General features: G+C 36.5%; 1 protein-coding gene across 1 annotated transcript; it reads left to right on the top strand.

Annotated features, from left to right (window-relative positions):
• Positions 1 to 25,781: 25,781 nt before the first annotated feature.
• On the top strand, positions 25,782 to 57,974 carry LOC127787061 (uncharacterized). Its single transcript, XM_052314912.1, has 4 exons — positions 25,782 to 26,117; positions 47,948 to 48,489; positions 56,228 to 57,139; positions 57,341 to 57,974. Exons 1-4 carry the CDS (start codon positions 25,929 to 25,931, stop codon positions 57,624 to 57,626), a joined length of 1,929 nt encoding a protein of 642 aa, XP_052170872.1. The 5' UTR covers positions 25,782 to 25,928; the 3' UTR covers positions 57,627 to 57,974.
• The last annotated feature ends 14,115 nt before the right edge of the window (positions 57,975 to 72,089 follow it).

Genomic DNA, 72,089 nt, shown 5'->3' with positions numbered 1-72,089 from the left:
GATTGACAATCTTTAGTGACTACAATTTCCCAAGCTAAGAATTTGAAAGAATTAATAGGAATATTTCTAACTCATGAATTAATATTAAATAAAACTAATAAAGATGCTAAAGGTAAGAAAACCATAGTCTTAAAAATAAATAAAAAACCCGAGTCTAATGAAGAGAAAAAAGATGATGAAATAGCTCTTCTAACAAAAGTGTTTGCTAGAATAATGAGAGAAAAAGAAAACGAGCGTAAGAGAATCACTCCTACTTATTTCAAATGTAAAAAGAGTGAGCATATGAAATTTGATTGCCAGAAGAAAAAAATAAGAAAGTAAAAAATAAAATATTTAAAAAGTCAAAAAAACATGCATTCTCGGCCTTGGATGCAAATGCAGCATGCAAGTCATTCGAATATGAAGATGAACAAGCACATATGTGCTTCATGGCTATAGAAGAAGAAAGAAGAAGATATAGATTTAAAAAAATTACAAAAGGCATACGAAGAATTATATATAAAATATTAATTTATTAAGAAAGAAATAAAAACCATCAAGGGAAATCATAAAGAAAAAAATGAAAAATTAAAGAGTAAAATAAAGAAATTAGAAGAAAAATCACAAAAGTTCAAGAAAGAAAATGAAAATAAAGTAAATGATCAATTAATTAAACTTTAAGAAGAAAAACAATATTAAAAACTCAAAACAATAAATTATTAGTAGAAAAGAATGCCATAACGAAAAGTTTAGCCACATTGATTTCAAGAAAAAATTCAAAACCCAAATCAAAGCACAAAACACCTAAAGGAGAATAGAAACAACTTAAATGGAGACACCAACCTAAGAAGAGTAATCAAATGCAAATGTGGATACCCAAAGCGGTAATCCAAATAATGAGAATTTTAGATCACAGAATTTTAAATGTTGTTTCTTATTCAAATGCATCAAGAATAATTAAATCATTTCATCCAAACGAAGAAAGATTCAGGGGACATGTTTATACATGGGTATCCAAATCTAAAACATGATCTTTTAAATGTGCAGATGTGAGTGAGATCCACAATGAGCAACAAGTGGTATACGTACAGTGGCTGTTCATGGCACATAATCGATGAAAAAGATCCATTCTTAGATCTCACTCCCAAAGATGGAGGATCTATCATGTTTGGGGATAATGCCAACGGTAAAGTGATTGGTTTAGGTACAATTTGTTAGCCACATTCCACTATTATTAAAAATGTTCTCTTAGTAGATGGTTTAAAACATAATCTTCTTAGCATTAGTCAATTTTGTTATGATGGCTATGAAATTATTCTTAAACAAAAGCATTGTCTCGTTATGATAGCTACAACTCCATTATTATTTGTGCTAATAGGCAAGGCAATGTCTACATTGCTGATATTGAGAAAATTAATGTAAAATACCTAATAGTAAAAAATGAAGATATTTTCTTATGGCATAAAAGATTAGGTTATATTAATTGAGAGCTAATTAGAAAAATAGCTAATAAAGATATAGTTAAAGAGCTCCCTAAGATAAAATTTAATGAAGAAATTTATTGTGATGAACAAACTAGAGTTTCCTTTAAATCCAAGAATGAAATATCAATCAATAAGCCTCTATAATTTTTACACATGGATTTATTTGGACCCTCTCAAACTAGAAATATGGGTGGAAAATTGTATGTATATATTATAATAGATGATTTTTCTAGATTTATTTGGGTAATATTTTTAATCTCATAGGATAAAGCGTTTCAAAATTTTGTCAAACTAGTTAAGAAAATTAAAAGAGAACAAGATGATATAATTGTATCTATTAGAAGTGATCATGGTGAGGAATTTGAGAATAGGCGTTTTATGGAGTTTTATGAAGAAAATGATATTTTTCATTAATTCTCCACACATAAAACCCCACAACAAAATGATGTTTTTGAAAGGAGAAATAGAAGTCTTTAAGAGATGGCTAGGACCATGCTTTTGGAGAATAACTTGCCAACTTACTTTTGGGCAAAAGCAATTAATACTACTTGCTATATTTTAAATAGGTTTAATCTAAGGCAAGATATTAATAAAACACCATTTGAATTATATTATGACAAAAAGCCTAACGTGTCCTACTTTCAAGCCTTTGGATGTAAGTATTTTATTTAGAACACAAAAGACGATGTAGGAAAATTTCAAGCTAAAAATGACCAATGGATTTCCCTTGGATATTAAAACACTAGTAAGGCTTATAGAGTATATAATATAAGAACTAACACTCTAGAAGAATCTATTCAAGTAAAATTTAATGAGTGTCTTGAGACAAAAAGAAGAAACAAAGATGAAGAGGAGATAGAAATAGATCCATCTAAAGAAATGGAGAAATCGAAAAATATAAGAAAAATTTAAAAATAAACCATCAAGTTCTCAATCTCAAGAACAAGAGGAACCCTTAGATAAGGATGATTTAGCAAGCATCCTAAGAATTATAAATTTTTACAAGTGGAAATGGCAAAAAGTAACCACTAATTAAATATAAAATTCGTTTTTTAACCTCTCTTTTTAAAAAAAAAAAATTTTTATACTTTCAAACAAACTAATTACATGAAATAGCCACTTTGTCAGATTTGACCGTTATTTATTTAAAAAATTAAAAAGAAATAAAAAATAAACACAACAATAGTCAAATATTAAAATACCCCTCACCCCCCATTACCCATTTCACCCACCCACTTCATCTCTCTCACAAAGCAACCACCCGCCGCCGCTGTGACAGCCACTCGCCGCCGCCATGACAGCTACTTAATCACCGACGTCGATCTCATCTTGGTTGAACAAGGTCAGAGTTTTCTGTTGATTTTAATAAACAAAGATGCTGGAAATGGTCGCCGGCGAAGCTTCGTGGTCGGCGACCATGGAGATCGATCGGGCTTCGTCGCGAATGAAGCCCCACGGTCGGTCTTCGTTCGCGACGAAGCCCGCTGGGGTAGAAGCCCGATGGGCTTCGTCTCTGCAACGAAGCCCCCTTTGTCGCTCGCTCGATCGAGCTTCGTTTGCAAACGAAGCTCGATCGAGCTTCGTGTGACGAAGGAAGCTCGATCGGCCGCGACCAAGCCCATGCCCAATTGGGCTCCCCCGACCGCTGGGCTGTGACGCAGCCCGATTATCGCTGCCCAACGAAGCCCGATCAGGTTTGGGTTGCGATGATCGAGCTGCGACAATTGGGCTTTTTCTTCTTTTACTTGTGCTTTTACATGTGCTAAGACAATTATTGTTTTTGTATTTTTTTTCTTACAGATAGTTGAACAGAAAACTATAAAATTTACTTATGTTCATGCTCACCAGATATTACTGCCCGGAATGCGAGTTACTACTCATTGTGGGATCAAACACCTTGAGGCGATGCGTCGTGCTCTAGACCGATACAAATTATTGGATAGATTCCTATAGGGCCCATTAGGATATTTCTTAAATATGCCTTTGTCCCTCCATTTGACTGCACCACAGTTGATATATCATGTTCTACTTAGGGAGGTGACATTTTCGGGTGCTCGCCACGATGAGATGTGGTTCAAGATGGGCGGCACACCATACAAGTACGGGAGGAAGGAGTTCATACTTATTAGTGGACTCCGATTTGGGGCTATTGATAGGGAAAGCCTTGAACCAAAACCTGTTGAGCCAGAGAGTTTACGTGCTCGACTATTTCCACAACATAAGAAGGGGGTGACTGGAGACGACCTTGAATTACTTATTAGTACCAAAGAGGACATGGTTTCAGAGGATGCCCTGAAACTGATTTACATTGTTGTGGTCGACATGTTTTTGTTGGGCTAGGATGAGCGTGGGCATGTGGATGATTTCTTGTGGACTATGGCCGAGGATTTACAAGCATTTGAGATGTTCCCTTGGGTTACATATGTCTACAGTAAGAGTCAACATTACATCCGGTTGGCCACGAAAGAAAGAAAATTGACTGGCGAAGATGGGAAGAAAATCAACCTTTATGGTTTTGTATGGGCGTTTCAGGTACTCTCTCCTTATTGTATATGATTTGTCATACTCACTCCTTATTGTATATGATTTGTCTATAGTAACTAAATGTTTGTTTTGTTTTTTAATTTTTTTTTCATTTTTTTTTTTGCTCTCTACAGTGGTGGTTGATCGAAACGTTCCCATGGATTCAGAATAAATGGGCCGTCAGACTGTCCAACGCAGACATTCCAAGATGCAGAAAATGGCTATCCAAAAAAAGGCCACAGATAAAAAATTACGACGACTGTCTTAGGAAGGAAGTAAGTGTGCAACTTACCTCTAAATTTAGTTTATTTTTAAATCATATCTATCTAAATAATACAATTTTGCAAGCACGAGGATCTAGTCCAACTCTTGAGCCCACTGATGATGAGCAGGAAACGAATTTTTAGAGATTTTTTAACCCTCAACACTCGGTTGGGGTCGACGTCTATAAATTTGGGGGCGGGGGCAGAGGAGGTGATGAAGAGGAAGAGAATGACGGGGATAAGGATGAGGCGAGTATGATACATTTAGATGAGAAGGGAAAGGAAAAGAATGGGGAGGAGAAGGATAAGGAGGAGGCAAGATTCCTTGATAGTTCGCACCACGGACAATACGAGATAGGGGTATGATTTTTATTATAATAATGGTTTTGATTTATATTTTTTGTAATTGTTTATATATTTTTTATAGGAGGGAAAATGGGAGAAGGATAAGGAGGAGACAAGATTCCCTGACAGTTTACACCACGGACAATACGAGGCAGGGGTATGATTTTTATTATAATAATAGTTTTAATTTATATTTTTTGTAATTGTTTATATATTTTTTATAGGAGGGAAAGGAGGAAAAGGATAAGGAGAAGGCAAGATTCCCTGACAGTTCACACCACGGACAATACGAGGCAGGAATATGATTTTTATTATAATAATAGTTTTAATTTATATTTTTTGTAATTGTTTATATATTTTTTATACGAGGGAAAGGGGGAGAAGGATAAGGAGGAGGCAAGATTTCTTGACAATTCACACCATGGACAATACGAGGCAGGGGTATGATTTTTATTATAATAATAGTTTTAATTTATATTTTTTGTAATTATTTATATATTTTTTGTTTGCCTTTTGTAGATCGCCGATATGCTAAAACAAACTCTAGATATGTTGCGGAGAATAGATGGGGAAATGAGTCAAGTGGGGACACAATTGTTGAGACTAGAGAGGACGCAGGAATCACTAGAGAGGAGGTAAGCAGCATTAGAGAGGGGGCAAGCAGCACTATGTGCTCATCTACGCATCCCGCATATTTCCCCAGATCACAGCGATAATGCTCATGAGCAGTCCCAGGGTGGTGATCAGGTAGATCTTGATCATCACGATGAGGAGCAGGCATCTACATCTAGAGTAAGTTCCAAATTTACTTTTATACGTTTTACTTCATTCTAAAATATTGTAATAGTTAGGTTTTGTTCAGCTACAAGAGGAGGAAGTGGTTAGGGTCGACAGACGACCTATGCGAGATAGATTGTCATCGCAGTTTCATCGGCCACCCTTCACCGATCCAACAAAATATAAAAGTAGAAAGAAGGATGCTGCTTTGGAGGGGTCGAACGTGGACCCGATGCTGCCGGTACTAGACCCAATGCCGCCGGACATAAAGACAGTGCCCCCTGAGGGTTATATTAAGTTCATAGGTTCCAACGAAAATATTAGGTAAGTAACAATATTTACATTTTTTCTATTTGTATCAACAATATATTCTTACTCTTATTTTTCTTGGTTGTTGTAGTCTTTACACCGGTTTCATTCTTAACCTAACACCGAATGACCTCCGAAACATAGAGAATGAGGCCAACTAGTTGGAGGGTTACCATATCGATAGTTACATGTGTTGCCTAAGACGTATACAGTCTCGGCGTCAATATGACACAAACTACGTTATCATGTCAACCTCGCTTGTTGTGAGTTTGCATTACTTTTTTTTTTTGCATCTTAATTTAGTCTATGACCAATATTTTTATTTTATTTTATTTTTCAGGCATCCATGGTAAGATTTTGGGAACAGGAGTACGGGGGCAACATGAGGGTTTTTCTGTCTTCCATCGCATCTGTTCCAGAAGAGTGGACCGGTTTCGTTGACGGGCACATTGATGGGAGTCTCCCTTGGTGGATGGTCGATTATGTAAGTCTTAATTCATTCCATTTAATGATTTATTTATTTATATCCGTACGACTGACATATTAAAATAAAATACAGGTGTTGCTCCCTTGTAATGTAGCGAATTCTCATTGATTTCTTTTAAAGATTTGCTTGAAAGATAGGAGAATTGTCATATATGACTCCAATGCCATGAATGAAGACAGTCATAGGAGCAGGGCCGAAGCTATACAACCATTTGTGAGCTTGTTACCCATTCTACTAAAGAAAGCTGCATATTATGAACATGTAACTGCAACTACGACGCTAGACAGAGATTGGGAAGTGGAGAATACTGATCCTCAGAAGTTGCCTCAACAACCGGATGCGTAAATTAATTTAAATTATACTACAGAGTCAATTTTCATGAAAATATGGTTATGCTACCAATGTGTGTTATGTCTAATACAGGGCCAGCTGCGGGTGCTACGTTATCAAATACGTCGAGGACATACTGAGGCATAATGAGGATCACTGGTAGATGCACCCAACTGTGGATGTTCGTACCCTCCGGAGACAGATTGTAATATTTTTGTATAGACATAGCACGGTAGTATACTTGTAGATCAATAGATTTGAAGATTTTTCGTTTTGTGCTTTTATTTTCATCTAATTCAAATGTTGTATATTTTTGTATAGGTATAGCAAATTGTATATTGCTCACTTGATGAAATGTGGTTTTCGGTGTTGTTGAGGGTAAGGAATAAGTGGTTGTGGTGGCAGTATGTTGTCGGGAAGAGAGACTGAGTCTCTAATGTTGTGATGGTAAATATTTTCATGTTATTATGTTATTGAACATAGAGACTGAGTCTCTAATGTAGGTTCAATGTCCAAGAAACAAGGGAGACTATCGAAATTTTTAAATTACACTTGTGGGGTAATTTGAAGATCATTACATCATGTTGATCCAATGTTAGTAGTTAGAACAATTCATTATGTATTTGTTGTGCATTCTACCTTCAACTAACTCGAACAACGTAACAAGAGATCATTTTAGTGTTAGTGGAACCCATAGATTGAGAGGAAAAAATGAAAAACTTGGAAATGACAAATGAATTTTTTTGTAGTTGTTCCTCACATGAAGTGAAAAATAATACGTTTTTGTGACATATACATTTGGGTTTACCCAAATAACGTTAAAAGACATCATTTTAGTGCTAATGGAACATATTAATTTGAATAAAAATAAAGAAAAATTAAAAAAAAAACATTTTTAGGCTTCGTGGGCCACAAAGCCCGATGGCTGGGTTTTGGTGGCCCACTAAGCCCGATTTTTTTTTTTTTTTTTTTTTGCAATTGAATATTTTTTTTAAGTCAAATAATAGTGATTGTTAAGAAATTACACTCTAATTTCTAAGCAAGTTTATTATCATAGTGTTATTATCTTGATTTGTCCAATATTATTAGTAGCAATTGATCATGTGTTGGTTGTGTTGATGGTGGATGGATATCCTCACACAAAGTGAAAAATAATGACGTTGTTGTGATATATACATTCGGGTTTATCCAAATAATATTAAAAGACATCATTTTAGTGCTAATTGAACATATTAATTTGAAGAAAAATAAAGAAAAATTAAAAAAAATCATTTTCGGGCTTCGTGGCCCACAAAACCCGATGGCCGGGTTTTGGTGGCCCACAAAACCCGATTTTTTTTTTTTTTTTTGCAATTGAATTTTTTTTGAAGTTTCTCGCTAGTATAGTCTCAAATAATAGTGATTGTTAAGAAATTACACTATAATTTTTGAGCAAATTTATTATCATAGCGTTATTATCTTGATTTGTCCAATATTATTAGTAGCAATTGATCATGTGTTGGTTGTGTTGATGATGGTTGATGGAAATCCTCACACAAAGTAAAAAATAATGACGTTGTTGTGATATATACATTCGGGTTTACTCAAATAACATTAAAAGACATCATTTTAGTGCTAATGGAACATATTAATTTGAAAAAAAAAAGAAAAATTAAAAAAAAATATTTTCGGGCTTCATGGGCCACAAAGCCTGATGGCCGGGTTTCGTGGCCCACAAAACCCGATGGCTGGGTTTTGGTGGCCCACAAAACTCGATTTTTTTTTTTTTTTTTTGCAATTGAATTATTTTTGAAGTTTCCCGCTAGTATAGTCTCAAATAATAGTGATTATTAAGAAATTACACTCTAATTTTTGAGCAAGTTTATTATCATAGTGTTATTATCTTGATTTGTCCAATATTATTAGTAACAATTGATCATGTGTTGGTTGTGTTGATGGTGGATGGACATCCTCACACAAAATGAAAAATAATGACGTTGTTGTGATATATACATTCGGGTTTAATCAAATAACATTAAAAGACATCATTTTAGTGCTAATGGAACATATTAATTTGAAGAAAAATAAAGAAAAATTTTAAAAAATCATTTTCGGGCTTTGTGGGCCACAAAGCCCGATGGCCGGGTTTCATGGCCCACAAAACGCAATGGTCGGGTTTTGGTGGCCCACAAAGCTCGATTTTTTTTTTTTTTTTTTTTTTGCAATTGAATTTTTTTTTTTGAAGTTTCTCACTAGTATAGTCTCAAATAATAGTGATTATTAAGAAATTACACTCTAATTTTTGAGCAAGTTTATTATCATAGCGTTATTATCTTGATTTGTCTAATATTATTAGTAGCAATTGATTATGTGTTGTTGTGTTGATGATGGTGGATGGACATCCTCACACAAAGTGAAAAATAATGACGTTGTTGTGATATATACATTCGGGTTTACCTAAATAACATTAAAAGACATCATTTTAGTGCTAATGAAATATATTAATTTGAAGAAAAATAAAGAAAAATTAAAAAAAATCATTTTCTGGCTTCGTGGGCCACAAAGCCTGATGGCCGGGTTTCGTGGCCCACAAAACCCGATGGCCGGGTTTTGGTTGCCCACAAAACCCTTTTTTTTTTTTTTTTGCAATTGAATTTTTTTTTAAATTTCCCACTAGTATAGTCTCAAATAATAGTGATTGTTAAGAAATTACACTTTAATTTTTTAGCAAGTTTATTATCATAGCGTTATTATCTTGATTTGTCCAATATTATTAGTAGCAATTGATCATATGTTGGTTGTGTTGATGATGGTGGATGGACATCTTCACACAAAGTGAAAAATAATGACATTGTTGTGATATATACATTGTGTTTACTCAAATAACATTAAAAGACATTATTTTAGTGCTAATGGAACATATTAATTTGAAGAAAAATTAAAAAAAATTAAAAAAAATTATTTTCGGACTTCGTGGGCCACAAAGCCCGATGGCCAGGTTTCGTGGCCCACAAAACCCGATGGCCGGGTTTTGGTGGCCCACAAAGCCCGATTTTTTTTTTTTTTGCAATTGAATTTTTTTTTAAGTTTCCCACTATTATAGTCTCAAATAATAGTAATTGTTAAGAAATTACACTCTAATTTTTGAGCAAGTTTATCATTACATCATCTTGGTGCCATTGAAACTGCATTATATACTCAGTTCTTTGCTCAACAACATACTACAACACAAACTGTCAATCATTAATTATGAGTTTAGATGAAGGAAACTGAAAGATTACAAATATGAATAAATCCAATTTCAAAGATTAATGTAAAAAATAATATTCATTTCTGAACCCCCGACAAAAAGATATTTGATTGATGTTGTCATCCTTTTTGTATCGTGCTAGTGATTTTTGAGCATTGCTGAAACACAGAGGATATATATGGTCAGTAAAAATTTTATTAACACTTTACGAGTAAAAAACGTTTTTTTTTTTTTTTCACAAACGATCTAACTACTATTGATAACATATGCGATAACATTATATCATACCTGAATGAGTTAATGTCTATTGATTGTTTTCATCATTGACAATATTATCATCACCTGGAATTGACAACTGTATAGGGCACCGATGACGAATGTGTCCAGTCTCTTTGCAAATGCTGCATTTTTGGATTGCCCTTGCAGAGGCCCTAGCAGCGTCCTTGGATTCCGGAGTAGTGGCTATGCTCGACTCTCCATTGGAGGAAGTCCATTCATTAGGGCAACCAAGACTGTTGTGTCCTAGTTCACCGCATTTTCCACATTTTTTTCTTCGACGAACTTCCCCCATGGAAGGAATCCGACAATTTCTCGGTCTACCCGGTTGTCTTCTTTGCACAGGTGGGAGTATAACTATCTGTCTGACGTACGTTGGAAGAACCCAAGCAGCCTTGTTAGGGAGAGGATTGATGAGAAGTGCATATGCGCGTCTGACCCAATCTGCAGTGTAATATGAATGGCAAAGCATATGGTAGTGCACCCTCATGAAACTGTCGCATAAGGCAAAGAAACAAATAGTGTTAACATATCACACTAAATTACGAACATAATACGCAAATAAAAGTCAAACCATGATACCTGCTAGCAGCAATTGCATGAAGACATGGCATTTGATCAACATCCCACTTGCGACAACTACATGTACTCGCAACAATGTCAACTATCCCATCGCCTTTCTTTGTATCTTGCACGAGGTATTTGTTCCCTTGTATTATAGGAACTACACGACATCCTCGGTCTAATGTTTTGGCATACGCTAAGTTGACATATGCCACTGCAGCAGAGGTCACAATGGTTTCGAGTCTGGCAGCTGCAGCACGCCTATCACTAAACCATTTCTGAAGTATATGTCTAAAAAATTCATGTGCACTTGTTATAGGCAGCCGACGTGCTTTCATCATGCATTTATTGAGAGACTCGGCAATGTTGGTGGTCATCATGGAATATCTTCTTCTTGGACAATATGCACGTGACCACTTTTCCAGTCTTGCTTCCATCAATGTCAGATGAGTCTGACGATGCATCGACTGTATTTCTGCCAAGTATGTATCACACTCTATTGTGGTATAGTTGTATGCTGCAAGGTAGAATGCAGTCATCACATCTTTTCGCTGTCTACAACGTTTCTTCAAGTTTTGCTGAAGGTGGAAGAAACAAAAGACACGTGGGACAGAAGGGAAGACATGACTCATCGCATTCGCAATGTTTTGGTGACGATCAGAAACAATGACTAAATCTTCTCGCACTCCGATAGCCTCTCTCAATTTCATCAAAAATCATATCCATGATTTGTCAGACTCACCATCTCCAAATCCAAAAGCAATGGGATAAATCATTTCCTCCTCATCTTTACAAGTGGCAACGAATATCACCCCTTTGTGTTCACCTTTCAAATGTGTGGCATCAACGGGAACAACCAGTCTTATGTAAGACCGGAAACCATGAAGGCAAGCTCCGAGTGCAAAAAATGAATATAAAAAATAATTATTTTCATCTGTCTCTATTGCTGTGATACTGCCAGGATTTGTTTCTTTTAACATGTGAAAATATGAGAGTAGTTACTGATATGATTCATCCGCATTACCATAAGTAAGTCTATTTGCATGTTGTAAAGACCTCCAAGCTTTAGTGTACATGATCTACACACCATGTTGTTCCAGCAACTCCCCCATTAGCATTCTAAGTGTATATTCACTACTCGCCACTCTTTTAGAGAACAAACTTCCGATGACAATAGCCTTCACACTTCGAAAATGTGAATCGTAGACGTCCGGAGTACACATGTGACTCGGCATAAATTTCACCACATGCCAAAACGAACAACCAGGTCTGCATCTTGCACGAAGCATAAATTTGCAGTTCACATCCTTGCAACCAGCCTCAAATTGAATTGTGCACTAATGTCTGACTCGATAGTCCATCTTCACATCAACACAATATTGTCCAAATGCCAAAATTAGTTCCTGTTTACTTTTAAAGAGTGCACCCATGTGTAAAAGATCACCCTGGTATGGAATAGACACTTTGGGTCTTGTTTCCTCAATTGCATAATTTTCTACACCAGGAACAATCCAGTTTCTTTGTAAATGGTTGTCCTCAAATTGTGAACATACAAATCTTACTTCTGGGGTACTCCGGACTCACTCCTCTTTCATCACCACCACCATCACTATTATCACCATCGTTTTCGTCACTATTATCATCAGTTTCATTATCACAATCATCATCCGTATGTGGAGCGTCATCTGACAAACCACCCATACCATATGTACCAAAATCATCATTTTGTAGTGGACTACGTGTGGATGTAAATGGAACGGCACCTGAATCTTGATTACCACCACTACATAGGTTACAAACTCCAGTATCTTTACAAATCATATCAACATACATCACTTTATATTTTCTGTCATCGCACATAATAAACCTGACACCGTAGTCGTCCTTGATAGGGAACTTGGTAGCTGGAAGTTCGCTTGAGTGTTCCGTTACAAAATGAATGGTGATGTCGTACCTTGTTTTATCAATTCTTGTTACCGTGTACACAATCTCAACCAATTGAGTAAAAGTCGTATTTTTGTAGATTCCCGCACGCATCCTATTACCCCCAATATACTTATTGTCATTCCATTCTCCGTTCCACACAATGACCAACTACAAGATTGAAAAGAGAAAAAAATTAGTCTCACCATTACCATGGATGCAACGTACCCACATACACCCAAATCGGGTTCATTTCCTCATTAAATCAAGTCATAACTATAAGTAAGTAAGTTTATTTGCTTTTTGAGATTTGTATTTTAGTAAAATAATTTTTCTAAAGAGATAATTTGTACAATTAAACATGATTTTTGACTTATAAACTAAGAACCAAGTCATGATAATTTTTCATATGTAGTTTAAGAAAAATATTTAAAAATTTTATGAAAAACTTTGGAGGATTTTAACATAACACATTTAGGCACAAAAGCTTAAGAAGTCAAATTTTATTAAATAATATGATAAAATTAAATATATTATATTAAATTATATTATTTTACTCATATATAATATTAAATTATTTAACAAAATACTCATATTATTTTAAAAAATAATATATATAAAAACCATATCAGGTTTGTAGGCAACAAAAATCATAATCGAGCTTAGTGGGTGAACAAAGCCCAATCGGGCTTAGTAGGGGAACAAAGCCTGATAGGCCCTATCGGGCTTTGTTCCCCCACTAAGCCCTATCAACTGTTATCGCCCACAAAACTCGTAAACGATGTGCAGTTTTGATTTTTTTTTTTTCACCCAAATTAGAGCATATTTGGAATGATATCTATCAAAATATGTTCTTATCAAAATATGTTCTGCTCACAACTACAATCATTCTACACAACCTTAATAAGCAATGTGAACACAAATAATTTTTTAAAAAATAAAACAAATACAAATCGAATAGATACCTTGAGATTGGGTGAAATTATTTGTTAGAGAGAAAGAAACTTGTTGAATGGGACTTCAGTGAGGTCGCTGCAATTGATAAAGAAGATTGAATGACCTAACAAGCAAAAGATTGAATGTATGAAGAGTGACTGAGTTTGGATAGTTTGACAATGGAGAGAAAGAGAGTAACGTGAATCAAGTGAGAGAAGAAAGGTTATATGAAAGAATAAGGGTATTTTGGTAAATGAGACTAAAGATAGTAGGGTTTTCTATTTTAAAATCTCATTAAGGGTATTTTTGGTATCTTACATAAAAGTGGCTATAGAGTGTAATTAGTTTGTTTAAATAGTTAAAAACGTTTTTTTTCTGTGAAAAGTACAAAAATGATTTTATACATTTGACTTTGGTTAAATATGAATTCAGCCCTTTTTACAACATCATCCTATCAAACAAATTATTGGAGAACCAAGTCAAGGAGTAAAGACTAGGGCATCCTTGCATCAATATTTTAACAATGTGTCATTCGTATCAAAGATTGAGCCAACTTGCATAGATTAAGCCTTAGAAGATGAATTTTGAATTAAGGCCATGCAAGAAGAATTGGACCAATTCAAGAGGAATGAAGTTTGGAAATTAGTTCCAAGACCAGAGGATAAATCTATAATAGGAACCAAATGTGTATTCAAGAACAAACTTGATGAAAATGGAAATATAGTAAGAAATAAGGCAAGGTTGGTAGTCAAAGGATATTGCCAAGAGAAAAGCATAGATTTTGAAGAATCATATGCCCTTGTAGCTAGGTTAGAAGCAATCAAGATGCTTTTAGCTTTTACTTCTCACATGAACTTCATGCTATATCAAATGGATGTGAAGAGTGTATTCTTAAATAGTTTTATAAATGAAGAGGCTTATGTAGAACAAACTCCTGATTTTAAGGATCCTTATTTAGAAGACCAGTGTATAAATTAAGAAAAATCTTATATGGTTTCAAAAAAGCTCCTAGAGCTTGGTATGAAAGATTGAGTAATTTTTTTATTGAAAAATATTTTTTAAGAGGGAAAGTTGACACAACCCTATTCATAAGATATGAGGAATACAATATATTAATAATTAAGTATATGTAGATGATATAGTATTTGGAGGAACAAGTGAAAATCTTTATAACGATTTTACAAATTTAATGAAAATTGAATTTGAGATGAGTCTCATGAGAGAACTAACATTTTTTCTAGGCCTCTAAGTAAGACAAACAAAAGAAGGAATCTTTGTTTATCAAGCAAAATACATAAAAGAAATATTAAAGAAATTTGGGATGGAAAATGCTAAAACAATAGGCACACCTATGAATACATCCACAAAATTAGATAAAGATAATCAAGGGATAAGTGTGGATCAAAAACTCTATAGGAGTATGATAGGGTCATTAATTTACCTAACGGTAAGTAGGTCTGATATCATGTTTAGTGTATGTCTATGTGCTAGATTTCAATCGAATCCCAAAAAATCACATGTACTGGCCGTTAAAAGAATCTTCAAATATTTAATTGGAATGCAAGACGTTGGATTATGGTATCCAAATGGGGATAATTTCGAATTGATTAAATATTCTGATGAGGATTTTACTGGTTGCAAGGTAGACCATAAGAGTACTTCTGAAACTTGTCAACTATTAGGAAACAAGTTAATTTCATGATTTTTCAATGAGCAAAACTCTATAGCATTATCGACTGTCAAAGTAGAATATATAGCTGTCGGTAGTTGTTGTGCTCAAGTTCTTTAGATTCACCAAGAACTAAACGATTTTGAAATAAATTTTAAGCAAACCCCCCATCAAATGTGATAATACAAGTGCTATTAATCTCTGTAAGAATCCGTATTACACTCTAGAACAAAACATATAGAAGTTATACATCATTTCCTTAGGGACCATGCCCAAAACCAAGAAAATCTCTTGAGTTTGTCCCAACTAAATCACAATTAGCGGATAATTTTACAAAACACTCATCGTAAGAAAGATTTGATTTTATTTGAAGGGGATTAGGGATAATAAACCCTTTTTGAATTGTCGAGAACATTTTTTTACCATTGGTGTGTTATTTGTCTATTCCAAAATATCTAAATGTGTCTCTTATATATGAATGATAAATATGTGCAAAATGTGAAAATATTTTTATGAAAAATACTATTTTAAAACATTTTTATTGCATTATAATTTTAAATACTTAATTAAATGCAATAATTTTTTTTCACGATGGTTATGATGTATTGATTCTAGTGCTTAATGTTACTTATAAATATTCAATACTTTCTTTTCATCATCCATCATGCTTATATTTATGTGGATTATGCTTGGTCAGTTTCTCTCACAAATTATATTGTTTACATCTTTATTTTCTCCACCAACTCTATTTGTCTTTTTTGTTGTATTTTTGAGTTGTAAATTTTGTGTGGGGGAGAAGAATATATGATTTTTGTTGAGAGAAATTGTAATGAATGAGAGATTTTGTATGTGAGGAGATTATATGTATAAAAGTTAGGCAAACAGGTGCAATCAAGGCAATCCAGTTTAGTTTTTAAAATTTTTGAAAAATATTTTATTTATTAAGCTATATCAAAACATTTTTACTTATGCTATTAGTATTTTTAAAAGGGGGGCTTACAGTATAAAATTAAGGCGGAGTTTAAAAATATTTTATCAAATTAATCATCTCATAAATTATGTTTTTTTCATCATAAAAAATGAGAAGGGGGGAATGTTGAGCCAACTTGCTCTATTTAATTTCTAATTAAGTTTTAATGATTAACAAAAATATAATTTTGAATAAATATACTAGTTGTAGTATCGAATTATTTTAATTAATTTATAAAATATTTTTTCATAGTATATGTATTACCAAAAATTTTACTTTTCATTAAAATTATTTTTCAAGTAATTTTATAATGCTTAAAAGCCGACTCTTTGATTTTCGAAATTCGATCATTCGCTACAGTGAAAAGTTGACCCTTTACTACAGTACATTACAAGAAAGTCGACCCTCGTGCTTCAAAAAGTTGACATTTCAAGTAAAAGTTGACTCTCCAATTAGCAAAGGTCGACCCTCAACTCAATGATTGAATTTTTGACCATTGCAAATTCAAGCAAAGGTCAACCCTTCCGTTTTGGAAGGTTGACTCTTGGTCTAACGGTCAGAAAAATGATCGTTTACAATAGTGCTCCAAATGTCTATAAATACCTCTAAACTCATTTTTTAGATCATTTATTGCACATATTATATATCGAAAACACCCAAAAGCTGTCAAATGCTCTCAAGCAAACATTCAATCAATTTGAGACTCTCAAAATATTATTGCACATCGATCAAAGAGTCACAAGGCAAGAGGAGAAAAAGATTTTCAAGTTTACTCCAAATTTCTCCACCAAACTTGAGGTTACAAAATTTATTTATATTTCATTATCTTGTAAACTTGTTCTTAATTGCTTATTTATTTGTGTCTAACTGTAGACGATTATTTGTAAACATTTAAACTATTGTTGTAGATTATATAGGTTTCTTAGAACTGTTAAAATCTAGGTAAATCTAGTTTCCAAGATAAGCTAGTGTGGAAAGCTTGGTGAAATTGGTTTAGTAGAACCCAAGGGTGGTTAGATCTTGAGAGAATGGACTAGGTGTGTGTGGAGACACTGAACCACTTAAAATTGCCTACTGTCTTATTTCATTTATTTTTGCTATATCTTGTGGTTTGCATTCATTATTAATCTCAAACATCATCACTCTTTAAAACATTCAGAATTCAAAGTAACAGAACTTTAAATACATAGGCAACATAAGCGCATAACCATTACATCATGCACTTTTTCTAAGTGCCATTATATGCCTCTTTCATCCTCGTTACTGCTACAATCTCCATTTGAAACGTTTGAATTTTCCAAAGACAAAGTCCAAGTTAGATGATGAATCATCTAAGGGTACAATAAACATATTTCATGCATGTATGCAATATGCAAAATGTCATATTTCCTTTAGTTTTGAGTCGATCGCACCCAACTGCTACTCTTCATTTTACAACCTCCTTACCATGCTGAGGTGTATGGGGGGATCCTTGGTAGAGCAGCAGTGTCAATCCCTAATCCCAAACCCTATGTGATGCATGATTAATAATATCATCATGAATAAATGCACATTTCATCATCATAACGTGTGAATGCAATCTACAAGATACATAGCATATCAAGACATGACAACATGATAAAACCATTTACATAAAATAAGGTTTAGGGTTGGACCACTTACCTTAAACGTATTTGAAAATATCTTAATTTTCGTGCCAGTCTTCTAACGTACTCAATTCGAAACCTCTACGTACCCTGACCATCATATTTATTCAAGGATATCAGTATCCTATTTTTTTCTAATTTCCTCATAATTCCACACTAAATAATTTTCTCAAACATTTTTCTAATTTTCCTACTACCACAATTCATAAAATAATTTCTAAGAAGAACCACTCACCTTGACTTAGCCTCTCAGGCTTCCTCGGTATGCTTGCTCTGACCTCGAAATGTGTGCCCGGATAATTTTCTGGCTCTGAGCAAGCTTCTCTAGCCCCAAACTAATTCCTAGAATTTTCTAAGATTTTTCAAAGTCTTTTTCCTATTTTTCCACATTTTTTCTTTTTCTTTTTTCCTTTTCCTTTTTTTTTTCTTTTCTTCTTCTTCTCCCTTTTCTCTTGTGCACGAATAGAGCTTCACCGTGCTCAGTTTCGTTGCATCACCAGCTCCCTCCGCCCACGCCGGGCGCCACTGCCTTCGCCATTTGTCTCCAACCACATCGCACCATCGGCCATCATCGTTGCCTTTCTCTTCGGTCGCCCACTACTCACTGTCGCACTTCATGCGAACGGTTGGAACGCAAAGCCATTGTCGGCCACCATTGCTTATCGCGATCGTACTACCGGTCACTGACCACCGACGCTACCTGCTCCGCCCTAGCCAATCATTATTGCCGTCGTTGCTCATCACGCTACCGTTGCTCGCGGCCACTACCTGTGGCCATGGTTGCCAATTGCTTGCTTGCTTCCTCTCCATCTTCACTTCCCATTTTGCTTCCACTTCTTCCTCTTTTTTATAGGCAACGCACCACCTATTCTCCTTGACTTGCCCATCCTTCTAGTTGCCCATTTGTAGAAAACTTGGCCATGAAGCTTGCAGGGCATGGGCATTGCGTGCACTAACACACACACACACATATATATTACACTATAATAATAGAAAAATTACATATTTAAACTCCAAATTTCATCCCTACTTCATTTAGGTAATTCTCTAATTGCAATTATACCCTCAAACATCAAATTAATTTGCATTACGATATTGAAAATCCAAAATTAATAACTTAGAACTTACTCAATAAGAACGATTTCGTCTTTGTACCCTCACAGGACCCTTGTTTCATCTTGAAACCACTTTAGGGTTGATCCTTATATAAAATCGGAGCCCCCTCAAGGTTTTGTTGATTTCCCGAAAGTCTTCTATGACAATTCAATTTTTTAGCCTGAAATACATCGGTATTGAAAATTGTCTCCGATCTGATCGCTTTCAATTTCATAAATTGCATCTCGAAATGCTCATCAGTACCATATCATTTTCCTTAGATATCTAAGTTTCAGGGCACTCCCTACAGTGATTTGGTATCTCATAACTGTAATAAGTTCCAAATCTTTTGATAATTTCACCTATGGCTTAAGTTAAAATTATTCTTGAGTCTTTTAGAAAATCTGGGACATTACAACATTGCTACGACTTAGGACATTTAATAAAGTTTAGAAACTATGATGCATCATCTCACATCTTTATAGATTAATCACAGTATACATCATATGGACTTCTATATAGTTTTATTCAGTCATTACAATAATAACAAGAAACTAATAGAATGTCTTTTTGTAAGATTGAATAACTCTTTATTCAAAAGTAAATATGATTTGCAATTGTTAGTGTATAACATACCCAATTTGATTGAGTTTGGAGCATCTACACTAACATCAGAACCCTCAATCGAAGCCGTACTAGGACCCTTTTGATGAAGATGGCCGAAAGCTTTATCGTGGTCCTTTTTCGGTTGCACCATGGCTATTCAACAACCAATCTAAATGTGAGAAGAATGAAAATGAGCTGTAACAGCCAAGTTTGGAGCAAGAATAAGCTATGGCAATAACTAAGGGAAGAAGGATGAGCAACCAACAAAGTAGAGGCAAGAACGAGAGAGGAAGAACAAGCCAAGAAAGGAGCAACTCAAGATTAAGCATCCTCAAAATGCTCTCCAAAATCTCTTAATCTACTTCTTCGTTTTAGTGCGCGCTTCAATTCTCCCCATCCTCTGAACATCACATATATCAGAGCATTTAATGCTTTGATGCGATAAAGCGGCTAAACATTTATGAGGTAAATCGTTGATCGTAGAAGCTCATGGTCGATCACCTGAAGTTATCGACCTTTTTCTTACACCAGTCGACAACAAGGGCTCGGTTGACCGCATAAGAGCATCGACTGATTGCTCGAAGCGGTCGACCACTCCATGCACCAGTTGATCAGTTTCTGCCAGTAACACTCCAGCTTTGTCATATTGCTCTTTGACCCTACTATTAACTTTTAATAGCCTTTCTACTAACTCTTAATGGAACCAATTCCCTATTAACACTTAATGGCGTGTCCTACTAACTCTTAGCGGTCTCCCATATCCATAGATCCATATAGCTAACTCTTAGTGATGGGGAACATACTAACAACAATGGATAACTAATCTGATACATTACTCAGTATGCGTGACTTTCTAGGTTCATAACCATGTAGCAATCAAGATGCGTCAACTCCTTAATGTTGGCCGAACATTTTGACGTACTAAGAGGATATCTCCAAATCTCCATAGCACCATGAAAGATCCTGAGTATTCTCTAGTCAAGATTTAGGACGATCTTAATGGCAATGAAGTCTAAACTTCAGATGAACCTATTAAAGTTCTTTGATTACTGTGCACTATAGTCATTTCACTAACTAACATCCCAACGGAGTAAGAGCCATAGATTGATTGAACTCACAAGATTCCATAACTATGACAGAACTAATACGGTGTGATCGAGGTAGCATGCCGTAACTTTTCTAACATCGAAAACTCTTTTCCGATTAAGCTCACCCTGGCCAAGGATTTCCAATCACCACCAACATATATCACATAGGATGTTTGCCCCCATCCAATGGAGGTTAATGGATCCCATTAACGAAAATATGCCTCCATACACCATTGCATAGAAACCACACAAAATGCATGCCCACCTTTCACACCAAATGGTTTTGCTCAATGAAAAATTTCTAACCCTAATGCATAAGACAACTTTGTCATTTCCTGTCAAAGAACCAGATATACAATCGAGAGCTAATAACAAATCATTAATCCTCCAAACCATGTGATATGTCGTAGCTATCACATTCAGTAGATATTTTACCAACATTTACCCACATGTCTACTATATGCATCTCATGCAATGTGGCATGTCACTCACCACCCTATCTCATTGGCATCTTATGCCAAACAATAGTAGTAGCCCATGTGTTAGTCCACTAATTGATAAATCATATTCCTTTTTTGATAAATATGAGGGTTATGACCACCTTTAAGAAATCCTGAACTAAAGATTCTCGTCATATTATTCTTAACTCTTAAGAATATGACATATATTAGGAAATTTAGTGATTCATTCATAAAGGCAAGATAGAGAGTATGAATGAAGATATGACCTTTTATTAATATCAAGAATACATCAAAAGTGCTATTCACTTACATCTCATGAAGGGTAAATCTAGCATTTAGGACACTATCACTAATAAAAGTTTGATCAACTAATAACTGAACTTAATCAAGTAACCATCTTTAATCAAGTAAGGAGATATTTCAGTTGAGTAACAAACACCTTGTTCGACTAAATTCTCTTTGTAACTGAGTAAAATAAAAATCCTTAAAAGATTAGTCAACTATTCATTTACATTACTCGAATAGTGATGAATTAATGATAATCGAGTAATCAAATAATTAATCGACTAAAAGATATTTTAGTCAAGTAACATATTCTTTTAATCGAGTAATTATTCTTGAATATAAATGTACTCAAAAAGATTAATTAACTAAGAGTTATTATTTAATCGAATAACATCTTACTTAGTCAAGTAATATATTTTTAATTGAGTAATTATTATTGAACAGAAATGTACTAAAAATTTTATTGACTAAGAATTATTATTTAATCAAGTAACATCTTGTTTTAGTCGAGTAATTTAATTCCTTAATCTAATAATAATTCTTAGATAAAATGATACTCAAAATTTTAATTAACTAAGAATTTTTAATCGAGTAAAGAAATTCTTTAATCAAGTATCATAAATCATATAATCAAGTAACATATTGAAGCAACAAGATAGTTAAAAGTTAATTAACTAAGAAATGTCTATAATCGAGTATTATCATTTTTAGTTGAGCAACAAATCTAAATAGTCATGTAATGACTTATGTATTTAATAATCTTAATTAACTAAGATTATTTAGCAGTCGAGTAATTTATCACTTAATCAATTAAATGTTAAAACATTCAAGTAACTTCGTATTTCGCTCAATTAACAGCCATTAAGATTACATTAAATTCGACTATTATTCATTTTTAAAAAATCAAATCTTTATTAAATGTTGTCTGAACATTCTTTCATTAAAATTGTATACATTTGAGTTTCAAATTGATTACTAACCATTTGGGAATGACAAGAGAGGAATATTCTTTGCAGGTTTATAAGTTAAAAGTTTTATCCTTTGGACAAACTATCAAGAGCATTGAAGAAGAAAAACTATAAATATTAAGAGACTGAAGACACAAACAAGAGATGCTTTTATGAGAAAAACAACTAAAATCTCAATTCAAATAAGATCCTTAAGTTATAACTTTTGTTTTCTGTTTTTAGAAAGAAACGTGAAAAAAAATCTTTTATTCTCTGAACCCAAATGTGAAACCACATTCACTTAGAGGGTAAAATTACTTAACTTCTTTGAGTATTATATTTGAAAAATCTCTTTGCTTACTTTGCTAAAAGTTTAAGTGCTTGATTCTCAAAAGAATAGATTGTAAAGGTTCTGACTCCATCCTATAAAAAGTTGTGTAAGAATTATAGTTTAGCTTACTAAAAGCTACATATATTAAGTTATTTAAAATTCTTAACGAGGAGTTAAGTAGGGGAGTAGGCAGTTTGGGTTAAACCATTATTGTTAAACTCTTGATTTTGATGTTTATTCCAAAACATATGCTTTATAATATTAAAAATACAATCTATTGAAATAAAATTTGTAAACAAGATGTTAATTGAGTAATATACTTGGTTAATCGATTAACATAAACATTATTCGAGTATAACTTCATATTAGTCGAGTAATTATGCGAGAGCCCCTCCCCGGGTACCTCGGAAGCCAGGGTAATCGAGTTGGAGTCTCAAAAAGAGAAAAATGGATAAAAGATCACAACAACATGGCCACGCGGGCAACAAGTTGACATAGAGGAAACATGGTGTACATATACATATAGACTGGCCTAAAAAGGCGTGGGGGTAACAAAAGCAGGACATTACCCCTAACAACACACAATCATACATAAACACATTATAATGGGTGAAATAGATGCCTCCTAGCACCCACGATCAACAAAACTTCCCCAGGACTCGTCAACTGGGATGTCTCTATACACACATATCTACCTGCTAGGTCAGACACAGCTACACTTGCCCTCAACCTTTGTCTTTCCCTTATCTGGAATGATGTAAAGCAATAATGAGTTACACGACTCAACAAACATAATGGAATAAAAGGAATACAATGCTAGGGATAAACATCACCCTCACATCGCATACAACCCATGCCATGAAGCACCATAACATACACTCACTGGTAATGTGTCAATGCACATAAGACGAACTATGGGGACCACATAAAGCACACATACTGTCACTTAGGGTTCTGCACACAAACTTGTCATAGCCATGAACTAGTTGGCATATGTCCAAGAATTGGAGCTCCCATAACACATCATCTCGAGCTAAAACTTGTATAACATCCTCTCGAGCTAATGCTCGCATAACAACCTCTTGAGTTGAAGCTCAAATAACATCCTCTCAACCCAAAGCTCGTGAGTATACCTCATGGATAAGTCCATTGTGCGCATCAGTAACCATGCAATGTAACACATAAAAAATGCATGGCGGAGTAAACATCAACATGATACAAAGCCGCCATAAAACTAAGCATCAAGCCGTGCTTCGCCCATGTAGACATACACATTCGATGCAATGGCAGTTCTCCTAGTAACCCTACGATATTCGTGCTCAAGCACACATATCATTTGAACCACCCGAAATACAAACTCGAACCCCATTGCCACAATGTAGTGCTAAATAACAAATATTAGTAGAGGCGGTTGACAGTTTTCAGCTGACAGACGACAACTTGTGATAGTGAGGGAAATGGTCGACAGTTTCCTCAAACTAGTCGATAGTTCCCTCTCGCAAGCACCCAAATGATCGATAACCTACCCTAACCAGTTGATAGCCACTACAACCACACCCAGAGATCAGCATGCAGACACACTCGAATAGCACACACAACACCCTAACACACTCTAGAACCTATCCTAACATGTTTATGCATCATTCCACAAGAATTGAAATGTGATACAAGCCCTTCTTGGCCAAATGGAACAAAACACTTCGAGAGATACGAGAACTTCTCAAAACAATGCTCATTTAAACAACCTTTGAATTTGGAAGTTAGGAGAAGATATTCCAAGACCAAATTAAAGTTAGGAGCTTACAAAAAAGGTTAAGAACTTGCCTAAAATAGAGGTGAAGTTTGCCTTAAGTTGCTACCTCATTATCTTCATTTTTTCTATCGGTCGATTACTTTTTCCTCTTTGTCTCTTTTCTTCTCTCTATTTATATAGCCCCTTAGATGATGTAGGAATGCCCTTGCACGAGCCAAAACCTTATAGAAGGCATTCATTGAGCTCCACCATTGCTTGCCCGACTTGAAAGTAGCCTAGGAAGCTGAACCCGGTAATAAATAGTTGATAGTCTTAATGCAATTTGTCAACAACTTCATCAATCGGTCAACAGTTTTGATGCAATATGTCGACAACTTCTTTAATCAGTTGAAAGCTTATGGGGATCTATTGGCAGTTACTGCTTGCAACCACCTCACCCTCTTACACATTACAAACATACACCAAATATACTTAAATGCCACAAAAATCTAGACCCTGATAATGGGTCGTTTCAAATTATGTTAAGAAAAACTAGTTTAAATTGACGTTCAAATATTACTCAAGTACGACCTTATGTTAGTCGAGTAATTATCTTAGGGAAATTCAATTATAATTGACATTCCAACATTACTCAAGTAATAAACATCGTTTAATCAAGTAAAGTACACCACTATAAAATTAATCGACTAAGATATATTTTAGTTGAGTAATATGTGTGTCAATCGAGTATTACTTATTGGCTATCTCTGTTTTTAAAAAATTAATCGATTAAGAGTTATTTGTCAATCGAGTAATACTTATTTTAGTTGAGTAACATATTTATTAATCGAGTAGCATTTTAAAGCAAAAAAAAAGTCTCAAAAAGATTACACAAACCTAAAGTTGAGTTTCTACACCTCCCCTGTTTGGGTTTTTCATTTTCTTCATCTTTTTCAACTTTTACCTTTTTAGTTTACACCCAAATTTGGGTTTTTGCAGTGATTGGGTTCATCTCCCTTGGTGCCATTGTTGGAAAGAGAGAAGGAATATGAGAAAGAGAGTATCGATGGACTTATTTGATAAACTCCATAAATTATGATTTTACCTATAAGAAGTAGAGAATGTGAATTAGGTTTTAAAATATAAGGGTATTTAGTTAATTTAAAATATTCAATTGAGATTAACTAACGATATAAAATAAATTATACTACAAATTAAAAATTAAATTATATACTATATTATCTTGGAATTATTGTTTTTACGTAGTTTTCTATCATTTGTGTTTTCGATTTTGACAGAGGAGGTAAATTACAGACGGAGTTTTGGCCTTTACCTAAGTAGAATATTGAACTTATGATCTATTAATATTAATTCTAGCATATCACTTATCCGTCATTTGACCTATATAGCTATAATATATTATTTTAAAACATTAAAAAGTTGGTATAAATAAAATAACGTTAAATGACAACCTGACCGTACTTTTTCCATATATTATACGTATATATGGTTCGAACTGCACCGTAAAATCTGTCTTTTACGTGGGCAAGATTTTCGACCGACTCGTATCTGTTAGGGCACGTTATCATATTGTCATCGATTCCTTCAAATATCATCGGGAGCTGATTCGATGCTACTGTTAACTCCTCCGAATTGAATTGACCAGGATAACAATGTCGGCTCGATTGCTGAGAAAAGTTCTTAAGGAACAAGAAGCACAAGAGCAACAACGGCAGCATCTCGGAACAGAAGAAGAGCCTGAAGTTAACGATGGCGATCATTCTGACCCTCTCGATTTGCCTACTCGTGCTTCTGTAAACCCTTTTGATCTCCTCGACGACGACGGCCACGATCATGACCAGGTTTAATTCTACTCCTTTCTAATGCTTACCTCGTCTCCCATGCATTTGATTGATTTTTCACCTTTTCTCAGAATTCCGTGTGTTTTATGTGTTTTCTTGATTGCTTTCTGCATCCTTGCCTGCCTCTTTGGATGGTTATTATGGAGAAAACTTTATGAATTGGTGTCATCTTCACAACCTTAAATCCTGTTTGACTATAATAATGAAATCCTTGTTTAAAGTAATGTTGGGAAAAATGATCTAGTTGAAATGCTTGTATTTAGATTTTGTCCTCAGTTGTTTATTGCACAGGATAATTTAACTAATACATCAGAGGTAATAAAACACTTGACGGCTATTTATTTCAGTTCCAAAGCACACCCAGGGTTACCGTTCTCTATTACTAACTTGAGAAAATGCAGTAAAGCCAGGTAAGTGTGAATATTTTTTTTTGGTGAATTAAGGAATAGATGAATTGAACAAGTAAAATGCCTTCCAAACCTGAAACGTGGTATTTAGGGTTTGTTTTCCAGGATACTCTAACCCTAGGTTTCTCAAAGGCTCAATTTTGCTTTATGTTTTGTGTTTGTTTACCTCTTCCTTTGCATCAGTGGACAATAGAAATAACATTTGCTTCATTTTCTCTACAATATGGGTTAGGATAGATTAAGTTCCTTGCTTGGGGAGGTCCTTGTAGGAGATTGACTTTAGATTTAAGGGAATGAGGTGGCTTGTTTTGATTCCCTACCAAAAGGTGTGGGCTAAATGAAAGAGTGATATATGCTGCATATATTAAAAAATCATGAAGGGCCTACATGGCTGAAAATAGTGACATAGAATGGTTGATTGGCCCCATAATAGCTATGCTAGCATAGAGACTCTTGTTTCATACTTGGGCTATGCATGCCCTAGGACTACTCATCTTTGCTTATAGAGGAAATCTATGAATTGTTGTGCCTACTAAAGTGTATACCAAATGGGTCAAGGCCATTACATTGCGAAGGTGGTGGTTTGCTGTCACACCCTCCAATAATAAGCATATTAGTATTTACTTTGATACCACTACATGTCATACTCTCCAATAAGAGGCAAATTAATACTTGCTCCTATCCCAAAATCTGTCATAGTGCATAAATATTTAACAAGATGCCTAACAATTTTCTTTAATTTCGGTAGGCCTAGTTTACTTAAAATGACCCCATGCCCTCTTTTCATTCCTCGATTGGTATTGTCTCTAAATGGATGATGGCTCAATGAATAAAGTGTATGGGAACATGTGGTCCCCCTGTCTATTTATTAGCTTGTACACATGACAGGAGTGGACTGATGGTCCTTTTTATTGAGTATGCACTTGGTAAGTACTTCTTATTAGGCTGCTTTGAACGAGGACATACTTTAATATTTAATTTCTCCTTATTTCCTATATTTTAAAATTTTCTAGTTCTTATTAGTTGAACCTTAATGGTTGCCTTTCCCACCTTGAGTCAGCCTCATTTAGTCATTGTCTTGAATAGTTGATTATTCTCATCAATCATCGAGGTCTTGAACATTCTGGATAGTTGAGCCTGCAGTAAATTGTTCTCTTCCACTTTTATCTCTTTGTCTTTGACTATCAAACTCTAGTCAATTTTTACCTCTCTGAATCGGTCTCAGTTTCTATTTGGATAGGTTAGTCAACCTCTACAACTGATTATTCATGTTGGTAGTTGAACTTTCAATAGCTCTAGTCTCCTTAGTCAACCTTACACTCTATTGGTCCTCAAGATAATTGATCTCTCAGCACCTCTAGAGTTCAGAGTCAACTCTTTAGTCAATTGTTACCCCATGTTGTTTGCTATAACTACAACTCAATACTTTTGGTAAACCCAACAAGCATTAACCCTCACTAAAAACATTACGCTATAGACTCACCATGCTAAGAAATAGGCGTGCCTAGGTACGAGGTGCAGCTTTGTGCGCCTCATCACCACTGAGGCATGGAGCCATGCTCAAGGCACTGCCTAGGAGCGTGAGGCGCGCGCTTCATGCAAGGTGCAAGGCATATGTAGCGGATTCCTTGTGTATTAAAACCCTATCTCTTGTCCATTTGTCATCTTAGATCTCATTTCTTGTTGATTTGATTGCATATTCTTGTATATCAGTAAGAGGCAAAACTAGTGGTGTAAGCCAAAGGTTTGCCGGGTCTCCCACTCACTGGGATCCTTTGGCAGCGATGTTCACTCATTTGAGAAGTACTCACGTATGCTTTCTGCTCTATTTTTTGTTTCCTTCTTCTAATTTCTTTTTCAATTTAGAAGAAACTAATTTTATGCTGTAATTATGTTTTGATGTGTGTTCTACTATAGTTATTTTTTTATTTCTTCTAATTTATGTTGTAAGTTTGAAGAAACTAATTGCTAAGAAATAGGTGTTTCAATTGTGTGATCTATTGATTTTTTCCCTCTCTCTTCTCTTTTGCAATTTAAAAGAAACTAATTGTTTTTCTATAACTTTATGTGTTGTGTTTTCTACTGTAATTTTTTTTCTTTCTTCTAATTGCAAAAAAAAAAAAATAAAAAAAAATTAGAAAAAACTAATTGTTTTCCTGTAAATGTTTTTTGCAGTGTGTTATGTTATATTTTCCCCCCCTTTAATCTCTTTTGTAGTTAGAAGAAACTAATTGCAAAAGAAACTAATTTTTTTTGGCAATAAATTAATTGTTATTGTAAGGTTGTTTAGTTGTAATTTATGATTTTATGGGTCTGCATCTATCTTCTTATGGGTACATATTAAAAAGAATAGTGTATAAGTATTTTATAAGTATTTTTGAATAAATGTGCGCCTTATGTGCTCAAGGCTTGCACTTCACCTTGCACCTTGGCCCCAAGGGCTAATTTGTGCCTTAGTGTACCTTGTGCCTTTGACAACTATGCTAAGAACTCAGTACCAAAAAGACATCCTTATCTCAATGTCTCAATAAAAGATCCCATCACATAAATCTCTATTCAATGTTGCAATATCAAAATCTGTCCATTGCCTTGGCCTCTTCATCATTGCCCTCTTGCATAACATCAACATAACAACAAATAAAGCTTTGCTCATATTCATAATGTGCCTTACTCAGTTACAAACCATTACATTTCATATCAAACCATTAACTTGGTTACACACACTCTATTTGGTTGTACACTCTCAAGGTGAGCCTCTAAATATATCTTAAGCTTGATCTCTAGCATTCATACTCTCTTTGGAAAGTGTTGGGAATGCAAACTTGAGCCACACAAGCTCAGTAAGGTCACATGCATTGCACATGCTATGTAACATTTTCCTTGTGTACCCCTTATATCTCAAGGCCAAAACAAACCCATGCCCATGGTTGACATGCTTATTCCTCAGGGAGCCACTTGCTTGCTATAAGTCCAATATCTGCGAAAATCTCATATTAGTTCTTGTTTGGCAAACTTTGACCAAAATCAGTTTGAATGCACATATACAACTTTACCCATGCATGACACAACTCAAGCCAAATTGCTAATTCATGCAAACTGTTAGGACCCAGGGGTATAAATGTAATAAGGGAGTGATTGTAATTGTAGAACTAACAGGTGAGGAGGTTCTAATTGGCGGGAAGTCACCCAACAGATTGGGTGTACGCCTAATAAGTAGGCTATTCTAGAAGGGAGGAAGCACGTTTTGATTGAATAACAAATTCTCTCTCTCTCTCTCTTCCTATCTCATTCTCTCCTTAATTCCTTTTCTTACCAGAATTCCTTTCGGTATTTCGCCCCATTGTCAACCCTTAACCTAAGGGCTTGACAATTTAGTATCAGAGCCACTGATCTTTGGCGGCTCCCAGGCACGGATATCGGTGGATAGGCGACATTACGAACGACAGTCGGTGATGAACAATTTGAGTCATGGCGGAAGGTATGCGTTTGAAGCAACTAGAGGAGTGTATGGAGGCTTTGGAGTTAGGGGTGGCGTGCACATAGGAGGACATAGTGGCCATAAAGAACCAAAGCCAGGAGGATATGGTGGCCTTGAGGGATAGCGTAAGGGAGCTGGAGAGGGGCCAAAAAAGGGCAGAATTTTATGGCCAGAAGATTGACAACATGTTTGACATGCTGCCTGCCTTGCCGCAATTTCGATTGCCGGAATACTTTCCTTCAAGATCGAGGCCGAAATCGATCTTCGATAGAGATGGAATCTTGCCCAGGCCAGAGGGGCTGAGGATGGCAAAGGATCGGGTTGCATGGGGACGAGAAACCCATGGCATGGGTTCGGCTCATTCGAGCAATGTCCATACCCCCGCACCATGATTGGAAATTCCAATCTTTGAAGGGGTAAAGCCAAGATGGTGGGTCTGCCGTTGTGAGCGGTTCTTCGAATTGTATCGGGTTGGAGAAGAGCAGAAGGTGACGATGGCAGTGGTGTATCTCAACAACACTGTCGACGCATGGTACCAAAGCTGGAAGTAGGTGGAAGGGGGAATAGTGTTGTGGGTGGCATTCTTGGAAGAGTTGTGTGGCTGATTTGGTGAGAGGAGCATGGTCGACGTGGTGGAAGAATTCAATAAATTGAGGCAACATGGGTTGGTGGAAGATTACTTAAGAAAGTTCGAGGAATTGAGGGCCTTGGTAGGAATGGCCCATCCGAGTTTGCCTGAGCCTTACTTTGTGTTGAGTTTCATTAACGGGTTGAGGGATGACCTGTGATCAATGGTCAAGATGCTGGGGCCATCGTTAGTTAAACAAAGTTGCAGAAAAGGCACGCTTGCAGGAATTGACATGGGAGGCTATATTCAAGAAGAATAAGGTGTGGACACAACCTTGGTTGTAGCCTAGCAAAGGTCTAAACGTATAGCCAGGGGGTAATTCTAAGGCTATAACATGGGTAGTAGGTCAAGGAGGAGCCAAGAATGCCTTGGGTTTAGGGGCAAACAAGAACCAAACCATGGAGTAGAGGAGATAGTTGGGCCTATGTTTCAAGAGTGGCAAGAATTATGGCCTTGGGCATCAGTGCCAATGGTTAATGCCAAAGATGGAGGGGTCTGATGAAGAAGGTGAGGAAGAAGAGGAATGACTCGAAGAAGAAGTGGTTGAAGAGGAAAATGCAGAGGAGGTACAAGGGGATGAAGGAGGTGAGATTTCCTTCCACGCACTAAAAAGAAGCTCCACTGGAAAAATCATTCAAGTTAAAGGTTGTCATGGCCTAAGCCTGGCAATCCTCCTCTTTCTAATCCGATGAGAATTAGAAAGGTGCACGCAAGAACAGAGAGTAGAAAATAGAGAGATGTAAGAGAGGAAGAGAGAAGAATGAGGGAGAACAAAGAGAAGAAAGAGGGAGATAATTCAAAAAATCTATAATATTCTCGTTAGAAAATTCATCCCAAGGATGAGGAGAATATATACAAGGTGTTTAGGAGGAGAAGATTCTCCTGCTAGGGTGGGCCCTACACCTTTCACAGTTATAACAAACTTGCCTACGCCCTTAACCCCTTGCACATGGCAGTAACTAACTTCTATATTAGTAATTACAACAGTAAAAGTAAGTAAAAATTTAAATTGGCTATAGTGGGCTATGGTGGCTTGGTTCTTCTCATGATAAAGGTCAGGTGGGAAAGAGGAGATTGGTGGTACTAATTGATAGTGGTAGCACCCATAGCTTTTTGAATAAAGCTATTGTCGTGAACCTCAAGTGTGAATTAACTGAGACGAACCCCCTATTGGTGATAGTGGCAAACGGGAATAGAATGTACAACTATCACAAGTGCTTTAATTTTAAGTGGGTGATGCAAGGGGTCAAATTTGTGGCGGATCTGAGGGTGTTAGAGCTCAGGAGGTGTGATATTGTTTTGGGGGGTCAATTGGATGAAGACTGTCATTCCATTGACCTTTGATTTCAACAAGTTGGAGGTGACAGTGGAGATTGAAGGAAGGAAATTGACTTTGGCAGGAAGCCTGGAGCAGGGTGAGTGCAAGTTAATTTTGGGGAGACAATTACAGAAGTGATGTGAGTGTGAATGCAAGTTAATTTTGGGGAGCAGATCACACATCTATATTCCATACAAGCAGTGGAATGTGAGTGTTGAAGTTTGCACAAATTAATTCTTAAAATCAGAATAAAGGCATTAAAGAAATTAGAAGTTATGTTTTAATTTTTTAAAAGTCATTGTAACGGTAACTAACCATGTAACGGTTAGTACCAATTTTTTGTTTTCTTTTATGTCTTGTAATTGCTGCCTCCTCTATCCTCTATAAATAGAGGGGCCGGCTATGTTTTTGGTATGCGTTTTTCTTCAGTTTCTTCATGTACACGAGAAGAGAGAAAAGCCTAGGTTATTAGACTTTGTAATCTCTGCGAGGGAAAGTTGTGTGAGAAGGCTTGTGTGTGTGCCTATCTATTCTATAATGGATTTTGTGGTGTTGCCTTTAGTTTGGATGTAGGACTTTGATTCATTCAAAGTTTGAACCAGAATAAACCCTTTTGTCTCTTGTTTCTTTTCTATTTTCGCATGAGAGATTGAGAATTGTGTGCAAAAGTGTTCAGTCAATTACTCAACAACGAGGAGGGTGGAATGGAGAGAAAGGACCCAAAAACGAAAGTAGGGCCAACCATCATCCAACTCCTAACTGAGGTAAGCACTTGTAATAACTTGCACCTACTGTTGAATGAATTTAAGGATTTGTTCGCAGAACCCAAATCGTTACCCCCTCAAAGACCTTTTGACCATTCGATACATCTTAAACCTAACACTGACCTTGTGAACATTCGGTCTTACCTATATGCACCTATACAAAAAACTGAAATTGAAAGCCTTAAACCTAACACTGACCCTATGACCATTCGGTCTTACCTATATGCACCTATACAAAAAACTGAAATTGAAAGCAAGTCAAGAAAATGTTAGCCAACTCCATCATACAACTCAGCCAAAGCCCCTATGCTTCACCAGTGCTCATTGTAAAAAAAGGGATGGTACCTGGTGATTTTTTGTGGACTATAGAAAACAAATTTCCTATACCTATTATTGAGGACTTGCTTGATGAACTATCTAGTGCTACTATCTTTTCTAAGCTGGACCTTAGAGTCGGATATCACCAAATAAGGATGAACCCCTTGGACATACCAAAAATAGCATTTCGAACGCACCAAGGCCTATATGAGTTCACTAATATGCCATTCGGACCCACTAATGCCCCAACCACTTTTTAGGCTTTAATGAACCAAATTTTGAGTCCCTATTCATCGAAATTCATACTCGTTTTCTTTGACGATATCCTTGTGTACAGCCCTAACCTGGAGCAACATTTATACCACCTTAGATCAGCCTTTGAAGTCCTTAGATTTTTAATCAATTGTATGTCAAGTTTTCTAAGTGTCCTTTTGCCAAGGGGGAAGTTGAATACTTGGGGCATATTATTTCGGGGAAGGGAGTGAGTACTAATCCGAAGAAAATTGAAGCTATGGTGAGTTGGCCTAGACCTACAACGGTTACGGAATTGAGGGGATTTTTGGGATTGATGGGGTATTACGGGAAATTTATTCAACACTATGGAGTGATTTGTAGGCCCTTGACTGAGCTTCTTAGGAAGGATAACTTCCATTGGAACTCCAAAGCGGAGGTAGCTTTTGGGGCCTTTAAGAAGGCCATGACCCAAGCTCTAGTTTTGGCACTACCCGATTTTTCTAAGCCCGTCGTTGTGGAGATTGATGCTTGTGACAGTGGAGTAGGGGCTGAGCTTACGCAAGAGGGGAAACCGTTGGCTTACATTAGCCAAGGTTTGGCTCCTAAACATTTTGGGTTGAGTGTATATGATAAGGAGCTGATTGCTGTGTTGGTGGTAGTGGATAAGTGGCAGTATTGTTTGGAGAGCAATCCTTTTGTAATTAAGACTGACCATGAAAGTCTGCAATTCTTGCTTCAACAGAGGCTGCATGCTCATTTGTAGCGGAAAGGGGTTTCTAAGCTCTTGGGATTGGATTACATAATCCAATACAGGAAAGGAAAGAAAAATTTGGTGGCGGATGCCCTATCTAGAAGGGAGGAGAATGGGGCTTGTCAAGCTATCATAGCAGTAACACCTGATTGGGTCAAGGATATTGTGGGGAGCTATGCTAATACGGAGTGGTTGCAAAGGTTGTTGCCTCAGTTGGCCGTCCGCCCTTATGATCAGCAGGGTTATACACTCTCTAATGGAGTGGTCCAGTTTAAAGGAAGGATTGTTGTGGGGAATGATGAGCAGTTGAAGACTAGATCATGCAAGCGCGGCATGGTTCACCCTTAGGAGGGCATTTGGGGGTGAGGGTAACCTACCATAGAGTAAGACACCTTTTTTATTGGCCCGGGTTAAAGAGAGAGGCAGTGAAGTATGTGCTGGAATGTGAGATATGTTAACACTGTAAACATGAATAGGTTGCTTCTTTGGGGTTGCTGTAGTCATTGCCCATACCGGAGCAAGCATGGGAGGACATCTCTATGGATTTCATAGAGGGTTTACCTAAATCAGAGGGCAAAGATACAATCCTGGTGGTAGTGGACAGGTTAACTAAATTTGCTCACTTTCTCAGCCTCACCCATCCTTTCTCAGCTTCGGAGGTGGCCCGGTTGTTTTTGGATGCAGTAGGGAAGATTCATGGAATCCCTAAGACTATTGTGTTGGATGGGGATAAGATTTTTACGAGTTCTTTTTGGCAGGAATTGTTCAGGAGTTTGGGGGTTGAGCTGCACTTGTCGATTGCTTGTCACCCTGAAATTGACGGCCCAACAAAAATGGTGAATCAATGCTTGGAAGCATACCTACGATGCATGTGTTTTACTAGGCCTGGGAGCTGGCATAAGTGGCTATCCCTAGCACAATGGTGGTACAATTCGAGCTACCATACTGCTATCAAGCGGACTCCTTTCGAGGCCCTATTTTGACGTAGCGTGTGTAAAAAAAACACACCAAAATAAACCATTGAAAGAACAAACTTCAATGGCCAAAGCTTGGCTTTTAAGAAGACGCAAAAACAAGACTGTTTTGTAAGAAAACCCAAATAGGTTGCTGAAATTTGATTGAGAAAAACTTGATTACAAACTCTAGATCTTAGGCATATTTATAGTATTTGGCTAATCCAAATCCATCTAATATTCGTAAACAAAATCTAACTAAAATCCTAATAAAAATAAAATCCTAATCTAACATGAAGTAGAATCTTAAATCAAGTAGAAACATGAAGTAGAATCCTAAATCAAGTAGAATTCTAAAACTTAAGAAGTATTAAAATATTGTTCCGGCGTGATCGGGTCGGCTTTGGATCGGGTTTTGATTGGTGACCACATCATATTTGGATACCATCCACCCTTGTTATCAACTATCACAAGTTCCTCATCTACCCTGGCTGATGTGGAGCACTATTTCCAGCAAAGGCAGGAGGTTCTAACAGTTTTAAAAAGCGAGTTAGCTATAACCCGCAATCAGATGGTACAGGCTGCCAATAAGAAGAGGAGTGCTAGGACCTTTTCTGTGGGTGATAGGGTGTTCTTGAAAGTGAAGCACTTTCTGCAGCCAACTTTCTCAAATACCCGAGTGTCCAAGTTCAGCCCAAAGTATTTCGGGTCTTATACTATACTTGCTAGAGTGGGAGAGGTAGCCTGTTGGTTGCAGTTACCTGTTGGAGTGAAGGTACATCCCGTATTCCATGTTTCATTATTGAAGAAAACAGTTGGCCCTCATACTGCCACCAGCCCTGTGTTGCCACCTATGGAAGAGGAATCTGAAGTTGTGATGGAACCCCAGGCCATTGTGGATATGCAGGTTATATGTCAGGGTACAACTCCTATTACTCAAGTTTTGATCAGGTGGTCCCACCTACCTCCAGATCAGCCTACCTGGGAATATTTACCGGATGTGCTGAAGCAGTTTCCTCAGGTTATCAATCTCCTCTGAATTCTCGAGGACAAGAATTGTTTCATTGGGGGGGGGGGGGGGGGGTATTTGTTAGGACCCAGTGTTATAAATGTAATAAGGGAGTGATTGTAACTGTAGAACTAACAGGGCAGGGAGGTTGTAACTGGCGGGGAGTTGCCCAACAGATTGGGTGTACGCCTAATAAGTAGGTTGTTGTAGAAGGGGGAAAGCACGTTTTAATTGAATAACAGATTCTCTCTCTCTCTCTCTCTATCTCGTTCTCTCTCTCTTTTCCTATCTCATTCTCTCCCTAATTCCTGTTCTTACTGGAATTCCTTTCGGAATTCCACTCCATTGTCAACCCTTAACCTAAGGGCTTGACACAAACCCACACAACAAATGTCATGATGTGCATATCATATGAGACACAGAGCAATCCTACTACGATGAATGCAATTAGAGTAGATTCTACAGAATCAAAGTCAAGCGTCTAGCTTGTGCTTCTCAGCAAAGCAAGCACATGGCATGACAACCTTCCTTTTTTTCTCTTCAGGTTTGAATGGTTGCATCAACTTTCTCACACATAAGCACACTTTCCCCACTCACTATAATGTAACAGAAATGCTTGGAAAATCTCGCAGACTCACCCCAGCCCCAGGTCTTTCCTTATTTTAGTCAGCTCCACTCAATGGGTAGGTGGAAAACACCTCTCATTGGTTGCTTTTTCCTGCTACCAGTTTTTTGATTTGCTCCTCTTTATCCATCAACATATTAGTCAATTTCAGCCTTTGGTGTCCTTTTTACTAGTCCAATCAAACTCACCAGAATTCTCCCTTTTCAAACCTCAAAACTATACATTCTACTTTGCCAAAAGCTGAAAAGTCGATGAAGTGATTAAGCTGGAAACCTGATTTTCTGGGATTTTTTTTCTTTTCCCTGGAAGCTGAATTGTTGTCTCTTTTTCAGTCCATTTTCTCTTTTTCTTGGGAATTTTTCAGAATTATCTTCATCAGCACATATTTTATCAGAGGAGGCCTTCAAAATCACCAAATTGCTCTCTGTTATGGGCACATATGGAATTCCAGCACTTATCATTTCCAGCTTTGTTCCTTTCTTTCAGCCTTCTTGGGTGGCCTCACCCATTTATTAATAAGCTTATTCCACCAAAATTTGTACTAATCATCATTCTAAGTTAACCATAGAACATACTAAAATTTGGTACAAAAATTCACCCTTTAAGACTCCCAAATCAAACCTTGAAATCAGCTTCAGCACCAAACCTGTAATCTGTTGTATGCCTGGAACAGTCAGTTTCAATGGTTCTCTTCCTAAGTTGGCCTTCCAGTACTCGGCCAATTACAATATTTGACTCTCTGGACATTCTTTTGAGAGGTTCAGACTGAATTATATCCCTGCATGGGGGGGGGGGGGGGGGGGGGGGGGGGGGTGATATCAGTGGTGAGCATTGCCATCTGCCGTGTAGTGGCCCTGTTGTCCTTCATGGACTGCTCCAGAATTCATTAGGCTCCTTCTTCTACTGTTGTCAACTTCTGTCTTTTTCATATAGACCTCATATGATCAGAAAAGGGCCTAGGTAGGGACTGAATCAACCCTGAGATCTGATGTTCTTCATCCTAATTGCTGTGTAATATTCCTGTAACGTCCTGCATAACCTTCGTAATGTGGTCCATATGTTCTCCAATTATATGTTCATCCTTCTTATGTGTCATGAATGCTTGTGTCCTCACATGTAACACCCCTCTCTCTTAGAACTGCCCGAGAAGAGGTGCTACGGAGAAAATAAATAAAATAAAATAAATTATCTGATAAACTGAATTTGAAATCATCAATAACTCAACTAATCAAAACTGGAAGCGTCTCAAACAATTGAAATTGAACTCTGAGTCAATATAAACTGAATACCATAAACTATGTCTAAAGGACAATCCCTCAACTGAAATATAAAATAATCCTAAACTGATAAAACACTATAAAACTAACAAACTCCCAGACATCTGTTATTCTTGAGCGATTTTACGTACACACACTAATGACCACTGCTGCTAGACCCCACTTCTGGTACTCCCCCGTTAGGACTTGGAATGGTGAAGAGTACAAGGTGAGCTACAAAGCTCAGTAAGTAATAAGCTGGAAAGAATAACTGAAGCTGAATTGAAGAATATCGATACTGATAAATTACTTAGTGAACTTGTACTGAGTATAATCACTATCTGTTTGCATTCACAAAAATGTAATGCATATAAACTGTAAACTAAATGCAGGTATGCAACTTTGGCTCATAGGCCCACACAATCTGTAATACATACCTGATCGATCTGAATCTTGCATACATAAAAACTGTAAGCACATATTGTGGGCAATAAGCCCTTAGTCCCCTGGTTGTCATCGGCCGAGCAACTCATAAACTGAGCTGTAATTGAAACTAATACTGATGGGATCCCCGCAGACAAGCCACCTGGTGCGCATAATGCAATGCTCATATAAATGTTGACACACGATATGTAGTGCTCCATATAAAGTCATGCTCAATGCTCATACAAATATGTATGCACATAATCTCACAAAATAATGCTGAACATGTCATAATAATTGCTAAACATGATATATGATCTTCATCATTTATATTGAAATACAAAAAATCTGTAATTTCTGAGTTATGGTATGCCATATTGGATTTATCATATCTTGGCATAAAATTCAATATTTGAAGTATTGAATATTTTTATTAACTTAATAACTTTCATTAAGAATTCACTGGAAATCATTCGGATATCTCAAGAGAGTCATTTGGATGCAAGGAAAGTCATTCGGATGCCAAACATAGCATTTGGATATAAGGGGTAATACTTGAGATGCATTCGAATGGGGCATGGGTCATTCGGATGACATATGATTCTATTAACATGAGCATTCGGATGCTATCAGGGTATTCGGATATGAACTCTATACTTGGGAGATGCATTCGAATGAAAGGGAAGACATTTGGATGTTATTAGAAATTCATTTGGATGACACTACTGTAGCATTCGAATGCTACTCACAAACTTTTGAAAGCTGATAAAATTCATTCGAATGGAAGGGCTGGCATTCGAATGGAATAGACACTAGTCATTCGAAGGACAAAAAGTTTCATTCGAATGTTAGATGATACAAAGCAAAGGCTATTCGGATATTTCAAGGACTCATTCGAATAACAAAAAAACTCATTCGAATCATGCGATAACACTAAGAACTCATTTGGGTAACCCAAAACTCATTCGAATGACACAAAACTCATTTGAATGTTTGAAACATCATAAGAATAAACTTACAGTAATAGAGATTGCATCTTGAATCGAACTTAACCTTACTACACCATTCCGAAAGAAATCTTGGGAGTACAATCCCAATCAATTTGAACAACCATAAGGATGGTTCAAGGATCGTATTTGAAAGAAAACACTGTAAGAATTATGCATCACTTATGTCACAGCCCTAGGGTTTGGCTAGGGTTGTGATAGGAATTTGGAGGGATTTAGGAAAGAGAAAGCAGAAAGGGAAGGAGATTTAGAACTGAAATAGAGAGAAATGGGGAGGAAAGAGAAGAAGAACCGAGAGAGAGAGTTAAGAGAGAGAATAGAGTTTGAAATTCATTCTTCAATTCAAGCATATCCTTCTCTACATGCTATAGCCTCTTTATAGGTTTTACAACTAAAAGAAATATCTAGAATAACAGTCCCATGTGCTGTAACAAAATAACAAAAATAGCTTCTAACCAACTAAGGTAACTAATTACATTATTGCCCTTCTAATTAGCCTTGGGTTGTGACAATCCCCTCCCCTTGAAAGCTTGTCCCCAAGAAACTTATTATCGTTGAGCCACTTCTCTATCTTCATCCAACTCCCACCTTCATTTTCTGTTCAATCTCTTTTTCCCTCTTTCTTCTTCTAGGCTTGTTCTTAGGATTCCAAGAATCGTCACGGGTATAACTTGGACCAGCACTTCAATAAGGGCAACTGGATTGACCTCAATGACTTTAGATTCAGTCTGAGTGCTTGATGGAAGAGCAGACCGAAGCTTGGAGGCTTTAACATTGTTGTTTATGTTTCTTATGAATAGAGTTTGAGATGGTTGTTCCCCATGAGGATGTTCCCCATAAATTAAACTAATAGATTCTCCGGAATGACAATAAGGGTATCCTCCTAGTCTTGGAGGGAAGCTATCTTTCCCCAAGTCCAATTCTCCCACACTGCCAAAAAAATCTAAATCTTTAGTATCATCTCCAGCTGTGGATTGGGGCACATAGTCAACCCCATTAGTCACCCTCGACAATAAGTCATCGCCATTAGGGGAAGGTTTTCCAATAGTTTGTGCCTCAATTCCCTCAAGGGATTCAAAAGGTTCCTCTTCCTCATAGTGAGACATAGCAGCACCAATAGGAGAGCTACCTGGATCAGAAAGTTTAAAGAACTTCACCATCTGGGATTCCACTGACCTCGGTTTCTCTAGGGCTGATTAAGCAATTGAATTTTTGTCTTCTGTTCCTATTCTTCCATCCATTTTCACATCAAGCTTCTGACAAGATAAGGAAGGAGGTTCAACAGAGTCATAATAACCAAGCTTTGATGCCTCAATGCTGTAATTCCTATCATTGTGTTGAGGTTCCCCAACAATTAAACCATCTACCCCTGTTGGTAATTCTACCACATCTTCGTCTTGTTCATTGGAATTTTTTTGAAGCTCACTCTCAACATTTTTCTCCTCCACATCAGCAACTCCTCCTTCCTTGTGTTTGCTGGAATTTCCCTCTATATAAACTTCTCTTTCAACAATTTCAGATTGTTCCCTTGCCTTTGCTGCCCTATTAATTTGTTCATCACAAATTTCCTTTGGATAATGCCATTCACCACCAATATCATCACTAATGTTGCATTCCTCCTTGATAATTCTATTGGAACCAGTACACTTCTTCCACTCCACATTGGAAATAGGTAGTGAATCCGCTCCTCGATTCTTGCTTTCTCCTTCGGTTGCTCCATTTTAAGGAATTCTTCTTTGTTAAAACTTCCATGATAATCCTCAAAGAATTCTGCAGGGAATCTATAATGATACTTTTTAGTAAGTATCATTGCAAACTCCTGCAAGTGTTCATGTAGCATTCGACCAAATTCCTTGCTCGATTCATGTACCACACTTCTTGTTCCTTTGTCCAATTGGCTGATCCCCTTCTCCAACTTCTTTTCCCATGCATAAGGCTCCTGGCCAAACTTCCCTTGATGTTTACCTCCAGCTGAAAATGCAGCATTATTCGGCTGCAATTGAGACCCCATTTCAACTAAAAATGACGAATTTTTCTGCTGCAATTGAGGCTCCCACGGTCTCCTACATGCATTGCTCCCCTAAGCTGACTTTTTCACAATCAGCATACTTTGAAGACCAAGGAGCTATATACACACTGCTCTTCTTCAAACAAGTTATCCCAAAATTCAAAGCCAAAATTAACCTTTGTTTACCTTACTAGCAGCCTAGGATTTGATTGGAATTACCGCAAAAGAGCGCTGTAATTCACAGCCAAGAATCACCCATCCAAATTCGCCTTCCACAATACATTCCCAGCTGCTCCAAATCTCACGTTTTTGCTGTGCAATTACTTTCGGAACATGATTGAATCAACAGCCTCCAGATTTGCCTCATGAAACCCCTGGGATTTAGATCTACTTTGACTCCAAATCCGATTCAATTCCTTCCACTTCGGCCAAGAATTACTGCAATTCGCAGCCAAGCATCACCTCTTGCTTCGCCTTTCAAGTTCGCCTAGCTTGTTGGAATTTACGGCCAAATCGTTGGCCTGTTCCTCCAGCAACTGAATAGCTAGGCAACGGATTCGATTCTGCCTTATGGCTCGTCTATTGCAGAGTCTCCTACACTCGCCTCGCCTTCTCGATCAACTACAGCAATTCGGAAATCAGCAGCAAATCACCCTGCTGTTCCACCTTCAAGTCGACAACCTAATCTAAAGCGATTCACGCTTCCACCTTCATAATCGCTTCGATTCCGATCCCATACCTGCTGCGCCACTCTGATTTTGACTTCAAATTCAACTCGGTATCACCGTCGGCCTCTCCTGGCTTATGTCATCTTCAATTTCGTTGCATCCTGATTCCAACACTAATCACCGTCCGCTTCACCCAATCACTGTCCAACACTCCAAGTCGGCCAATTGTTTGCCTATGATCGCAATTGTCGTTGATCATCAATCACTCAAGAATCTGGACTAGCCTCAATCGCATGTCTTCACAATATGGATCTTACGCATTGATAACAAAACTTCCAGATTGATGGAATTCTGCCAGATCGCCGAAGTTTCACCACTGGAATCGTCTGGGCTGCTCGCCTTCCTCACGCGACTATGATGCAACCAACGAAATTATGCGGAATTGAGAATTCGATGGTTACAGTAGCTTACGACTTGGCTTCCAAATCCGTTGAAGTTGCGTCACTTGGATCTGCCTCACATTCAAAATCGCGACCGCAGCAACTCGGACAAAATAGCAGCAAATCAACCTGCTGCTCCGGAACTCAATAGTCGAACATTTTGCTTTTCTTCCACAACCGAGGTCGCCTTCAGAGTCCGATAACCAGTCCCTGCGTTGGACAGCAGCCGTCAATTCCCGTCGGAAATTAATCAACAAGAAGAACCACTGAGGAACGATGCTCTGCTTCGAATCTGGCTTGCTTACTTACAATCTGATCGGACACTATCGATTTTCCAAAACCACAACCAAGGAATGACTGCTCTGATACCAATTGTCACAACCCTGGGGTTTGGCTAGGGTTGTGATAGGAATTTGGAGGGATTTAAGAAAGAGAAAGCAGAAAGGGAAGGAGATTTAGAACTGAAATAGAGAGAAATGGGGAGGAAAGAGAAGAACCGAGAGAGAGAATTAAGAGAGAGAATAGAGTTTGAAATTCATTCTTCAATTCAGGCATATCCTTCTCTACATGCTATAGCCTATTTATAGGTTTTACAACTAAATAAATATCTAGAATAATAGTCCCATGTGCTGTAATAAAATAACAAAAATAGCTTCTAACCAACTAAGGTAACTAATTACATTATTGCCCTTCTAATTAGCCTTGGGTCGTGACAACTTATCAAACTCACTGGATACTGATATGATTGCATACATACATATGCATGTAAACACAACTTGATAAAGATCTAGGAACAAGAACGAAGAGTCTTTTTTAATTTGAGAATGTATGCTAACATTATTTGAAGATCATATTTAAAAGAGTTGCTATAAAGAATCATGCATATCTTCTTCATGCACTCACTGTTATATTATATGTATATATATATATATATACGTGCACTGTCTGTAAAAATTGAAACTCTACAAGAGTTACTGAAAAACTGAGATTTAATACTGAATTATGATCTTGTAAGAATGTTTTACAGGAATAGATATTTGCTCAAGGAAGCCTTTGATATGCTAAACTAAACATGCATATAAGTATATACAAATTGGATGATAAACTTAGTATCAAACGAGAGTCTTAAAAATTCTGAAAACGAACTATCATGATCTTGTAATGAAAGGGATTATAGGGAGAATACTTGCCTTAATCTTCTTGACTGGATTGCAACAATTGCAAAGCAACTTCTCCTATGCTAGACACTGCTGGAACTTCTTCTATCTTCTGTTCTTCACATGACGTGAAGAAACTTATGGCTATCAAGCTATATATATATATAGGCATAAGAAGCCCTAGCCCATAACTCAATCTCTTTTTATAACTGAGAATCCTTCTCCGACTACCATTAGGAGACTCTCAATCCAAATCCCACTAGGAGACTCTCAATCCAAATCCATCCCATGCATGGATTATCTCTCATACATAATCTCACTTAATTAATAATAATAAGAAATTATTATTAAAACTCTTAATTAATAATTAAATTATGGAATTACCTTTATGTCCTTGCATTTAATTCTTAAATAATTAAATGCCATTAAATGCTATTTCTCAATTAAAAATCTAAATTGCCACATTAAATAATTAATTGACAAATTCTCAAAACTTACATAAATACTTAAATAATTAAAAATAAATTTTGGACCCTCTAACGGGTCGTTACATCACATATCTTTCTTTGGCATTCTCTTGACCTAACTACCAGCCACATGTACTTGCACATGGGTAAGTCCTGCCCAACCAAATCAAACTCGGTCTCTCCTACTGCACGTGCATAAATGAAAACATGTACAGTGACATCATGCAGATTCTGAGTATTTTCTCTTTTGAGGTCAAAAGTGGAGCTAACTTTTGTTTCTCTCTATAATTAGTATGATGATACGCTGTTTCTGTTTCATGTTTCCTGCCCTCATTCCTTGTCTAGTATAGAAATACATGGGTGAGTCAAGGTAGTCAAGGGTGAAAGGCGCTATGAACCTTATATTGTCTGAGGTGCTAGATGCTAAAAAAAACACTTGCTTGACTGGAGCGAGGCGTTAAATTTACAAAAAGAATTAATAACAAATAGTGTTAATATTAAAAAAATAATCAAACAATATAATATATAACGTTAACACAAAATATAACTTATATAACGAGCGTTCAATAGTTATATAAAAAGTAAACAATGATAAATACCTATAGGAAAGCAAACAAACATACAATATAATATATAATATTAACACAAAAATATAAGTTACATTCAAACTAATATATTTTATAATATAAAATATTAACACAAACAATATTATATATAAAGTTATAAGTTACAGGTTTACAGCTATAGCAACATGTAAAAGTCTGCAGCAATAAAAGGGAAAGTGAAATACTGAACAGTGCAAGTAGAGATTATCGCTACAATAAACCAAACTAAAGAGTTATATTAGAGCAAGGATAGCCACCAGAAGGTTGCCTGTCACAGGGGAGCCTGCCAGTGGTGAACAGTTGTGGAAAGGATCAGCAACATGCCGTCATGTGCCAAGGGTTCCCTGTGCATGACTACTTGGTCTTACCTCTGGCAACTGCTTTTGAAGTTGCTTCCGTAAAATCTATAGTATTGGGTTGATTAAAGCTACCAAAAATCAACAAAAATGGGGCACTGACAGTGTCAGTTTTGACTGGTTAGGCAAACAATGAAGGAGCCAGGTGCATTTTCTCTTCTTCTTTTGTTTTTTCATTTTCCTCTTCATTTTTACTCCTCCTATTACATCAAGAGACCTTTCACATGCCTTCTGCATATGACCCTTCACTCTCCTTCCATTTTTCCTTTGATGTTGATTTGTTACAGCCTAGGTGAGCACTTGTGGGGCTCAACGCCTGAGTGAAGGAGCCTCACCTAGCAGTAGGCGAGGTGCTTCCCCAGTGCCTTGTGTTGCCTGAGTGCCTAGGCAACCAAAGTGCTCACCTTTGACTACACTGGGGTGAGTACCTTTTCCTTCTGGGCAATGTGGTTGGTCCCCACAATTTAGGCATAATCTTCAGTCAGGACTGGGTAGTTGACTCTTGTCAACTGTTTTGCAACACTATGCATGGTTATCTGAGAATGCGGGCAGGAAGTGGACAGATGGACTTGCCACACATAGATGGATGGCCCTTTTCTGTTCACTCATTCTATGACCTTTTTTTGAAATTCTTCTGGATGTTGAACCTCCCTCCTACCCCCCTCCCTGGAAGAATAGTAGGCTCCTCAGTTTCTTCTTCCTTTTCTTCCTCTGTCACATCTTTCACCCCCTTATTCTTTCTCTCTATTTCTTCTCCAACATCTTTTTGGTATGAGAGCCTCCCTTCGATCCAACTTCACTGCCCATGCCTTCCCATTAATCAGCAAACCACAGTAGACAGCCTTGGTACACTGTTGTCATCCTCCATATTAGCCTCTCATCCAACATTAGTATCTGCTGCTACCGTTATTATATATATCAATAATTTATTCACTAGACTTTGCACCCCATTAACAGACATTCGCCAAGGACAAGGTCTGCATAAGAAAAACAATCAAGAAAGTTGGATGCTGACCTTGTGAATCAGGTTTGTAGCACTTCACTGTTGTTTTAGTTGTTGCCTAGTGGAGCTAGTGTTGGGTGCATTTTTTGAACCCTCTTGTCTCTTAATAGGTGATACATTGATGCCATGCATATTTTTGAAGAAAAGATCCATCCATTTTTTTTTATGCTGACCTTGTGAATCAGGTTTGTAGCACTTCACTGTTGTTTTAGTTTTTGCCTAGTGGAGCTAGTGTTGGGCTTTTCTGGAACCCTCTTGTCTCTTAATAGGTGATACATTGACGCCATGCATATTTTTGAAGAAAAGATCCATCCATTTTTTTTTTTCTTTGAGAAAACTTAAGAGGATTTAGAATGTTATGATTTGGTTTCATACTTTTATGATGGCATGGGCATATAAATTTCTCACTTGTGCAAAGATTATATAGATTTAGATTCTTGTTTATTGAATAAGATGTTAGTTATGATCTCATTCTTTTATCTTCTCACATTCTTCTTCTTCTTCTTCTCTTGTCAAATATTCTCTCTCCTCACATTCGTCACTTCACCTCATCTAGTGTCATTAAAAGCCCAAGGCACAAAGGGTGTTGGAGCCTGAGGCACAGGGTGCAAGGTGAGGTGTGCGCCTGGTGGATGCTAGGCGCATGTTGACTATATGTCCTAGTTGAAGAATAAGATATAAAATAGGTTTTAACTCCTAATAAACTCCTAATAACATATTCACAAGCATGTTATCAAGAAAATTAAAAAAATTAACATATACTAACTAAAAGAAATATTACAAGAAGTTAATACCTGTAAATTTCAACAAAGCACATCCCATCATATTTCAACAACCCGCCTATAAGCATTAGAAAAGTTAAAAACTTTATAAGAAATTTTAAAATTTATTGTTGGCATATACATACATATATATAAAATGAAAAGAACAATAAAAAATGTTAAAAGATGTAATTTAAAAGTCTTTAAATCAACTTAAATTAAATTTTAAATAATTTATAGGTCTTAAATCCTAATTAAGATTAACTAATTATGCATTTTAAATAATTTAAAAATCATCCTTATCATCAAGATCAAAACATTTCCATATTTCCACCATTAGAAGCATCATCTTCAATATCCTCTTCTTCCACATCATCTCCCTCTCCATCTTCATCAAGATCAGTTTTCTTTCTTTGTTTTTTTATTGTTGTTGGCTCTTATGTTGTTTTTTTTTCTTTTGATTTATTGTTTATTTAGTATTTAGTAATAGGGGAATTGGAATCTCAAAAGTTTCCTTTTTCCATTAGGATTTTATTAGATATAGTTAATTTTTAAAAAAGTTACAACAATAAATATAAACCCTAAACGGTAAAAAAATTAAATAAAGTAATAAACAATATATATAAACCCTAAAAACAGTTAAAAAAAAGCTAGGCACGCCTAATCCCAAGGCTGCGCCTGAGGGCTTGGTGGGCCTAGGCACGCTTGGCTGGTTTGTGCCCACTTGGGAGCATTCCAGGAGCCAAAGGTGCACCTTGTGCCTTGGCGCACCTTACCTTTAATAACACTGGTCTCATCTCTTTCTCTTCTTCTTCATCTGCTCTGTTTCTACATCATGGTACAACATCCAACCTGAAGTTTCTGCTTCCTTGGTTTCAATGATGATTCTTTTTTATACCATTTCTATATTTGGATGTGAAAAGAATTTGAGAGCTTTTGAGGGTGGTTAAGAGGCAAACTTTTTGTCTTAAACCATTCTTTTTGACTCTTTCTTGCAATTGTTGGATGTACTCAAATGATAAGGATTCATTTGTTATATTAAAAAAAATTATTTTTCATTGTTATGTAGTGATGCCTGAGTACTATGGTTTTGTTTGTTAACATATTACTAGCTTTTTTTTATTGCTGCTGCTAAGCTCATCGTTTTACATAGCATTGTCGAATTTTGCTTCTAATTCTCAACTTTTGTGACAGGAACATGAGCCAGATATTGCCGATGAGCCTTCGGCAGGAAGCATAAATGACAAAGAAACCTTTTCTGTAAAATCTTCTATCAACACCACTCGCTTGTCAAATCACAAAACAAAGAAGAAGAAAAAGAAAAAGAACAAGGAAGATGGCTTTTCAAGTGCACAAAACATTGGAAACCACTTGGATGTTATGTTGGAAAATTTATCTGTTGAAGATAACTCTTTTAGTAGTATTTCAAAAGCCAAGCAAACAAATTTGGAAATTGTTGACAACCTGTGTAAACATGGCAAGTCCTCCATTTTGCAAGTTGATCCCAAGTTTCTAAGTGCAGAAAATGAGCTGCGAAGAATATTTGGTTCAAAAGTAGTAGGTTCATTTCAAAAGAGTCACCAAGCAGGCAGTTCTAGACAGGTACATGGGGGAAGACGTGGAAACCACAAGCATCGAAGGACTATACTTGTCACTCCATCAGAACATTGGCCTCGTTGGGATGGATCTTTGTCAATGGAACTTCTGGAAACAAGAGATGGTTACCACTATTTCAGGTAAATCTTGTTCTTATTCTGGTAGATATTGTTTCATGATACTTGCTGTGTGAATTTATTCTCATTTGATTGTACTGGAATCAGACTGCTATGCTCTCTCAGTTTTATATCAGCAAAAAAATTTGCTCAGTCATGAAGAGTTTAACCAGATTAATTTATTGACTGTTGCATCCGATAAGTGGAATATTTGTTGAACTATAAGACACTCTTGTACCATGATGGATGTGGAGATCCAAAATCCTCATTAAGGTGGACCAGGGTGAATCTGAAACTCCCTTGTGACATTCAATGTTGTAATTTATGACTGCAATAATGTAATTTGATAGCATTGAAGACACTTTGAAAGCCTTACAACATCCTGAGGTTTTCCTAGGGGAACACGCAAATGGGTAATAATGAAATGTTGTTTTTTTGGCCACGTTGAGGTTGATAAAATTGCAAGAAATGGTAGTATTGAACTAAGTAAGGGTTAGTTGGGATAGGAATCTTCGGGAGTGATGAACCAAGGGTATGATGTAGAATTGTAAGAAATGAAGGGTAGAGAGAAAGAAAGCAGGAAAAGGAAGGAAGGAAGAAGAAAGTAGAAGCAGAGATGAGAAGAAGATAAGAAGAAGAAGAGAAGAGATTGACAAATTTCTACAATGGTGGAGGGTTATGATAAATCATATTTATCGTATCTAATATTTTGCACGTTTGGGAAGATTTTGGTCTTTATTTTAAAGGTCTCATTTTGCACTTGCATTTAAGTTTTTTTTTCATGTATCTCATACATAAATAAACCCATGCATCCAAAAATAAATTCATAATTCATTTTTGAGTTTACACTTTGCACATGCATTAAGTTTTCCCATATCTATCTCACACATAACCTACTCATGCATTCAAAATAAATCTAATTTATTTTGGAGGTTTCACTTTGCACATGCATTTAAGTTTTCCATTTACGTATCTCATACATAATAAACTCATGCATACATACAAAGTAGGATGATCATGGACTTTATGCTCATCAATTAAATTCGAGCCTCTAGACTTAATTAATGGCATTAATGGAGACAAACACACCATGCACATCTCATGTGCATGTCGCATATCTCATATGGATAACAATCTCTTAGCCTTCTTGCTCCTTGTAGTCACCAACGCTTGATGCCTTCATCTTCATTTTACATAGAGAAATATACTATACATTTTTCTAAGATAAAAATGAAAATGACAAGGAGATTTGTGTCTCATTATAGTCCCGAATGGAATAAAATAAACTATTACAGACCATTTCACAAATAACTGTAATATTCATCCACATTGCATTTTAAGTCCATGATCACCCTTTCATTCAATCTCATTGAATAACAAGACATATAAATATCAAAATCCGTGTTAATGTAATATGGATAATTTTTAGGATTACTGATATCTCATATCATGTGCATTAATCTTGTTCTAAGTCATAGCAATCACATTGCATTAAAACAGAAATCGAAAATCCCAAAAATTCACAAAAACAGTGAACAAACTGTCGACAGTTTTTGGGTTTTGCACATACTGTCAATAGTTCATCAAGGCAAATGCTTAGAATTGTCGACAGTTCTTGCTGCACCTGTCGAAAGTTTGATGTTGCACCCGCAAAACAGAGAGAAAATGTCCACCCGAAACACATACACAATACATCAACACAAGCATAGATTGATGAAAACCGAGCTGAGGCTCTGATACCACTGTTGGGGAACGGGTGTACCAAATGCAAGGGTTTTTTGGATATCAAAACTTTTTCAAAAAACCAATCAAATGCGTAGTGGAAATAAGGCGCAAAGCCACCTTGCAAGACTCGGTATCATACAATCATATGCATAAAACTGAAACCATTCCATAGGGCTCCATAGGGCGTTTAGAGATATACCTTATGGAGATTCCAAATCTGATGCAGAGGTTGAACACACCTCCGGTGGCTGCAACTCTTGCCTCCAACAGTTCACGAACAGTCCACCGGGCAGTCTCCTATTGCCCCGAACAACAAGCTGGGTGACTAGCCCGTCTCCCGAAAATACGAGAGACCTATTAGTCCACGCGCCTCATGTAGATGATCCCCATAGGAAGACCCATGTGCTAGACAAGTCTCTTATGGGTGATTCAAGCTGGATATTGGGTTCAAAACAAAGGATTCCCAATCCAATAAACTCTTTATTGGAATGAGATTTCTACTCAAGCAAAACAAGAGATGGTTTGAGCAACAAGTGGAAACAATGGGCTAGGGTTTTTGGGCATTGAAAGAGGAAGAAGAATGGCATAATGGTCGAGAGAAAACCACAGTCGCCAATGCTAAAAACTCTCTTACACTTTCTGCTTTTTCTTACCTTTTATATTCAAAACCAAAACCCTAAAACGCCTAATATGGACAAATGACCACAATGAAGCGTGAGGGGATAAAAGGGGAGACCATCCAGACCTCCAAGGATGAAGGACGTCTTTTTTGTCGAAGCCTTCTGCCATGCGTCGTCCAAATCGGCGCAAAAAAGACAAAGGAGTTGTCCTGGTTCGCGACAGAAATTGTCGACAGTTTCCCGGAAACTGTTGACAGTTTCCTTCAGATTTCCAACAAACTGTCGACAATTCATAAAGGGCTGTCAACAATTTCTTCTCTTTACCTTAAGTTTCTCCAAATTGCATCTAGGCCCCACCATTAACTCTTAATGACACTTTCACCATCTCATGATGAAACTGAGACTCCCGTTAACTCTTAACGACATGCCCGTCAACTCTTTGACAGTTACTCCAATTAATTCCAAACCCGATCCGTTAACTTTTAACGACATGCCTGTCAACTCTTGACAGTTATTCCAATTAATTCCGAACTTGATTCGTTAACTCTTAACGGTGTCATCATTAATCATTAATGACGATCATTAATCATAACTTCAAAATTGCTTAGTCAACCACATTTGGATATGCGTGTGACCTTCTAGGTTCACTACTAAGTAGCAATCAGGACGCGTCAAACACTTTGACATCGACAAACAACTTTGGTCTACAATGAGGATCTCTCTATCTCCTCAAAGTACCCCGAGTGACAACTAGCATTATGTCAGGGCAATCCTACCAGTAATGAAGTCAAACTTCAATGAGAACCCATTTGAGTTTCCGATTCCCATGTACTATAATCCCTCCATCGATTAACATCCCGATCGAGTGAAAGTCATAGAGTGATCAAACTTACTAACTCGATAGCTATGCCAAGATCTAGTGTGGTGCAGTCGAGATGACACATCGGAACTTCTTCTGACATTGGAAACATTTTCCAATCAAGTGTACTCTAGACAGAGATTCATACAACCACAACCACCACTGATCGCATAGGATATTCGCCTCGCGACGAATCCTATTAGCAATCACTTGCCTCCATACGCTACTGCACACAGACCATACAGTGCATTTCTTTATTCGGTAACTGGACGGTTTTTAACAAAGGTAAGTCTCAGCCACCAACATACAAGACAACTGTGTTGCCTCTGGTCTAAGGACCAGTAACACAATCGAATGCCTATGACAGATCAAATATCCTCTCAACCATGTGATTTGTCATGTTCGTCACATTCAGTAGATGTTCCACTAACATCTACCCACATGTCTCACCATCCTTTATCATTAGTATCTCATACTAATCAAATGTAGTAAGCCATGTGTCAGTCCGTGATTGATAGTCTTTGTTATATATTCTTAACACTTAAGAATAAGACAATCGATAGGAAATCTAAAGGCTCATTCATATACGATAATTGGAGAGGTATGAATGAAGATATGATTTTAAAATATGAAAACATATTTTATTATATTTGCAAGATTTATATCATAAGTCCCTAATTGATACCGCTAGATGTCATCTAAATCTAGTATTAGGGCACTAACACTAAATGTTTCAGAAAAAATCTACACCAGGAGTTTGATGAGAACCCTTAGCAACCAATCAAGCCTTGTACTTAAAAGCAGTACCATCTGGGTTATATTTGATCCTAAATACCCATTTAAACCAATCAGATTCATGTCAGAAGAATGTGGAACAATCTCCCAGGTGTCATTATGCTGTATGGCTGCAAATTCTTCTTGATAGCCTTAAGCCATCTAGGGTCTAATAAAGCAGCCTTAACTGAATGAGGTTCTAGTTCATTCACTAAGGAATTGGTGAGAAGGATGTGGGTTTGGTAGATAAAAGTCGTTTGCTCTTTGATCCAGTGATCATAGGATGAACAGACTTGGGCTTAGGACAAAGTCTAGATTGTAATGTAGGCTGAGATGAAGAAGGAAGTAACCTCTATGGCTGCCGTGAAAGGGTAAAGGTATCTTGATGAGAAGGTGAAGTATTAGGAGACTGCTACGGAGAAATAAGGAGATGAAAAAGATTGTAGGAAATGGGTAAACTGGAAACAAAACAGGAAGGAGCTGAGACTGGTGAAGATAAAATTAAGACTTTATAAGGAATTCAGATACATTGAAGTGAATATATCTGGAAATGTAGATTTTGCCTGAAGGGTGCAAACACTTATACCCAGCATGTGTCTGACCATACCCTATGAAAACACACTCAAGAAGAACGAAAATCTAACTATGATGATTATAGGGTCAAGGTAAGGAAAACAGGTGTAACCAAAAGGCTGAAGTGATGAATAATTTGGTGATTTATGATAAAGCATCTCAAAAGGAGAAGAAATCTTTGGAGCTGAAGAAGGTAATAGATTGATAAGAAAAACTGCAGCTTGAAATGCTTCTACCCCAAATTTTAAGGGCATACAAGCATAAGCAAGTAGAGTTAAACCCATCTCAGCTATGTGTCAATGTTTTCTTTATGCAACACCATTCTGTTGATGTGTATGAGGACAAGCAAGTCTAGGTTGAATACCATGCTGATGAAAATTAGGAAGAAACACTTAAATTCACAACCATTATCAGATTTAAAGATATGAGTTTGGTATTATACTGTACGCAAACTTATGGAATCTAATAAGGGTGGCAAGAGCTTCAGATTTTAATTTCAAAGGGTATAAGCCAGGTATACCTGGTATAAGCATTAACAAAAATAATATAAGACCTATATCCTTTAGTAGAAAGATGAGAAGCTGGTCCCCAAAGATCAGAATAGACAAGTTCAAGGGGCTGTTTGGCTTTAATTTCACAATCATTAGAAGGTAATTGATGCATTTGCCAAACTTAATAGGATTCACAAAAAGAAAGAGATGAATGTGAACAGGAAACATTCATTTTATTCAAAATTATCAGTAGTTCAGAAAAATGAGGATGACCTAGCTTTGTATGCCAGAAATCACACAGTTTTATTTCAAACTGTACTTGCAGTGAAAGAACTGGCATTACATTGTTTTAAGCTAGGATTCAATTGTGTAGAAAAAGTCTTAAAGCCTGAATAAAATGGTGAAAACAAAGGAGTCTTCATTAGTAGAAACTGAGGCTGAACTGGAAAAAAGAAATTGGAGCAGGACTTGAAAGTAGAGATGAACTTCTAGAAGAGGCAGGTGCAAATTGATAAAATCCATCTCTAAGTTGACCTTGGAGTAGCACAGTTCACGTGTCCTTGTCCTTAATCAAACAAGAATCAGCATGAAACTCAACAATAACATTATTGCCTTTTGTAAGTTTAGAAACACTGATTAGATTCTTGGTCATTGCTGGAACATGTAAGACATTAGGTAAAGAAAGAGTAGAAACTGGTTTAGTTTGTGTATGTAAATGACTAAAACCTACATGTGTAACATTCAGTTTCTTACCGTTGCGAACTGTAACTTTCTTAGTACCTTGATACTGAGAATGAAGATTTAGATTGTTGAGATTAGAGGCAATATGATTTGTTGCACCAGAATCAAGAGACCAAGATCACTCATTCAGGGTGTCAGGAGAGGCAAAATAGGCTTCAGGTGTACTAGAAAAATGTGAATATTGAACTGGACTTGCCTCAGCTAAAAGACACTTCAGTAGAACCACTAGTAGCTGCCAAATAAGCTTTCTGATCTGTTTGAACAACAGGCATACCAGAACCAATAAATTTTGGATGCTGAAAGTTTCTATCAAATCGATGGAAACGTCTATTATTATCCACATTTCATGACCAATTAGAGGCAACGTTTACAGAGATATTTCCATCAATAGAATTGACTATCATGCATAAGGAACAAGTACTGAACCTTCTCCAGATTTATCTCATCCATTTGATATTTGATGAGAGACAACAGTAATCTGAGTCTAAACCATTGATAACAATTCATAGTAAGTCTTTATCAGACATAGGTTCCCCAGTAGCAGTAAGAGCATGTCTAATAGTAATCTTCAAAATATACTCATTTACTGACATAGAACCTTTACCTTTCTTAGTTAACCTAAGTTGTTGCTTGAGTTAAAAGACTTCGCCATTGTTTGCTGTTGAGTATAGATTTTTGAGTGCACACCATAGTTTAGATGATGACTCACAATGAACAACCTGAGCAAGCACTTCTTTGCTGATTGTTGAGAACAACCAGCCTAAAAGTAACTGATTTGATTTGAGCCACACAAGATATTCTTCATTCACCTTCGGCCTGGTACTTTAAGAAAGTGAAGCTCATATTTGGTACTAAAGAAAATTTTGGAAGCTTTAACACAGGTAAGATAGAGAAGTCTCATTTTCTTGTACGTTTCAAGTACAGTTTTGAACAATAATGTGTGTGTGTTAGAATATTATATCACGTGCATTAAATTTAAATGTTCACAACATATCCAATACCAGATCCAACTTCCAGGTACAAATCCCAATATCCTAAGGTTAATGGTCAAAAGCATGTTTATACAACTGCACCTGGTTCCTTACCTGAGTCCATGTGTTGTAGGAATTACTATGCTCATCAGGGGCACTAACCATTTTATGTAACCGTTGACTTGATATTAATTTATTTTCAACTGTGGTGAAAAACAATGGGAAAAATGAAAAAAGGTGATAGGAAACTCTTAATGGTGGACTGACTCACTAAATTGCATTAGTTGTAGATGGATCTCTATTGATTTGATGTATTTGAGATACTCTACCTTCTTGCTGCTTTGCTTTGTTTAGATGTAAATGTTTTAAGAGACTTTTTTATATATGGAAATGTGCCAGTTTGTATACTTATCAAACGTGAAACAGCTCAGTTTTTTTCATTCATGGAAAATGTTTCCCCAGTAATCTCTAGTTTTCATTTTGTGTAGAAGATTTGGAAATTGTATTCAAATGTTAGAACTACCCCCCCCCCCCCCAAAAAAAAAAAAAGTATTCAAATGTTAGAACTACCAAAAAAGAAAAAAAAAGGAAATTTGAACATATCTTCAAAAGAGAGAGTGGGAAGTTTTCCTTTTGTGTAACTTGTGTTAGAGTGGTACATGTTTTGGAAAACAGCATTTTCCAAATCTTCAAACCAGTGAGGAAAATTTGGAGAGCTCATTTTAGGAATTTTTCAAGTTCAGTCCAAATCTTGGAGAACCGGGTTTTCCAAATCTCCATTTTTTGTTTAGAGAATTTTTGTGTTTGAACAAGTTCTCTAAATTTCCATTTATTTGTGGAGTAATTTTCCAAAGAACTGGGGCTGTTTTTTTTCCTTCTTTCTTTTCATGTTTTCTTTTTTGGTTTGCTAAGTAGACATTGATAAGATATAATTTTTCATTGAATGCACAAGTAGGCTGTGTTTTGTATTTTTAACTGAACCTTAAATCAGTTTTTGTGATTGTGTAGGTATGTACACTCATCTTCCTATGGTGAAGTTCAGAGAGCATATGAAGCAGCTAAAGCAATACACGATCTTAATGGCATAGCTAGTATTCTGCTGCATCATCCCTATCATTCAGATTCATTGATTACTATGGCAGAATATTTTGAGTTCATGGGTGAACGTCAAATGTCAGCAGATGCTATTGCAAAGTGTTTATATGGCTTAGAATGCGCCTGGCATCCAATGTTCAACCCCTTGCAGGGGAACTGCCAGTTGAAATATAGTCATGAAAATAACAGACCTTTATTCTCTACCCTTTTTGCTCACATGAAAAACATGGACAGGCGTGGATGCCATCGCTCTGCTCTTGAAATTTGTAAGTTGTTACTTTCACTAGATTCAGATGATCCAAAGGGTGCCATGTTTAGCGTTGACTATTTCTCTCTGAGGGCTGAAGAATATGAGTGGTTGGAACGGTTCTCTGAGGAATATGGCTCTGACAGTTCCTTATGGTTATTTCCAAATTTTTCATATTCTCTTGCCGTTTGCCGATTTTATCTCGAGGATCCAGCAATTTCAAAATCTTCCACAACCGAGTCTAGAAAAGCTTCTTCGACTGATCTTCTAAAGCAAGCTTTGATGCTTCACCCATCAGTTCTGAAAAAATTAGTTACGAAAGTACCTTTGAAAGATCAGGCATGGACAAACATACTCAAGAACAGTTTTTTCAGATCAGATCAAACGGGGAGCCCATCCTTGGACCATCTGATTAATATATATATTGAAAGGAGTTATATCATTTGGAGGCTTCCTGACCTGCAAAAATTGCTTAGGAACTCTGCAATGCTGGTGATTGAAACACTGGAGAATAATAGAATAGACATTCAGGACTGGGCTTGTGTGAGGAAAGAAGCATTTTCATTGGAGAAAAATGAGTGAGTATTTTCTTTACATTCACAGGGGTTGTCCTGCCTACAGCTTTCTTCTTCTTGATCTTTTTACTTGTTCTAGTAGTATTCTTGTGCTGGTAGGTTAGTTGTGCATCTAGAAGGGGCGAGTAGTATTCTTGTGCTGGTAGGTTAGTTGTGCATCTAGAACAGCGTTTCTAAACTAAAAGAAAATTTCTTGTTTTCCAGGTATCCCCATTTATTGGTATCGGATTTCTCGGATTCAGTGTCGACAATGCCCCCTGATAACCTGCAAAATTTTCTGGTTGACCCAAGAATGAGAGAGGTACAACTGAATGGTCGCCAAGCTGCCAACCCGGCTCAAGGCGTGCAGGCTCCCCCCCGCGATGTTAGGAATCGTAATCCATTAGTTGTGTTGTTCGAGTCAATGCTACCGTGGATTGATTATGGAGTAGGAGGAGACGATGGTGAGCACCAGCACAATGATGGCCATGTGCCGGATATTGAAGATTGAATTTGGCATTGCACCCAAGGCCAGGCTGCCGAGAAATTTGCAATGACCCAGAGGGAGGTATAGCAGCAGGCTGGTGATGGTTAGTGAGAATTGCGATTTGAACAAATTTTCCTTTGCACAAGGAAAAGGTTGCAGTCGGATTGTCAAGAAATCTTCTTCTTCTTCTTTTTTTCTCAGTGATTGATGCTTGGAGAAATGAAAAATGTGTTGGACGAAAAATGTGTTGGACGATGATTGCTTTAAATGTTGTGGGGGTAACTAAAAATAATTGCGGACGAAATACTGCTATGCTAAATTCATTTATCAAAAAAAGAAAAAAAAAGAAAAAAAAACCATCATACATCTCTCTCTCGGGTGTTTTGCTGGAAAGATGGTGTGGGGGTGGGGAACTTTGTGCAAAATAATTTCTTATTTAGGTATTTTAGGCACATATAGACATATAATTATAAGAGTCTAACTAACTTTCCTTAATTACTTTCACCTTCACAGTCACAAGAGGCCCTGGGCTTTAGAGCCTTTAGAGACTTTTACGCTTGACAAAATAAGTCTACAATATGGATAAAGCTGAATTGGGCCAAAATAGTCAAAAAAATTGGCCAAGGGCTCAAGGGAAAGAATGGTCACCCGAGGGCCATCCCTGAGTAGGGGTCACTTGGGGGTGGCAATTGCAAGGTGGGGAGGGAGAGACTACGTGTAGGGCCACAGTATGTGGCTGCCCTAGAACCACCCTAGGCTCTTTCCTCCCCTCTCTTCTCGAGTGGGGGTTACTTGGGGGTGGCCACCTCATGGCACCGTCGCAATCTCGAGTGAGGGTTACTTGGGAGTGGGTGCGGGCCCCTACATGCAGGGCTATGCCCAGACACCCCTGAATGGGGTTTAGTTGGGGGTGGGGCTCGTGCGCCCATGCTTATGCACCTTAGGCACCCTCGAATGGGGGTTCCATGCTCGCGTGCCCACATTTGCGCCCTTCACTCGCACACTGTGCTGTGTAATGAGTCGCTTGAGTGACTTCTCTTGAGAGCCTCTCTTGTGGTGACGTTGAGGGACCCTTCAAGGGGATTCACAAGTCACTCACCTTTTCCAAAGACACCTTGAAGGCTCTCGTGGGTCACCTAGCCTCATGAGCTTGTTTCTAGGCCATGCGAGAGACCTTCTCGAGAAGTTGCAAACCCCACAAGACCAAGTCAAAATTACCTTCGAGATACTTGTTGAGAATAGCAGGTCACACGTCCTTTGTTAGCCTTCTCTATCACTATAAATAGGGGGAGGGGGGGTCCTCATCCATTCAGGTATGCCCACTCTTCTACTCATATTTTCTTCTTACGCTCAAATACTTTGAAAAACATAGTTAGCTTAAGCTGGGGGCGAGGTGAATTAAGCTTCACCCTTAAAAAATTTCTCAAATAAACTAAAGTAAAAAGTAAAGGGAAATTTAAAGAATACAACACACAAAGATTTTAAAGTGGTTTGACTAGCTGTCTACTTCACTATCTTGGTTCCTTTTCAAGGATTTAGTCAACCAACTTACTTGGGTAGTTTTTACAAGAGGATCGTCTACAAATCTTCTTACAAACAGATGGATTTTAAAGAACTTCAGCTACAACCATTGCTTTTTTCAAGGATTAGACGTAACCTTTACAATCTCACAATTGAATGTGGATAAAAGATATACAAGAGAAGTTTTGAGAGTGAGATAATTGAATACAATCACTTCTCTTGCATTACAAAGAGATGAAAATGATAGAAAAAAGTTAAGATCAATCTCTCTATTTTTTTTTTTCTAAGGATGTGTTTGCATGAAGCGCACTTGAAGTAAGCTTTTTGAGAGTGCAAATAGTTTTCTGTTTCTCGGCTCTATCTCTATTCTTATTCGATTCTTGTATCCCTTTTTCTTCTTCAAACTCCAGCTCTTTATATGGTGTTCACATCTTAGATGTTCAATTGGATTTTCTTGAATAAAAAATATCTTCTTTGTAATTGCCATATTTTCTCTCTAGACAAGCTCACAAAGAAGTTATAAATAGATATTTAATGTGTAAATTGTCTAAAAATGATCAATCAATATTTAATGAATCAATCATGAACTGAAAAGTAGAATTGTGCACATTAAATGCTCTATAATGGTTATAAATTAAAAAACAACAAGAATTTACTCGAGTATAATTTGCAGTTTACTTGATTAATTTTTACAAATACTCAAGTGCATATAGTTTGTAATTGACTATTTTTGGACAAAATATTTGTATTCGATTACAATTCTAAGACAAAAGATTTGTAATGATTACTCGATTGCATCGATGAATTTAGTCAATTATGCTTTAACATTTACTCAATTACAAATTTGAACAATCGATTACACCAAAGGTTCAAAGACTTTAGCAATTTACTGGAGAATAAATACTCAATTACAATTTGAATTTACTTGAGTATATTTAGACATTAATGCAATTACAACTTAGAGTATTCGATTACCCTTACTACTCTAGAGACTTGTCATAAATACTCGATTACAAAAAATATATTTAGTCGAGTATAATTTCATACTTACTCAAATACAATTTAACTTGTAATTGATTATCTTCTATGTAGAAATGATTTACTTAAATACAATAGGATTTTACTCGATTGTTTGATAAGCATACTTGACTGAAATCGATTTAGCTCACTTCCTTACTTCAAATGAGATTTGTTGTTGCGTAGATACAATAATGAATTTATTTGACTAGAAATGTCATCATCAAGCTGTTTGTATTTGTAAGAAAGAAAACAATCAGATGACACAAATATTCTGATTCTTAATTAAAGATAATGAAAGCAGTATTGAAATCAGTATTAGAGACGCATCTCTTTTGGAATGAATGCTTGTCTATTTATAGAGGAATATAGAGTCATCCAAAGTGTCCCAGGATTAGGTTTATTGAAGATAATGTTTATCTTAATTATTTCTAGTCTGGCTAGAACTAGGATTGCTATGGATAACATTTATCTTTTATAGATGATGTTTATCTTGCCCTTTTTCGAGGATGAAATTTCTTGTGAATAATTGTCTATTCTTTTTTTGTTGTCAAAATACAACAATTGAAACTTGTTTAGAGTGAGGGAAATCGTTGTTAGAAGTCGAATGAGATATCGATGCCCGAAGGCATAGTCGTTGAAAGAGCTTTCCCAGAGAGAAGACACCTCATGGAGAGAGTTGATCTCCCGAAGAAAAGATACCTCATGGAGAGAACTAGTGTCTCGGAGAGAAGGCACCTGGTAGAGAGAAACTAGTCTAGCTGGTCTTTAGGAGAAAGGGCTCCTCGTGGAGAGAAGAGTTGGGCCTCTTGGAGAGATTAGATGGCCAGGTGCCCGGTTCTATATACGATTCTTGGAGGGGGTCTGATACACCTTTTGGAGAGGAATAGGTTGGCTTTCAGAAAGGAAAGATACCTCTTTTGGGAAGGTGCTTCGGGGGTCTTGGAGAGAACACGGGTTCTCTCGGAAGGACACGGTTGACCTGATCTCAACTTATGGAAGAGTTACAACACGAAATAAGGGTTAAAAGGCTTGCGGGAAAGATTTCCTGCGAAGACCCTTCGATGGTCAAGTCAGTATGCAGGGAAAGGAAAAGCCGCGAGAAGAAACGTAAGGACTTCGAAAAGGAAAATTTGAGAGAATCGAGATAGGTTACCAGATGTTTTGATCTCGCTAATTGTGTTGTGTCTTTCCTTTTATAGAAGTCCACACAACAGTTGATTGGGACATGTGTACGATATCTTTTTGGCCTCTCAGAGAGAGGCTCTTCGAGAGAATCCGAGAGGTTCCTTTTCAAGATACCTCTTTCCCCAAGAGGTTACTCTTTGAGAGAACTCTCTCAAAGAGGCATGGCACTACACTATAATACCTTATGTTTTTGTGAGATTACCACGTAATTTAGATGAGTTTAAAATACCAAAAAATTGATTTGATGTTAAAATAAATTGCTGAATCGATAACAGGGAGTGCCTTAGAACTTATATTTCTAAAGATAAGGGTATGACATCGACGAGCGTCTCGAGCCAAGATTTATGACATTGAAAGAAATCAAATCCGGGACAGTTTTCGGTATAGCTAAGTTATAGCCTAAAAGACCGAATGATGGTAAAGGGATTTCGAGAAACCCACAAAACCCAGTAGAGGCTCTAATTTTGTGATTAAAACAACCCTTAAGTGGTTTCGGGATGGAATAAAAGGTTTTACGGTTGAAACATATATATGGGGCCTAAGTGTAATTTTCAATTCTAGTTGAAAAAAGGATGAAAATGATATTTTTTCAAATTTATTGGGCCAATTGAGAAGCATGGAACTTAGGGGTTCATGTGGTAAAATATCAAAGTCTAATAACTTGAGGAAGAGGGCCAAAATGCAAAAGAAAGAAGCTGGGGGCCAAAATGCAATTTTTAAAAATGCTACAACAAGGCATGATCGATCTGGCTGCCGCACATGGGCCAAAATTCGACGATGGGACGATAACATCTCGTTAAGGCATGGCCACCATCGTCCTAGGAAGCGTCTGGGCTACGTAATGGCTGTTGATTGGCCGAAGAGAGGCCAGATTTTGCCTATAAATAAGTGAGGGTTTTAACCGATTTTAGAGCATTCCATTGCTTGAGTTTTGGTGAGTTTTTGAGAGATTTGATAAAGGGCTTTTTCTCTAGAGGTCTTGGGCATCATTTCTGGAGAATTTGGAGTGTTTTCGTGATGGTTTGAGTGGTGTTCGAAGGGTGGACAAAAAATTGAAGAGACATTAGAGCTGGACTGTTTTTGGCCATTTCGAGGCACATCTGGTGGTGATTTCGGGCCAAGAAGCATACCCATTGTATCTACTAGAAGAGGGCTTCAAGGTGGTGCAAGAATTTTGGTCATCGAAGCATCGCCGACGATCGAAAAAAGCTTGAAGACAACTAGTGCTTGCATTACATGCGCGGTCCAATAAGTGCAGGCGCGTAGGGCAAGGTAATTTCCTATTTTTTTTTTATATATATTTTGAGAAAAATATTTTATGATTTATGGTAGAGAAAAACTTGTGAAAAACTTTGAAGAGATATTTATTTTGAAATTTTCGAGGAGAAAGTAGAAAGAAAATAGAGAAAAATTATGAAAAAAATAAATATTAATATTCCTTTGAATAAATGTGATGGCTAGGGATCATTGAAGCTTGAGGTTGAGCAATAGTACGCCTGACATGAGAATCGAGGTCGAGCATGAATTTCAAGAAATTCCGAATTAAGTTCAAGGTGAGGCTTGTGAACTCCAAATCCTATAGACTTTTATTGCATGAAACGTATTTTATGAAGTTTTTGTACGCAAACTCTTATTGTTCTCTTGTATGAAATCATGTTGCATATATGAAATGTGTTTTCTTGGAAATATATGCTGTTGGCTTTTAACTGTTGCATTTATAAAATTCGTGTGGCCATACTGTTATACCTATCTATTGTTGCCCGAGGGTAAAAGTCTAGATATCCCCCGAGAGGCGATATACGTGTGCCATCGAGAAAGATCTCGTGGGGAAGACTATGAGTCTAAGGGATAACAAATGTGGTGATTGCATGAGTTCTATGAGGTTGGGTTGAGGTGACATGGTTAGGGACCTCCCGAGATGTGCCTGCGTGTGCCGTAGAGAAAGCTCTTGTTAGAGGAGGCTGACATGTTCACAAGGCACTTCGGAGTAGTCCTCGTTGTTTCCTCATACATTTTATACTTGTTTATGCATTTATATAAACTATTTTGGAGTTCTCACTAAAAGATTCATCTTCTAATTGGATTGTGTCCCTGGAATATTCAAACGTTCCAAGTTCGACAAGCGGCTCTAAGGGAAAGGAGATAGTTGAAGAATAAGCTTATTTTGTCGTGTGTAGCATGTTTAGCATGTCTTAAATTATGTACGAAACTGATACGAACCTTAGTATGTTTTTGGTTATGTTTGGGACATACGATTATTGCTTTCGAGAGATGGTATCCATGTAATTTATTTTGTAGGCATCTTAAACGATTTCTCATATGATAAATAAAGCATTATGGTTATGTACCATATCAGGTTCAATCTAGCTTCTGCATTTGTAATCATAACACTTGTCTTAACTATTTGATCGTTGGGTTTGATAGGCTGAGAATGTGATATTGGGATTTTTAGGAATTGTATGTTGTACATCGGTGGATGTGTTGTGAAAAAAAAAAAAAAAATTCCTGAAATCCTAAGTTATAACACGCTAAAAAATTTAGGATGTTTCACACACTTTTCTTGAAAGGATTTTTAATTATCAAACTTAGCTGATTTACGTGTTGTGTGGGACCCTCTTGCATTTGGGAAAATACTTTGACGGTGCACAGGATTTCATGTACACCTTATTGGACAGTGGGACCGCTGGCCTGAGGCCATGGGCTGTGAGCCCAACTGTGGGACGTGGCTTTGCAACCATGAGCCATGACACAGCCGTGGGTTGTGGCACGACAATGAGCCATAGTCGCATGACCGTAGGCCGTGCCTTCGACTCCAGTCCTTTGGGGTCGGTTGGGCTACGAGGATACCGCATGCCTTCTTTTCCTTTCATCCCTTTGGATTGATTAAATGATTTAATTAATTTTTCCCTTTATTTTTTTTATTATGACGTATCAATTTCTCTCTACTCTTTTTTCTTGATTTCCTAGGAAGAAGAGTAATCATTTTTTATTGATTCTTTTGCACGTTTCTCTTCTTATGTGAGTTCTTTATTTTTTTGGCAAAATTTTTGACTAGGCCAAGGTTTTTTGTGTGTGGTCCCCCATTAAGGAGGAGAGGGGCCTCATTTTTTATCTTCTTGCTATTTCTCTCTCTCTCTCTCTCTCTAGGGTTTCTTCTCCCAATCTTTTTGCTTCTTGTGCTCCAACTGTGAACCCTCGTGACTGTCGCTACCTCGCATCACCATCCGCTGCCACAACTGCCTCGCGTCACTAGCTGCAGCTGTTTATACCTCGTGTCCCTAGCTGTAGTCGCTATCGCCTTAGGTCACCAGCTGCAGCCGCATTGTGTCGTTAGTCATTTTTGCCTCACGTTGCCAACTGTAGCTGCCTTGCGTCACCAGCTGAAAGAACTGACGGACACCCAAGAGGGGAGTGAATTGGGTTTTAAAAGATTTTTTTGATTTTAAACACTCTTTGAATAAAAATGTTTGAGCTTTTTAAAATATAAGAATTGATGCTTTAACTATAACCTTGAGAGAAAATGATGTGTTTCGAGTGTAAAATAAATTCAACACAAAAAGATTGATCCTTTTACAGTTTTAGAAATTAGTTGTTGAAAGTATTAAAGCTGAAATCAAGGATGCTGAAAAATGACTCTTGTTGAAGGATGAATGAAAGTGTTGACATAAAAGAAAGAAATAAAAAATGCAACACACACAGATTTATAGTGGTTTGACCAACAAGTCTACTCCACTCCCTTGGCTCCTCACGAAGATTTATTCACTTAGCTTTTTTAGACTCAACTATAACCTCAGCTTTTCATATGTGCAGCTGTAAGCTCCATTTTTAACAGGCTCAACAGTAACTAATATAGTCGATTTTTCAAGACTCAACCGAAACCACTACCTTTTACATGATCAGGTGTAACCTCTTGCCTTTTCAAAGGATTAGGCGCAATCTCTTGCCTTTTAGGGATCAGTCATAACCATAATAAGAGATAAGAAGATTACAATTTAAGCTTAGTTGAGAAGCTCTCATAAGATTGAGGTAAAATACAAAATATGCTTCTCACAATAGAAAATAGAGATAAAGGATTGTAAAAATGATAAGCACTCTTTCTTTCCTTCTCTGATTGAAGATAAGAACTTGAAGTATTCTTTTGGCTCAAGATAGTTGTAGGAAGTAGTAGAACAACAACATTTTTCTTCATCCTCATCTCCTTTTATAGTTGTTGTCTAAATGATGGAAATATGCAAGGATATCTTACTTTTTTCATAAAATAATCATTAGAATATTTAAGAATCATGCTCAATTATTTATGGAATATTTAGAGCCTTTCTAGAGCCTAAACGGTCCAATCTGTGCCTTTAAAGCACATCCAAGGGCTAGTCTAACGACTAGTTTAATAGCTATAAAATTTGAGTTCAGTAGCCATTCACTCGAATAACTCAGGCTCTCACTCGACTAATGAAATTCTATGCTCGATTATATAAGCTTCATACTCGAGTATATTTTGTCAGCACTCTATTATACTTTAGATACTCGATTGATCTCATCAAATACTCAAGTAAGCTCATCAGTTACTCAATTTAATTTGAAATACAAAGAGCTTTCATAACATACTTGACTATCACTCACTAATAGTCGATTATCCATCAATATATACTTGATTGCTCCCAAAAATATTCGATTAAACTCTGATTAAGCAATCATACTTGACTAGGAAAGAGATATACTCGACTAATACAAGATTATACTCAATTATGCATAACTCTTAGTTGATTACAAAGGTGAAACACTTGACTATGATTATAATCACTCGATTGCTTCTGAAATAGCCAGAACCTTGCAATAAACACTTGATTACCAAGAGCATTCACTCAAGTGACATTCAAATATACTCAATTAAGCTCACTCCCTTACTTGATTGTCAATCAAACAATATATATTGTTTTGAATAACATCAAAACAATTTTCTCCTTAACAACAACTAAATGAGAAACATAAATCATTAATATGTGAAGCATAAGTTTCTCATCAACATCTAAATATTATAAACATTTAGCTTAAAATATAGAACACATTTTTCTCATAGCTCAAACAAACACAAGTGTTGTTTATGAAAGTTGGATAAAACTAACTTTTCAAATACATCCACTTGGTTACTTGGAAAGTCTTAGAGGAGCCTAGATAATGAAATATTCTTAAAGCGCATGGCTTTGATAATAAGTTGAGAACCACACATGAAACATTCATTAGTCAAGTAACATGAAATACATAGAACATATAAAGCATTGTAAATATGTTGAACAAAAATATGTTTCTCAACAAAGCACAAAAGCTTGATAAGGCATATAACATAAATATATTCTAGCTTGATCATCATGATCTTCTCAAAGAAAGAGCACACATAAACTTAGTTGCGCATATATGAATCTTATTCTATAAGCTCAATACATATATACAACTAATGCATATTTTGAGTAATTCGAGAAAGATGGAAACTTTAGAATTCCATTACTCAAATACATTGAACTTAAATATGAGCAACACGTAGGAAGCATTGCTTGGAAAACATATATCAATCCTAAAAATACTTGAATGAGTTGCTTATCAAGCAACATGCATTTAATATTATAAGTTCTTCAAGTGTTCTTCCATTAAATTTCTGAACATTGAGAATCTTAGGAATTTGATACTAAATATCAAATAGATAACTTAGGCTCTATGATTTGGAACTTAGGATCACTTTCCTAAGCATGAATACATATATCTAAGAGAATAGATGCTAGATACTTTATTTATCAAATAAAACACACTACTATTGTTTTACTTTTATATACTTAGTTTTGATGATGAAAAATAATATTTTATTTAATCCCTAAGTTATGAATCAAGGTTGTGGTTTTCAACATAAATCAATTTCAATATCAAGTATTATTTTGTGAGAATGAAAACCAAATGAATTTCAAGTATCGAGAATTCAAAGTCATATTTTTCTAAGTCTGGAAGGTTAGAGCACCTTATAAGGAGACATATATGAAAATATTTTAGTTTTAGAAAACTAACTCCCGATAATTCAATAGTTAACACATTCATTAGTGATAAAATGATTTTTAACGAAATTTTCAAGAAATAGAAAGTGTATATCTTAGAGGTGGTAAAATCGCAAAATCCTAAGTTCCTACTAAAACCCAAATTCTACTTTTTTATTTTTATGGATTTTGATTTTTTAGATATTTTTATTGAATCCAAATGGGGGGTACTTTCTTATTTACATTTATGTATTAAAGTAAATGGAAGGTAAAATATAAATTAAACAAAATGAGGACATTTACTTAAACTAAAGAATATGTGGTGATGTTTTGTATTAATCAAGTGTGTTTCTACATATTATCTGTTAAGTTTCCAGATTTTCCAAGAAGATAGTCGACTATGTTGTTTAGTGCTGTCGATTATGCTTGTTTAATCTGTCGACTATATATGGCCTCTATCGACTATATTTCATTATGTCGACTATTGTGTAAGGATAGTCGACTATGCTATTTCATCTATCGACTATGTTTGCTTATGAATTTCAAAATTTTTCTTGTATTTTTGATCTGTCGACTATGTAAAAGGATCTGTCGACTATGAGAAGTTTTGGTTGAAAAATAGTCGACTATGCTTTCTTATCTGTCGGTTATGCCTAGTTTTATTTGAAGAAATAGTCGACTAACCCATTTGATCTGTCGACTATGTGTTTCACAGAAACTTACAACGGCTAATTTTTCAATCTCCAACGGCTAGTTTCTCATTCTCCAATGGCTCAATAATAGCTAGTTTTGTGCAAGACTCTTGGGATGCTTATATATACATATCAAGGAGATCAAGAGAAGGCTAATGGACGGGAATGAAATAATTTGAGCTTATTGTTACTCTCGTTTGTATTTACAGTGATTGGGCTTCATTTTTTTCTCTCTTCAAGGCTTTGATTTTAACTTGTATTAATTCATTCAAGCCTTATTTTCTTTGTGAGAGAACTTGTAACTAAGATTGCCAACTCTTAGCATCTCGTTTACATTTGTATCACTTTTATTTTCCTAGCTTTGTGCTAGAGGACTTGCTCGTTAAAGCAAGGGGTTGTAATTCCTAGCTAGGTGGTAGAGGGCTTGCTTGTATAAGCAAGATGTTGTAATTCCTAGTCTTGGACTAGAGGACCTACTTGGTTTAAGTAGGGGGTTTTAGTGGATTGTTTGCAAAATCCTTAGTGAGGAGCTAAGGTAGTGGATTAGGCTTGGGTTAAGCCGAACCACTATAAATCCTTGTGTTTCTTGTGCTTGTGCTTTTTGATTTATTTATCTTTCCAAGCATTTCATTTTTCCTCACTTGGTTCACATATTTTTCTTTGTAAACTTACATCTTTCATTTTATATACTTCACGTTTTAAATCCTAAAACCTCAATTGGGTCAAAAAGATTTCAAGTCCTATCAAGATTTTTAAAATAGCCAATTCACCCCCCCTCTTGGTGTGTGCCATAGCACCTCTCGATCTAACAACTACTATTAGATTTAAGAGAAGCTACCACATAATTTGAGTACTTAAGATATTTTCCAATCTTAAACTTACTCTAAACACCATGAGGTCCACATGACACTCATGCAATATGGATACATAAGATATCCCTTGAAACCCTAGAACAACCTATTAATATATCAACTATATTGAAAAATAAGAACAAGATTAATCACATATTAAGCACAATCTTACTATGAAGGATAAGACAATATAAATCATAGCTCAAGTACCTTTAATTGAGTATATGATCTTTTATACAAAGGATATGATGTTGACTTGATGTTTATCACATAAACATTAGACATAATACATTACTCTAAAGCTTGAGTAATGCCGCCACATATAACACCTAGCATATAAAATATCATGAGCTTAACAAAATACTCATGTAATATCTTTAGGATAACTCCAAATAGAAATATATTAAAGATATACTAATAATCATATAGCTAAATTAATAAGGCAGATATACGATCATGCTAAAGGATAATCCTATCAAGGTTCCTTGACTAAGGAAACCTCTATATATCTTATCAAGATAAGCTTAACATATATTCTTAAACAATATTCTAATGTAAATCATATTAATACACCTATGAGAACATAACATAGGAGGACATTAAAGTTTCGACATGAATGCATTCATCATTAAAACATTTAAAAACATAAACTCAACACCAGTTGCAGCCGCTGCTACCTCACATCACTAGTCGCAACCACTGTCGCCTTGCGTCGCCAGTCGAGGCCGTGTCGTCGACACTGGCCACGGCCCTCACTGGTGCCACCAGCCACGTCGTTTGTCCGCTCCTAGCCTGTAGTCATTTGACAGCTCTCTAGCTTGCAGATGTCTTTTATTTTTTCGTTGATTGCTTATACTTGGATATGTACTAAGACGATATCTTTTTTCTACATTGACTTGTTTCGGTTGGCCATGACTTGTTTGCGAAAATTCTTAGCTTTATTGCTTTCTAAATTGTATGCCTTTTGAACTGTATGACTTATTTGGTTTTAATGCCTATTACTCCCCAATTCTTTGGCTGAACTGGTTTGGCCGAAGAACTTGTTGGGTGCCCCTCAGTTTCTTCATATCATGTCTTGAATTGCACATAACTATTGGGGAAGGTTGTTTTGCCACTCCCTAGTCTAACTTTTGTGTTCCTTCAAGAGATTGTTGCATGAACAAATTTTGTGGTGTTTTCTACTAATGACTTTGACAACGTGTGTTCGAAGCGAGTCTTCTTGTTTATTGACCCTCAGACATCTTAACAATATATTTTTGCCGCATGTGTCTCAGTCCAGTCTTTTTGCCTACCAGTGCTATTGGCCCCTAAACATCTTAACAATCTTTTTCATCGCATTTATCCGAGGAGAGTCTTTTCTTCTACTAACACTATTAACCCCCAAACATCTTAATGATATGCTTTTATCTCGTGTGTTTGAGGCGAGTATTGTTCATCTACTGACCCATAGACATCTTTATGGTCTTTTTGGTCGTGTGCATTTAAGGCAAGTCTACCGATGCTATTGACCCCCGAACATCTTAACAGTAAGCTTTTTTCACATGTGTCTGAGGTGAGTCTTGTTCATCTACTGACCCCCAGACATCTTAAAGGTCTTTTTCATCGCGTGTGTCCAAGGCAAGTCTTTTCGTCTTCTGACACTATTTGTAACATCTCGGTATTTTGGGAACAATAATAGCTATTGATTTCTAAGTTTGAAATGATTTAATTATTTGAGGTCTGTGGATTAAGGAGCCTAATGACGAAAAACTTATATTATTGTGATTGTGAATAGAGAGGTGGTCAGAAGCTTCTGGAATCTTCGGGAGATAAGTATAATTTTAGAGTCTAAGATTTAATTCATTATATAATTAATTGATTGATGCTCTTATAAATGGGGGATTATGCATATAGTATGTTTGAGGAGTTAATGTAAAAAGGAAGTGAGGATGATGATTGAGTTGACAATCAATTAAAGAGAAATTGGGGTTTGAAATGGGAAGTGTAACACCCGGTGTTATTGGTGTTAGAAAATAAGGAATGTTGTTTGAAACTTCCAAAAAATGCCCTTGTGATAAGTGGATCTATGGGAATAATGGTGCCCTTGGGGAGAGGCATTTTGATAAATTGGGTAGCAAGACCCAACAAAAGGCTAATTGTGAAAGTTGGAAATTATTCCCTAGTTGGAATGAGAATTTGTTGGGAATTAATCTTATTTGTGTAATTGAATGGAATTGTTAATTTCTAGGGGTATTTTGGTAATTTGGAGTATAAATTCCATGAGGGAATTTAATTATTGAAGAGGGAAAGTAATTCTAATTTATTATTATGTGAGAAGAAATTATTTTTTCCCTAAATTGGTGAATAAAAGTGGTGAAAAATTGGATAGCTTGGATTAATACTTGGAAGACAAGATTATGTCTAGAGATGACACTTGGCAAAGTCTTGTTCAAGTAAAATGGTGGGATTAAGTAAATCTAAATGTTAATGGAAATTAGTCATTCATGTAATGGTGGTGTTGGAATAAAGAAATTCCAAATGAAAATGATAAATTGTCTCTCATTAATGCTTTGAAAATAGGGGATTTATTTAAATGGAAAATAAAGGAATTATGACTTTCATTCTTGATGTGTGAAAATTGTCTCAATTTATTAAATGGTGAGAAATTGATAAATCTAATGGATGAGATTTATTCTTGAAAGAAGAATTGATCCAAGGGCCACCATTAAGTCTTGGAAGTGGGCATGGATTGTGCTTTTTCCAAGAGAGAGGAATGTAATTTAAAGAAATGAATGGTTGGGATTAAAGCTCTCAAGAGCACATGGATTGTGCTTTCTTGTGTGGTTAGGATCTTGTCTTGGAAAGTGAATGAGATCCAAGGGTGGATATTAAGCAAGACCTAATGCCATGGATTGTGTTTAATTGGAAGGTGAGGATTTATTCTCACAAGATGATCCAATGGCTACGAGTGGGTTTTGAAGTTATTAGATATATAAGGGTTAGTTGTCTTCCAATTTGAGAAAGAATGGAAGATGAAGGGAAAAAAGGAAAAGATTGGGAGAAGCTTTCCAATGTGAAGAAAGAAAGAAAGAAAATAAAAGGGAAGAAGAGAAAGGTAAGGGAAAGTCTTTATTTTCTTGTTGTGTGAATCCTTTTGTTTCTTTTAATGGTGGCTTAGTTTCTTTAAATTTTGTTTCAAGGATCTCTTAAGAAGAAGAGTTAATG

Source organism: Diospyros lotus, chromosome 12 (genome assembly GCF_014633365.1).
Source record: "Diospyros lotus cultivar Yz01 chromosome 12, ASM1463336v1, whole genome shotgun sequence".
NCBI lineage: Eukaryota > Viridiplantae > Streptophyta > Magnoliopsida > Ericales > Ebenaceae > Diospyros > Diospyros lotus.
This window is presented reverse-complemented; position numbering and strand designations above follow the sequence as displayed.

Coding starts and splice junctions, on each gene's coding strand:
- LOC127787061 (XM_052314912.1), top strand. CDS start 25,929: ATGTCGGCTCGATTGCTGAGAAAAGTTCTTAAGGAACAAGAAGCACAA. Junction 26,118..47,947: donor ACGGCCACGATCATGACCAG/GTTTAATTCTAC, acceptor CTTTTGTGACAG/GAACATGAGCCAGATATTGC. Junction 57,140..57,340: donor TTTTCATTGGAGAAAAATGA/GTGAGTATTTTC, acceptor CTTGTTTTCCAG/GTATCCCCATTTATTGGTAT.